This window comes from Osmerus mordax, chromosome 17, assembly GCF_038355195.1.
Source record: "Osmerus mordax isolate fOsmMor3 chromosome 17, fOsmMor3.pri, whole genome shotgun sequence".
NCBI lineage: Eukaryota > Metazoa > Chordata > Actinopteri > Osmeriformes > Osmeridae > Osmerus > Osmerus mordax.
Window position 1 is genome coordinate 9,157,750 of NC_090066.1, and position 61,586 is coordinate 9,219,335.

At 44.4% G+C, this 61,586-nt stretch overlaps 5 protein-coding genes, 1 long non-coding RNA gene, 3 other non-coding genes and 2 pseudogenes across 15 annotated transcripts; 3 read left to right on the forward strand and 8 right to left on the reverse strand.

The window, feature by feature from the left end:
• Positions 1-853: 853 nt before the first annotated feature.
• cradd (CASP2 and RIPK1 domain containing adaptor with death domain) lies at positions 854-10,643 on the reverse strand. Of its 2 annotated transcripts, XR_010878806.1 has the most exons (3): positions 10,125-10,643; positions 1,216-1,603; positions 854-1,131 (listed from the first exon to the last, which is right to left on the reverse strand). XR_010878806.1 is itself a non-coding variant. In XM_067254293.1 (2 exons), the coding sequence occupies exons 1-2, from the start codon at positions 10,432-10,434 to the stop codon at positions 1,308-1,310; spliced, it is 606 nt and encodes a 201-aa protein (XP_067110394.1). In that variant the 5' UTR covers positions 10,435-10,643; the 3' UTR covers positions 854-1,307. The 2 variants fall into 2 exon arrangements, 1 of the variants encoding a protein (XP_067110394.1); XM_067254293.1 differs by having other exon boundaries at positions 854-1,603.
• Positions 10,644-13,502: 2,859 nt separating this feature from the next.
• socs2 (suppressor of cytokine signaling 2) lies at positions 13,503-20,443 on the reverse strand. Of its 4 annotated transcripts, none has more exons than XM_067254289.1 (3): positions 20,393-20,443; positions 16,152-16,413; positions 13,503-15,054 (listed from the first exon to the last, which is right to left on the reverse strand). In XM_067254289.1, the coding sequence occupies exons 1-3, from the start codon at positions 20,420-20,422 to the stop codon at positions 14,588-14,590; spliced, it is 759 nt and encodes a 252-aa protein (XP_067110390.1). In that variant the 5' UTR covers positions 20,423-20,443; the 3' UTR covers positions 13,503-14,587. The 4 variants fall into 4 exon arrangements, with proteins under 4 accessions (XP_067110390.1, XP_067110393.1, XP_067110391.1 ...); XM_067254292.1 differs by lacking the exon at positions 20,393-20,443 and adding an exon at positions 19,137-19,750 and having other exon boundaries at positions 16,152-16,293; XM_067254290.1 differs by lacking the exon at positions 20,393-20,443 and adding an exon at positions 19,137-19,750.
• An 899-nt stretch (positions 20,444-21,342) lies between these two features.
• ncaph2 (non-SMC condensin II complex, subunit H2) lies at positions 21,343-26,652 on the forward strand. The gene is made up of 20 exons (XM_067254604.1): positions 21,343-21,443; positions 21,774-21,887; positions 21,999-22,100; positions 22,230-22,291; positions 22,533-22,611; positions 22,846-22,914; positions 23,066-23,157; positions 23,237-23,403; positions 23,645-23,784; positions 24,043-24,141; positions 24,237-24,300; positions 24,419-24,520; positions 24,626-24,670; positions 24,759-24,829; positions 24,903-25,017; positions 25,168-25,260; positions 25,363-25,412; positions 25,528-25,629; positions 25,842-25,991; positions 26,084-26,652. Exons 1-20 carry the CDS (start codon positions 21,441-21,443, stop codon positions 26,222-26,224), a joined length of 1,860 nt encoding a protein of 619 aa, XP_067110705.1. The 5' UTR covers positions 21,343-21,440; the 3' UTR covers positions 26,225-26,652.
• A 1,574-nt stretch (positions 26,653-28,226) lies between these two features.
• On the reverse strand, positions 28,227-29,675 carry sco2 (synthesis of cytochrome C oxidase 2). Its single transcript, XM_067254705.1, has one exon. It carries the CDS (start codon positions 29,526-29,528, stop codon positions 28,557-28,559), a length of 972 nt encoding a protein of 323 aa, XP_067110806.1. The 5' UTR covers positions 29,529-29,675; the 3' UTR covers positions 28,227-28,556.
• Positions 29,676-30,029: 354 nt separating this feature from the next.
• Positions 30,030-31,985, reverse strand: LOC136960500 (uncharacterized; annotated as a pseudogene).
• Positions 31,986-34,289: 2,304 nt separating this feature from the next.
• LOC136960501 (uncharacterized) lies at positions 34,290-35,587 on the forward strand (annotated as a pseudogene).
• A 562-nt stretch (positions 35,588-36,149) lies between these two features.
• Positions 36,150-38,616, forward strand: LOC136959833 (E3 ubiquitin-protein ligase TRIM39-like). Its single transcript, XM_067254032.1, has 2 exons — positions 36,150-36,336; positions 36,600-38,616. Exon 2 carries the CDS (start codon positions 36,607-36,609, stop codon positions 38,236-38,238), a length of 1,632 nt encoding a protein of 543 aa, XP_067110133.1. The 5' UTR covers positions 36,150-36,336; positions 36,600-36,606; the 3' UTR covers positions 38,239-38,616.
• A 1,569-nt stretch (positions 38,617-40,185) lies between these two features.
• LOC136959834 (uncharacterized) lies at positions 40,186-43,495 on the reverse strand. 3 transcript variants are annotated; one of them, XR_010878783.1, is made up of 9 exons: positions 43,039-43,495; positions 42,882-42,949; positions 42,488-42,524; positions 42,269-42,315; positions 41,947-41,999; positions 41,636-41,681; positions 40,932-40,993; positions 40,648-40,686; positions 40,186-40,372 (listed from the first exon to the last, which is right to left on the reverse strand). It is a non-coding gene; the product is annotated as an uncharacterized lncRNA (long non-coding RNA). The 3 variants fall into 3 exon arrangements; XR_010878784.1 differs by having other exon boundaries at positions 41,947-41,993; positions 42,882-43,495; XR_010878782.1 differs by having other exon boundaries at positions 42,882-43,495.
• LOC136960555 (small nucleolar RNA SNORA8) lies at positions 41,455-41,594 on the reverse strand. The gene has a single exon (XR_010878851.1). It is a non-coding gene; the product is annotated as a small nucleolar RNA SNORA8 (small nucleolar RNA).
• Positions 41,731-41,864, reverse strand: LOC136960556 (small nucleolar RNA SNORA8). The gene has a single exon (XR_010878852.1). It is a non-coding gene; the product is annotated as a small nucleolar RNA SNORA8 (small nucleolar RNA).
• Positions 42,075-42,208, reverse strand: LOC136960557 (small nucleolar RNA SNORA18). The gene has a single exon (XR_010878853.1). It is a non-coding gene; the product is annotated as a small nucleolar RNA SNORA18 (small nucleolar RNA).
• Positions 43,496-61,586: the final 18,091 nt, after the last annotated feature.

Genomic DNA, 61,586 nt, shown 5'->3' on the forward strand with positions numbered 1-61,586 from the left:
GCTGATAGATTTAACCCTACTTCACTCCCAAACAGGCAGAGAGTGTGAGTGTGTGAGAGAGAAAGTCGTTGAGAGGGGTAAATGAGTGAAAGGAAACAACTAACAGTCTTCCTAAGCAAGCTTGCTGAGGGGTGACACGGAAATGTTTTTACGAAGAAATAAATGAATAGGCTAAAACAAACCCAGGTAAAGTATGGTTCGCCGTTCCAGCTTCACCCTACTTTCCAGCTTTGTGTTTCTAGGCCAGGTATGAGGTGATGAAAACTAGACATCCTTCCCCTGTGGCAATTTGTGTGAATATGCCACGTTGTCCGTGTTAATGACACGGCACTGATCTAATATTCTCAGAACGGCCTTGAAGTCTAGGAAATGCATTGTGATTGAACATCAAAGCTTTCCAGGAATTGGTATAGGGTTGGAACATGACATATATTGTCAATCTACCAGCTGTATAACTCAAGATACACGGCAGGAGTACAAACTTAGTACAAAGTACAAAGTACTTCGTGAAGTTTCCAAACGTTTTATTGGAATCATCAAAGTGTCAAATTCTCAAAATATAGGCATCACTTAAGATAAAAAATATTAAAGAAAGATTAGTTAGTTCTCAGGTAAAGCAAGAACTGGGATCAATTTTTGAAGCCACAATGAAAGATTCAGGTGTGGTGTTTGAAAACATTACAAACGTACTGGGATTCCATGACTGACCACCTTAAAAGTGTTTGCCGTCAGAGACGTAGTGACAGCCAGACAGACAAAAAAAAACAAGGGGATTTTACCCAGCAGTACAGGTATGTTGGAATGCCAGAGAGAGAGAAAAAAAAAACTGAGACACCACACAAATAAACTCTCTCTCACACACATTTATTGAACATATCATGTACTCACTTTAAAAAAATTCACATTACAAATACGTGGTTTCCAAAAAAGCACCTTCCCTCCAGGCCTTCTCAGTCGGTAAAAACATAATAGCATCAGAAATTCACACATATTAACCTAGTGCAAATACCTGCATGGTCTGATTGTAATCTCCTTAGCCCTGCTGCCCCTGTCGGGAACTCTGTCACTGCAACAAGCAGGGTGGGGGCACCAAGACCTTACAGGCTCAGGGCAGGTTCGGATGGCTGCAGTCTAGAAAGGGGAAAATAGAACAGACCCAATTTCTCCATGGGTGGGGAGAGGGGGAAACGTGACCCTCTGGTATCTCTTACTTACAAGCAGGAGAAGGCCCCTAGTTATCCAGTGGTAGACCAGGCAAAGGTTGGAGGGTGAGGGTAGGGAAGGGGAACCCTATGACCTGCTGCACCTCACTGGAACACCTCCTCCAGGGCAGAGGGGTGGATGTCCGCTGCCCGAAGGCTCTGGAGCAGCCGGGCCACGGTGGCGCTCCGGCCCTGGGACTGTCTCCACTGGACCAGTCCCGACAGGACCTGCCCCTGCACGCTCAAGGGGTGGTCGGCACGGCAACGGTACAGGGCCCCTGCAGACAGGCCCAGGTCCAGGAGGACAGACTCCCACTGCGGACCAAGCCGAGACGCCAGGCGGGACAGCTGTCTGTCGGACGGAACGTTCCGGAGAACCTCCTCGGGTAAGGTCCAGTCAGCTGGAAGAGGAGGATGAAGGTGTCAAAAAGGAATACAAAACAAAAAAGACAGAGGAAGGGAGGGGGGAGGGACTGTTTCCAAACAGCATTCCATGCTGAGACATTGGTCCGTTTTGTGTAACATTGTGAAACTCTAGAATTTAGTGGTGACAAATTGAGACAAAAAAATAAGACAATAAAACACACTCCCAGTTGTTGTCAACAGAGTAGGATGTTGCAATCCCTCTGTGATGACGTCACAGTTTATTTACTTATAGGTCTATGTGATATTGAGAGGATCTGTGTGTGTGTCTGTGAGGGAGCGAAAACACACGTGAAAACACACGTGTGTGAGCGTCAAACAAAAGCTGAAGGTCCGCGAGTGACCCTGAAATCTGTCAATGAGTGTTATGGGTTTTCAGTGTTGTTTTTTGTTGTTGTTTTGTTTCTACCTTACAGTTCCCCACTTAGGCCTGGTTGTGTAACTGCAGCCGGCCAAGGACACTCCTCACCTCTGTTCCAGGAAGTCATCTATATAATAAAGCGCAAACCCCTTAGTTATATCACATCCCCTTAATCAAGCACGAGTCAGGAAGGGAGGGAGGGAAGCCTTTTTCTGCGAAAAATAAAAGTAGGCAAACGGACTTGAATGTACAATGCTTTCGAGTGCAAGTGTTGTATTTCAGTGCCAGACCCCGTAACGAGTCACCAGTGTGGCCTTCAGGAGGACTGGGTCAGGAGGAGAAGAGGTGACCGGGTTTGTGCTGCTGTGACATGCGGTGTTTGAAAATCTCTGGTGTTTGGGGACAGTCAGTAGTATGCTGTGTGTGTGTGTGTGTGTGTATAGTGGAGGGGTGATGGGGTGGGGGGACAAAGTCCGGCTCTGTGACTGTGTTCAGCTGGCGTGGAGGACCCAAGGGATCGTTGAGGTTGTTATGATCGGAGCGAATGGGGGAGGACAGGGGGTTTAGGTCATCATGGAGGCTGGGTGGGCAGAGGATGTGTGTGTGTGTGTGTGTGTGTGTGGGGGGGGGGGTTTACTAGCACTGACATTTCCTCTGGCCTAACACCACCCCCCCACAGAACTGGCACGCTTGCGAGTCAATCTGACAATTCACCCTGACAATAAATTTGGCTATGTCCGGTTTGCTGAAAATCTGTAGCCAAAGTCAATTGGTAAAAAAACATCCTAAAATGTACTCTGAATAAACACAATTGTGAAATGTTGTTTGAAGTGGAGTGGATTGAACAAGAGCAGTTTCAAAATCCCAATAAATGTGTTCATGTTCTCCGCTTAGAGTTGAATCCAGTTTCAAATCTCGGTAACACTTTATAATAAGTCAACGCTTTTTGGCATTTACAAAGTGTTAACTAATAGTTAGTTAATCCTTTATAAAACATTTTGAAACATTAACAATACATTATTAAATAGTTAATAAGCTTATTATTAAATGCTATGTTAATCATTAATAAACACTGTTAAACATTATGGATTTGATTCATAATTCAATTCATAAGGTGTTTGATAACTGCATTACCATACTTTATAGACAGCTTGTTAATATAGTTGCAAACCAGTAGTTTATAATCTGTTAATGGTACATGCGCTGGTATAGAAAGCATTAGCAAATGGTGAACAAACCATTTACATTACCTTTACAAAGCATGAGTAAATAACTAACAACATATTTAATTATGTCTTTAATTAATGTACGCCAAGTCGAATAGATGATGTACACTAATACTTAGCAGATGTCTTAACAACTATTTTATAAACACTAATGATGCAACTTGTGATTAGTAATGCAAGTTATAAAGCATTTACTAACTGTTAGTTAAGGCTTTTGTGTTATTTATTAAGGTGTTCTTGTCCATTCTCAAACCTCACATTCACAAAGGTATCATAACAACTATTTTATAAACACTTACTAATGATGCAACTTGTGATTAGTAATGCAAGTTATAAAGCATTTACTAACTGTTAGTTAAGGCTTTTGCGTGACCTAATCTAAAGTGTGAACTATCTATGCCTTATTAAACATTTATAAGTTATTTATTAAGGTATTCTTGTCCATTCTCGAACCTCACATTCACAAAGGCTGAACATACGTTTCTCAAAAGGAAACAGACACAACACAATGTGATACAAAAAATTACTATTTTATTGAAGTAATGACAGGCATGTGTCTTACTAACTACAGTACTTAGCTCTACTAGCCGAGAGTGACAGCGGTCGATACTTATAACCTCAGTTTGATATTTCTCGGCATGACCGAACGGTCGAGGTTAGTAAGTTGTTTATTATATGGCATTTTTAGCTCTTTTCATTTAAAACATGTCGTTTTGTTCAGCTCTACTCAAGTCTTCACACGGTGTGTTTCAGGTGTTAGCACCTACAGTACCTAGCAACCAATCTGAAATCTGAGCAACCAAACCTAGCAATCTGCCTAGCGCTTGTCGTTTATCTCTCTGTGTTCACACTTTTCTGCTCTTTTAGAAAGTTAAGAATTTCCTCGTCGGTGTTGATGTCTTCCTTGTCATCTGGATAGTAAAACTCCTCGATCTCGCTCATTGTGAAGATGACATCAACGGAGGGCAATAAGAATACGTATCAGACCGCAGGTCAATACGCGCATAGAATATAAAGACTTAATACGCGGCTGGCATGACTACCCATTAGCCAATCAGAACGCTCGTACTGTTGTTGCAATTGAACCAATATGCTGTTCTTATTGGTTCAGAAGACGTTCTCAAAAGAGTTGTTGATATGTTGCCTTGGAGATGTAGTGACGTCACCAGTACAAGTGCCGCTCATTGCTCTGACAAGATGGCGTCTGCTCCAGATTCGCCGTGTTTGATTTGGGATCTTCCCACATATTGTTGTAGTATATAAGAAACCAAATGTTTACTCTTCGACAGGTCAGCAAACGCTTTGTCGCCTCAATTTGTTAAAACGATTTGTTTGTTTGTAACCCTCGACCTACGGTCTCGGTTAACAAACGTTTTAACAAATCTCTGCTTTCAAAGGCGTTTGCAGACCTGTCGAGGAGTAGCTAAACATTTGCAGTTTATTACAGCCATTTTTTGAAAATAAAATACAGCTTTGGGTAACCAACTTTTATACCAATTCTACTGTATCGCTTCTTAATGGAAATAAAATACTATTTTATTACCCAGGTAAATAAATTAACAGCTATTTCTTCAACCAAAAAAAACCACAACATCTATAGGCCTATAGTCTTTCTATAAATGCTTAATAAGGCATAAATAGTTCACACTTTAGATTAGGTCACGCAACAGCCTTAACTAACAGTTAGTAAATGCTTTATAACTTGCATTACTAATCAGAAGTTGCATCATTAGTAAGTCTTTATAAAATAGTTGTTAAGATATCTGCAAAGCATAGTGTACATCCTGTATTCGACTTGGCATACATAATTTAAAGACATAAGTAAATATGTTGTTAGTTATTTACTCATGCTTTATAAAGGTAATGTAAATGGTTTGTTCACCATTTGCTAATGCTTTCTATACCAGCTCATGTACCATTAACACCTTTTAAACTACTGGTTTGCAACTATATTAACAAGCTGTCTATAAAGTATGATAATGCAGTTATCAAACACCTTATGAATTGTATTATGAATAAAATACATAATTTTTAACAGTGTTTATTAATGATCAACATAGTGTTTAATAATAAGCTTATTAACTATTTAATAATGTATTGTTAATGTTTCAAAATGTTTTATAAAGGATTAACTAACTATTAGTTAACACTTTGTAAATGCCAAAAAGCGTTGACTTATTATAAAGTGTTACCCAAATCTCTTAATACAATTATTGCCCCCTGACTCAATTGCACAATAAAAATTGTCAATGTTTAAATCGGCTTTGTGAATACTAAAGCATGTAAGACGTCAAAACAAGTAACCGTGGAAACGAACATAAGGTGAGGGATGTTATTGTCTAATTAAAAACATTGGCCTGGTATTTACTATTTAATCTCCACCTACCCTAACCCACTAATCCTTCTCTTAATACTCGACAATTCTCATAATTTCCCCAGCCTCCAAGGACCTTCCCTCTCCTGCTATTCTGATCCTTCAGACCAGAGCAGATTACAGGGTCAAAGCTGGATACAAAGGTCCAGGGTGTTTTAACTCGACTGTACCTCAAAATGTGTTTGTTGTTGTTGCGTTTTAACACCCTGGTGATGAAACAAACACACGCCATGTGAGGGAGAAGGCGTGCCTTTGACATGCATTGCTAAGTCAGTCGCATCCCATGCTGGATCTCTTCCACGAAGGCTTAAAGGGAAAATAAGAGAGAACCTTAATTATCGCCTAAAGACTTGGACACTGGGGCAAGAAGGTCATGTGAGGTCAAGGTCTGAGTTGAGATTGTCCCAAACAAACAAGCAGAATCTTGTCACAGGGAACTCCCACAGCAGCTTGGTCCTGGGATAGGATGTGTATTGTGTATCAGGAGGTTAGGTCTGAGTACAGCCGCCATTCTAAAGAACAGACCATTATTATTCTCTCTCATTACTGCCACTTCATTTATTACTTCATTTAAACTCTTCCTGGTACTGACAGGCATGCAACCAAGTACAGGAGTTTCGTTGTCACAAAAACTAACAGAGACCGAGGCAGAGGCCACAGAGTACTCTAGGACCATGCCAGAACCATGGAAATGTGTTTTCGATAACAAAATAAAAACATTTTGAACAGAAATCAGGAAATGGGTGTGGGCTGGGTCTGGTCTCTCTTAAAGAGGAATGGCTACATAAAAAATTGCTAGCTTTTAGATTTAGTAGAAGGATGCATATGTCTGACTTAGGCTACCATTGCATTCCATTGGAAATATTTGCATTAGGGTCAGTTAGCATTTGCTGCCTTGCTAGGGTACAAAACACCCCCACGCAAATGTAATATTCAAAGAGTTTACTTTAATTGTCTAGTCTTTGTACTGTATTACCGTTAAAATCCCCCGTTTAATTTATTGATTGATAATTTAAAAAAAAATCCATCCTAAGGGCAGTAAGATTCAAGCTAAAACAAGCACATCATATAATTTAACCCATATGCTTGGCAGGAAAGAATCAGTTTGTGTATTTAGAAAAACGGTTTGGTGTGGTAGTTCTGATGAGTTTTGGGGGATGGTTATGCTATGCTAACTCTAACTTTGATTTTCCAATGTGGCTGGAGGGGAGAAACATCTGCAGAAACGAACTACAAGTTGAAAAAAAAAAAAAGTATGTACCCAGCTATTGAGACTTTGACCTTTTGCAGCCATTTTAACAAGAAGACGCTCCTCCTGCCAAGATTCCTGGAAAGCACTAAACGGCGGTGAGAGCAAGGAGGGGGCCACCCTTGTCAACGGCCGCCAAGGAAAACAAGCGCAAAGTCCTGTCTGCTCCTGTATAAATTTATGACAGATAATTGGCAGGGCACACCTCCTCTCCTGGCTGTGGCAGCAGGGAAAGCCACAGCCCAGGGTCCAGTCAAGACGCAAGCTTTCAACTCTGCGATGATGAGAGACTTGGGTTCAGATACAGACGGCAATCTCATGCTCTCCTGACCCAGGTCTTCCACAGAGGAGATAAAGAGCCATCTTAAAAATATATGGCTGCTGATGATCATCAGGTCTATGTCACCATGGAAACAAGGGTTTTTTACATGAGAACCATGGTGTGTATGTTGAAAGCTAAACTTAGGCTAATCCGTATAGCCTGGCTGTATAGCACAGCCATTGCCATTGGCTTTGCTATAGCAAAGCCAAGAGGCCAGTGACCTTTGTGCTAAGGGCAGTAGGATTCAAGCTAATCACTTAACACACAGATGCTTGGTGGGAAAGAACTTATGGAGAAAAGAAAAAAAGAATGAAAGAGTGAGGTCCATCATTGTTGCCAAGACAACGTGTCCTCTTTTGCCATCATGGGATTATGAGGAATACAAGAAAGACACATACACACATAATAGAATTTGCCTAATTATTCTAAGATGTTTTATAAAAGGCTTTCCTTCACAGGCTAAATTATACTTTTAAGTGAATCAGTCTTTATCTCCAATCCAACATCCTTACTTCTAGGAAATTTGAATGAGCCTTTTCTTTGCTTCTTTTCTGCCAAAAATCTCTGGGGAAGGAGCCAGCAAATGGTTTTCATTAAATTTTTCCTAGAAAGGAGGATGTTGTGAGTACATGTCTGACCTCGGCGCCTGTGCTGGGAATGGATGCTAGTTTAATGGTAAGTGGGTCTGAAACACAGTCACAGTTGCTCTCTCTGTGTCTCTCTCTGTGTCTCTCTCTGTGTCTCTCTCTGTGTCTCTCTCTGTGTCTCTCTCTCTGTCTCTCTCTCTGTCTCTCTCTCTGTCTCTCACACACACGGTATATGTTGTGAGCTGTAACTCACAGTTTTCGTTCAGCTCCATTGTTTTGAAGAAAATGTGTTAAAGGGGTCATTGTATAGGGTATTTCACACTGTTCCTTAAAGGAGTCATTGACTGCAAAACCGAGTTTACCTTGTCATAGTTGAATAACGACAGTTCAGGGAGTCAGGTGGCTGAGCGGGCTCTGTGTACTTCCACGGGAATTACAAAGAAAGTTTGGAAGTTTAAAGGAAGGATTTAAACACAAGCCGCTGTTGCTGAAAAGAGGTGCTGTTCCGACCGACCGTATGCTCATCACAAACGCAAGCTGTAAGTATGACTTTGTCGCTAACAGTTATTAGCAAGGCTAACATCTCCTGTATCTAGCATAGGTAGAATGCTAAATACGTTTCAAATACACATCAACATACCTTACTTAGCAAATGACTCTAGCTAGACTAGCTGTTAGTTGTCATTAGAAGGGAAGCTTACAAAAAAAAAATGCCAGAAAACGAATAGCAGTTTAGCCCATTGCTAACGCCTGTCTAGATTATCTATTGTAAGAACTGGAGAGGCAGGTGCTCTTTACATGGCTACAGTCTAGGTGTTTTCGCAATCTACCTGTTCTTGCATTCCTTGCAAATCAGCGTTAATAAAAAGCAGATGCGATAGAGCTAGCTAGTGTAGCTAAATTGACATTTGCTCGTTGCTTTATCTGTGATTTAGAAGACTGTACTGTTCAAACTAGCTAAGAACATTAAATGTAGCGAACTAGCAAGCTTGTCTAAAGACACGTTAGTATGCTAGCGCAGCTAGCCTAGAATACTGTATTTATTAGATTAAACGCCGCACTCAAATAAACGCTGCACCAAAATTTAACATTGTGTAATAAACGCTGCAGCATTAAATCTAAGAAATACGGTATTTCATTTTCCTGATTGTGTTTCATTCAAGTAAATAACTAGTGTTGTCATATACATCTACAATTCGCAACGCATGTTTGGCTATGTTGCTTCTTTGCTCTGCAGCAAATATTTGGAGACCTTAAGGAACAATGTGAAATACCCTATAAAATCAGTCAGTTACCCCTTTAAGGTCTCCGAATACGGTATGTAACATTGGTTGGGCTGAAAATGGCCTGGGTGCTGTTCTATGTGCCCTGATGCACCCTGTGAAATAGCCCTAGTATAAAACTAGAGATTTGCTCCCTTTTATGGCATGCTCATGAATATATAGATGAGCTGCGCGATGATTGGTTGGTTTAGAACGAGTGAAGCTGCGGAGCAAAGAGCAACATAGCCAAACATGCATCGTGAATTGTAGATTTACATGACAACACAGGTTATTTATCAGAATGAAACAGTCAGGAAAATGAAATAACGTTCGCCCCATTGCCAATAAACTAAAACATCACACATTCTACCTATGCTTGAGATACAGGAGATGTTAGCATTGCTAATAACTGTTACCGACAAAAAACATAGCCAACTTAATAGCTTAGGGTTGTGATAAGCATGAACAGCACCTATCTTTAGCAACAGCAGCTTAGCAAATCCTGCTTTAAATTGTTCAAGGTTTTCAACTGTCTTTGGTGAAATGGTTTGAGCAAATGAATAATTGAGTGTTGAACTTCACAGGGATCTTCTTATAGACAAACATCAGCCATGCCCATCGAGTGTTTGGTTCCTTGGGAAGACTATGAAAAGTGTCAGCATTCCCTGTACAGTACACTGCATTTACGATTGTGGTTCATTTTCAATATCCTTCAAAAATCTCCAAACTTTCTTTTTTGTAATTCCTGTGGAAGTACACAGAGCAGCGTGCAGCTAAACTAGTGTCTGAGATCTAAATTTTGGGGCGTGACTAGAGCCAAAAAAGGTGGAGCCACCGAACTGAGTCAGTTCAGTGGCTTTTTATAAACTGACCGTTTTACAGCTTCATTTTTTAATTGCAAGATTTGCATTGGAAAGAGGTGTCAATGGACTTTGAGGTTCACTGTATGTCCATTTTACCCACTGAACTGTCGTTATTCAACTTTGACATGGTAAACTCGGTTTTGCAGTTAATGACCCCTTTAAACATATTAACTTAAATACCCAGGCTGATTAGACTGTCAGGCAATGCCCTGTTGCATGCAGACGAATACATTGGCTAAAGAATATAAGCCTCACTTGTTAAACTTATCTCATGTGCATTTGTGTCCAGATCTTGGAGTAGTTTGTCTTTAATCCAGATGAACTCCTCCTCCAGAGACTGCAAAAAAGTGTCAAAAGCTCGCGGGCCTCGGGTGGGGAGGATATCCAGCAGTCTCAGTGTCTTCTTCTTGTTTGTTATTTGGGCCTGTATCTCTTCTACGTGATTTTCTGTTAAAATATTTTCTTGATAAAGAAAATGGATGATAGTGTCGCCAATTAAAAGTTGATTCGACAAGTCTAGGCGATGTTTTCTCAGCACTTCTTTATGTGTCTGGTCCATGTTCATGAAGCGAGACCTCGAAATACTGATAGTGTAGGATATCGAAAGAACAGCTTACTTGACTTTTCAATAGCCTTTTATTTTTGTTCTTGACTTTAGGACGTGGACTATTAGCCAAACCATTACACAATATGGCGTGTGTAAGCTGTCAGCTATCATTCTTCGGTACTCGTTCAAGTAGTAGACTAGTAAAGTCGCTGGGAATCTTTCTTGAATTTGTTTGCCGACAGTAACCTACGATCGTATTTACATTTCGTAAAGGGTCTGCTCAAGTAATGTCCGTCGAGAAACGTGACTCCCCGGAACCATTATTGGCTGAATTTATAATAGTATTTTAAAGGTCGTCACGAAAAGTTTACATGCATATATTAATGCAAATGATTGGAAAGATATTGAAGGAAACGAGTGGGACAGCAAATTGGCAATACAGTTGCAAATTGAGCTTTTAACACACAAAACATCCTGTCTGCGAAAACTATTTTTCTTCGACATCAACCAAAAGTTGTCGATTTTAACTTTAGTTTTTCATTGTTGTATTTACAGACAATATAATTTGTTTGGTTTCTATAGATAAAACTGAACGGTAGGCTCGCAGAAAACTGTTAAATTGGAGTTGGAAAAAAGTTGACCTGCATGTGATAAGCTTAAAGTTGGAGAACAGTCTAGCGAAATTAAAGTGAGAGTTAACCCAGACCTGTATGCTATCTGATCTACTACTTTGTGTGTCCCATTAGCTCAATACACAGGAAAATATTATGTAAAGCCGATAGGTCTACCTAAACCTCATACATCTTTGCTCCAATACGATAGCATTAAAAGCTATGGCTAAAAGTTTGTAAGCTACTTTAACATGAAAGTTTATTGATAGTTGATCCCCACGCTGAAACAAAGCCAAAGGATGCCTAGGGTCACTCTTACATAGGCATCATCCCACAATATTCAGAGTGTCTGAAAGATTAGATAAAATCACGATAACTCTGACTGGCTCAACCGTCCTTTTGTCCAGGATGGCAGTTATCAGGGAAGTTGTTTTCATGAAAGCCTACAGTGTTAGGATACTGTATTTGACTCTCAAATGGGAATGAGGGGAAAGTAAACCAGTTGGACAGGACACAGGAAAGGTTGGAAATTATTGGCAAACACCCCACGGTACCCTAAAGCCTCTTACAATACAACACAGACATACACTTTACTGTGGAAGTATGTGATGATATAACTTTTGCACTCAACACTGATATCCATTAGCAAAAGTAATCAGTCCAGACGTACACTATATTGCCAAAAGTATTCACTCAGCTATCCAAATCATTGAATTCAGGTGCACAAAGCCAGGGCCATAAAGACATGGATGAGTGAGGTTGGTGTGGAAGAACTGGCCTGCACAGAGTCCTGACCTCAACCCAATAGAACACCTTTGGGATGAATTAGAGCGGAGACTGCGAGCCAGGCCTTCTCGTCACACATCTGTCTGACCTCACAAATGCACTTCTGGAAGAATGGTCAAATATTCCCATAAACACACTCCTAAACCTTGTGGAAAGCCTTCCTAGAAGAGTTGAAGCTGTTATAGCTGCAAAGGGTGGGCCGACATCATATGAAATCCTATGGTTTAAGAATGGGATGTCACTCACATTCATATGCATGTGAAGGCAGACGAGTGAATACTTGTGGCAATATAGTGTATCTTGGTGCCAGTAATTGTTAAATAGATAACCTTACTGAAATAACATATACAAGCTTGTAATGGCTTTGAAAGAGCTTAAACTCAACAAGCAAATGTTACCTCAATGTTACTTCTCTACAGACAGTATCAGATTACTGTCTAGCAGCTTTCACAAAGCACCGCATGCTTCACCCTGTGATATATGGCATAGCTATCAGCCCAATGCATCATAAAGCATAATAGTGTAGTGAAATGCATTGTTTCTTGATTTTGAAGCCTGCTTGGCCTGATTAGGAAGAGATTATGGATCAGTTTTAGAAAAAGACTGGATACTAGATCAGCTTTCTTAACCCAAGACATGTAGATAATAAAAATCCCTATGTAGTAGAATGTTCACTGGACAGAAATGACTTGTAGTTGTCTACTTTAGTTAATTGTGTCCTAATATGTGAAAAAGGGTGATATTTCATACATATACTTTTAATTATGACATCAGACATTGTGTCCCAACTCGATTTCTATATAGCAATTTAAGATAGCTAGCATTCCTATGTTTGACAGCCAATATTAGAATGTTGTCATTTTCAGTGTCTGCATGTGGACATCGATCTCTATTGACTGATGACCGTGGTGATTCTCCTAGTAAAGTCTAGAATGTTTGGTATCACTGTGTTGTTCAAACTTCCTGGTATCAACTCCTGTTGTTCTATCTCCACCAGAGCATGGGTCTGTAGAGCAGCCATACAGTCACAAGGAAATATATTCAGCAGTCAAGACAGTAAAGTAAAGGAGTTGGCTATGGGCAGTAGACCTCCTCAACAAAGCAGTTGATTCAGGTGCAAACAAGCTTTACATACCCTATTTGTTCGAATCGTAAATGGTTTGGTGATTTAGCGTGTCATGTACGTATCAATCTAACTGAAGTATAGACCACGTACAATGACGATGAGAAGTACCACATCAACACGTGACTGGGCAGCTGTATTGTTTGGAAATTAAAACAGCCTTTCGGAAGCCCATCCAAAACAGGTTCTTATCAAAACCTATAATTAGCGGAAGTGGGATTCTCAGAAGAAGAGCCTGTAAACAGAGAGCTGCAGTAAAGCATCACTGTAGCCCGCATGTCCATTCTGAGGCCTGGCCAGAACAGTCTGTTGGAATGGTATGTGAAAAACGGTCCCCATCAACATGACCTAGGGGCTGGGATCCATTCTCTACTGTTTTATATAATTCCACTGTAATGTGTATTGCACAAATCCACTCCAATATAAGACGGACTGTTTCCGTCTTGGTACTGCTTTACCATACTCTTTGGCAAGTAGAACAGAGAGATTTTGAGTACAGTCTGATCCAAACTAATAGGATTTATTTTGTAACTTTTTTCACCCGCAGAGTAAAAATACACTTGTGATTAAGCACCATCTGAAGGATTTAATAGCACAATAAGTTGGATTTGATACTGTTAGCACACACTGGGGCTTACTGGCAGCATGTATAAGTGAGAAACAATTTGCAGCAGGGACAACAAAGAATTATATTCAATTAATCACCTGCCTGAGTAAATAGGAGACTGGACAATTAGGGTCTTTCATGCTTTTGAATATGTTGTTTTTGGAAGAGAACACCATAGGATACAATCATAAAATCATCATTAAAATACCCTCATTCAACTAGGCTTAAATTAAATTCATAAATCCCAAATGTGGCCTGTTTCATCACAGCCATAGGGCAGCTGGCGAGGCCAAGTTTGACAAACCAAGTGTAAAAAATAAGTCTAGGTAGGCTATACTGTACTGTACATGCATGTTCTGTTGATCAAAGAATCTATTATTTATTTTTTCATCTTTTGGCAAGTGTGACAGAAAAATCTATACATTGCTTGCACTTTCTCATCACCATGAATGGGGAAAAATAAAACCTTTTTTCTATGATTAAAATACAAAAGAAATAACATAATATAGATTTTGAAAAAAATTCACAACCAATGTAGACAGACACACCGTCAGTCAGCCAGACACCCATGTCTCAGACATTAAAAGGCAGAGTCTGTATGACTGAAGCAACAACTAAAGAAACTCAACACAGGTTTCCGAGTGAAACACTGCAGGGAAAACATCTCGGCTTAAAAACATTTGCTCCCCTTTCGGAGATGACAAACACGACCCCTGACCCCGAACCCTCGTACGACATCGAGTCACAACCCGGAGCCCCAGCTCTTACACCCTTATCTACTTCCCCTCTCTTATATCTGTAGCAAACAAGAGGTAGGATATAACATGAGAGAACACCTAAAACAGCATTACTGACCACCCCCCCCCCTGCTTGTACTGTGCATTCTACCACAAGATCCATTTAGACCTAGGCTGAATCTCAGGATTGGGGCTGGAGATTGGAGTTAAGTCCTTTGGGTACCATGCATGCCACGTTGCTGAACTGCACTCTGGTCCACTCAGTTGGTTGAGTGTAGTCGGTAGACTGGTCCTATCTTTAGCAGTCTTATACATTGTAAGAGTAGTCTGTCAGGTAGTCCTTGAGCCTGTTGGGCAACGGCAGCCCCTGCACTTGCCTGGTGGCCTTGTTGATGGCGACCCTACAGAGGTGCTGTAGCGAGGGTGTGGCGGTGTACACCGGCTTGGTAAGGAGCAGCTGGACTGTGCCGTTGACTGGTGCCAGGGGCTGCGACAAGCCCTTGTTGCTAGTCCTGGACAAGTGTACATAGTGCTCCACTAGATGGACAACGCTGTCAAACTGCTTGAGCTTTGGTTTAATCAGAACCACAGAGTCCAGTTTGAACTTGCCCTCCTTGAACACAATGCGCAGGTTGGTGGGTCCGGCGGAGGTCATGGCTGAGATGGTGAACAGGTAGTCCCTCTGGGAGCTGTCCCGCACCAGGAACGTGCCCTCAGGAGCGTCCTGGAGGATCTCTTTGGCTTCGTTGGCGGTTAAGCTGCCCCAGTACCAGCCTGTATAAGGCAAACACACACACACACACACTGTATCAGCCTCATTTACTAGCCACATTTGCTGGTTTGAAGTCCCCACACATGATTTCCATTAATCAAAGGAGGTTATTTATGCAGCCTTTTATTTATGAAACCAGCATTCCCTTTGCGTACATATATTTTGGAACGCAAGCCAGCAAAACAATGAATGGTAAATTGAAATGTGTGAGAGCGCTGGCTGCAGTTCTACTGCAGCAGCTGTGGTCTGGTCCTCTTTCTCCCTTCTCCCTCATACTGGCCCCCTCACACCCTCACCCCAAAATGGACGACGCTCAGACGTCTCCACCTTTAACAGGAGAGCAAAAGTAAATCCTAACCCTATATAGATGTAGTGGGATGTAGTGGGACTCATTTCGAAGGACACAAACTTTTAGAGTATTGTCAATGAGAATGTAGGAAATACACCAATGCCATGTAATTAGTGAAGATGACAGTCAGATCTTTAGAAACTAATTAAGACACATTTTGCAACATAAGTTGTTAGCTGAATTAGTGCTTCTGATATCCTAATTCGGTCACCTTAAATTCCGCATGCAAATTCTACACCTCCACATACATAGGGTCTGATTCTGCATACTGACATTCAGCTTCAGAATATAAAGAAGCTTACATTCATTCGCACTGTTACTGAGAAACACATTTCACCTCTGGTATAAAATGTCATGTAATTTGTCAAATTGATGGAATTAAAAAAATCTGAGATGCTCAACGCATGCCGAAAAATATGCACGTAGCCTATATGATTCATATGAATCTTCAATCAATTTAGGCTCAACAGCCCGCGTACAACAATTCAATAGTCAACATGGTATGCTATATTGCACGCATTATTCAAATTCTCAGTCTCAAACTTACAACACCGTTGGTTAAGCACTACTTTTTTAATACTTTAACTTTCTTCTCCATCATTCATTTAATTTGATGCATGGCAACTTTTATATCTCATTAGACGACCATTCTTGTGTCAGTTTACGTAGGCCTACAGCCTTTTCTGTGTCACAGTCTATCACGTGCTGTGAAAGTGAAACTAATAAGTTAACAATAAATAACATCCATACCTGTGTTTCTAAGATCTTTCATAGCTGAAGCAATTCGACTCTCGTCAGATTCTACAACTCCAGACTCGTTGTCGGATCGTCTCTCATTTTCGAGGGTTTCCGTTGATTCTGATGACTGGCAGGTCATTGGAGAACCGCCTAGCTTAACGCCAAAGACATCCGACAAAGGTTGATTAAAGTCCTCGAAGGACAGACACAGCTGCTCCAGTTTTTCACTGCAATGGCCAGTTTCGGCCCCCTTCACATTAAGTAACTGATTGACCTGTAATATAAAAATATAAAAAATATAAAAAAACAATAGGCTATATTTGTAATAGCCTATGTTTTTCGCTATCATGTTTGACACTTGCATTGACATGTATAGTAACCGATTAATAGGATACACAGATGACGTAAACACATGTAGGCTAATTATGGAAGCTTATTTGACTCTTTATTCAAATGGTAATGCATTTTTCAAATGGTAATTCAATGTACAAAGTGGCAATGCAATCCGCAATTCAAATGGATAAATATTTGTCAAATGGCAATTTGGTGTGCAAATGATGATGCAATCCTCAATTCAGTTTGAATTATATAGATTTTTTTTTTTATGAAAGCCTAATACATTGCATTTCATAATGGCAAGTTTTTGGCAGCAAGACAGCGCCCCCAGTCTATTGCATTAACATAGGCTATATATTTTTTTTGTCACCACGCTCTTTTTGGTGCAAAATTCAAACATAAATGCAATCTCTTAGTGACTCGTCAAGGTGTGTCTTCAGTTCAGTAACTTGGATAACATTGAACAGTTGGCTGGATCTAATTTTAATATATTTATATAAACTTTTATTTCCCCTTGCGTTAATTTTGGTTAATTTAATTTATACATGTATACTCTTCATTTTAAGTTTGTTTATTTTACTCTGTTTCTTGTAAATTCAATTGTAGCTATTTGAAATTGTTGAAATTGCTAATAAAAATAAATAAATAAAACATTGAACAGTTGGCATTTCACCTCGGCCATGCCGATTTTGTTGATAAGTGTGTTCGGCTGCGGCTGGCTGCACCGATTTGCGAGAGTTGGCGCTTGCAGTCGGGGGAGGAGTTAAAAAAGGAGCCGTCAAGTCGGACGTTTTCTGTTTTCCCGTGCTGCGTTTATGTCAATCATATGAGTTTATATCAAATGTCTTACTTATATAAGGTATTTAAATGATTTTAAATGTGTGCTTGGAATCAATCAATCACGTTAATTAGACTAATGTGTTTTTGTATTGATATAAGTATTGTTATGTATTGTTTTTTTAGGGTGACATTTTTTAGGATGACATTTTAACAGTCTGTCAAGGGTCTACAGATGAAAAATAGCTAATACTGGTACATTTACAGTCATGTTTATTAATGTGCACTGCCCCTGTAATAAAATAGAATTCAAATTTCATCATGGCCGATCAAGCGCCGTTTGCTCACGTTATCGCTGACGAACTGCATGGTCGCAAATTGTTTTCACACAGTGGCGGTTCTAGACCAATTTTACTGGGGGGGGGGGGGGGGGGGGGGGTTAGTATTTAATGGAAACAAATTATATTTAAACATGAAATACTTTAATTTTGCTTTACATTAAAATCATACAAACGGCTCTGGCTCTCCCTCTTCCAGCTCCTCAGCTCTCTCAATACCTTGATATGTTTCTCTCATTTTTTTATTTACTGGGGCAAAAAGGCTGCAATGTCCCTCCCTCGTTTCATGATGACTACTAGAAGAAGAAAAACAACGTAAAATAAATAAATATATATTTATACAAATATATATAAAAATGCCAGGGACATTTTCACAGGGGCATGTTTTCACATTAGAACTTGCACGAACCAGTGCACTGAAATTGGTCATTTTATGTCTTGAGCTATGTTAAACTCTCTAAATCTGCAGATTGATAATACTAAATAAACTTCCGTTAGTGAAGAGGCGGACTAAAACACTCCCTTAAACAATAGTATTGCAGTATGTCAATAAAGTAAAATATTAAATTCAATTGTAGCCTACTGTTGGGTCCGGATTTGAGCATTAACGAAATTGAAAGTGTCAGAATAAACACAAAAAACACGTCAAAGTCCTAACGGAAGACCTGCCTTGACGAGTCACTGACAGATTGCATTACCATTTGAATTTGCACCAAAAAGAGCGTGGTGAGAAGTAAATGATAATGCAATAGACTAGGGGCGCTGTTTCGCTGCCCCACATTGAATTGCCTTTTGACAAATGCTTTGTTATTTAAATAAAGAGTCGAAAAAACCTTGTCAATATGAAATGCAATGTAATAAGCATTCATTCAACAACAAAATTAAAATATTCAAACAGAATTGAGCATTGCATTGTCATTTTCATATTGAAATGCCATTTCACAACTGCTTTTTCATTTGAATTGCAGATTGCATTGCCACTTTGCACATTGAATTACTATTTGAAAAACGCCGTGCCATTTGAATATAGTCTAATAAAGAGTTTAATAAAGAGTCTAATAAACTTCCATAGGTTAACATGCACTATATGTAACTGTTTTGATCGTTAACTAGGGCAAGGATGTGAGCGCAAAACTCGAGCGCACCGGAGCGGTGCGTATGCCGTTCTGTATGCATAGTAAGACGCCATTACACAAGAATGGTATAGCCTATATATTCTTGCATATTGAACACGATGGCAAAATATAGTTTGTACGTTTATCAACAAAAAAAAAAATCTACACATAATCTAAAAATACCATGACATTAGTATTCATTTTGTGCTATCCGACAATAGATCTTAACGTTCTCAATTTGGGACTTAGTTGTATCATAGAATACAGAATAGACGGCTTTTTGCACGGCTAAAAATGACAGCTACCATAATAACCACGTGTCTACCTAGTTGGATTCTCATTGTCACACAGCTACAAATTGTATCCAATAAATAGGCTACTCAATCTTTTAAAAATAAATTGTAGAGTCAAAAGTAAATAGTATTTCTTACCCCGTAAATGGACCGACGGCCAAGCAACTGCTCCGGTTTGCGCTTATCTGACACCGATTTCAATGCAAACTAGCTTAAATTAACCCTTTCGTAAAACCACCAAACGAGTGATGGCACAGACATAATAACAACTTTCCCAGCAACAGCTATAACACTCGCTAGACTGGCTAGATGCATCAACGCGAGTTAGACAGTGCTTTCCTACGGCTCGTAAACTAATCCACAGGGTAAACAGCGTCCTTGAGCTGACATGTGCAATAGTTAGCTGAACGTCAGCTAGCTAATTAGATGGACTCCTTCCAAAGACACGTTCGTTTGTTGTAGTGTGCAAGACGATAACAAAATCAGTGGTATACAAATCTATTTAATTCCGATAGATATCTACATACTTTGGCGTCATTAGAAATGCCTAGCTGGTTATAAACTAGCCAAGGCAAAACAACATTGACATACTAAGACCACGATCCATGAAAGTCACATATCACTGAGTAGCCTAACATCACACAACCTGTTAAAAGTCCGATGACGATTTGTTTTTCTTGGAGACTTGTATACACTGATTTTGTATGTGTTGCTGTTAGCCCCATATACTTCACTATCAATACTTCACTATCAATGGCATAAACACACAAGTCTCAACACAAAAGGCCGATTTCCAAGAACTTTCCAGGAATTGTATCACGTGGTGTGGAAGCCATTTAAGGTGGCACTAACTAGATGAGACATAGGTCTATTCCGCTTTCCGTCTCTCCCTCCCCTGTCACACACACTCGGGTGCAGTGTTTCCTCTTTGTGTGTTATAAATGATATAATAGCCTACTTGTGATAAGCACACACAAAGCTGATGGAATTATGTTAGCCTACTGTAAATGTAGGCTCTTTGTTATTTTATAGCTGCGATGAGCATTCAATAGGCCTATACTTTGGTGTTAACAAAATCCACATCTATTAAAACAAAGAGCGATATCAATTTTAAAGGCAGTTTAGTTAGACCCAAATAATGTTCATTAGACTTACAATGCGTTTGCCATAAAGGATGATGGAAATCATCATGTATCAGAAGCAACCCAGTGATATATTGTCTATTCCAACGATTAAACTTCCATGCAATATAATTTGGATGTGAAGATACAAACCTGGCCTATTATTAGCCTACATCAAATAAATAATCATTTTATTATCATTAGGATACTATGGACGCTTCATCGGTATTCTAGGCTCATTGAGAAATTGTTCTAGAATTGCCTGTTGCCTACCTTTTTTAGACTGCTCAGTTCTCGACTCATGTGGGCATGGTCGGACTGGCCGTCGGGAAAGTCGGGAGATTTCCCGAACGGCCGGTCAAACGTCCGCGGCATAATGCAAAAAAATATATATAGCCTAATAATAATACACGGACGTGGGCCGGTCTGCGTTTCAAAGTCCCGGGCCGTTTCTCAGTCCCACTGCAGTCCAGACCTACATGTGGGTATGTTAAGGTCTTGACATTAATAACAGGTCATGCGCTGTATAAATACACACCTACGTTATGTAATTCGTTTAATCAGCTTTTAATACAATCTATTTTGGGAGCAACGGGCCTTTGTTCAGAACACCCAATTACAGTAGGCTATTGAATTTGAGACTGGCTTCTGAATACCTTGATTAAAGACGATTTCGGCCGTTAGATAATCTAAACTAGTGAAGCAAAACACTTGACTTTTATCATTATTGGTGATTGATATTATTGATATTATTGGTTTTGATATCTGCAGAGCGCTATATTGCAAAATATGTTGTTGTTGCACTGTGCCTTGTTAAATACAATTCCGTTCTTCGACACGAATCCCAACACGAATGGAACTGCACAAGACCTCAAGCTACTGCAACATCACACCTCCTGTTAAAACTAAATATATGAGAGGCACACTGGTCTTTTTCTCTCAGACTCCCCCTCTCCATAGACACACGCAAACACATACGCTTCACACACATTCACACGTCTGCAATTACAAGTCAGTCACCAGTCCTAACAAGTTGACGGGCTCCATCATGCGATCAAATAGCAGAAGTGCATTGAGGGAGGACTAGTGGAGCTCACCAGCAGATGGCAGTAAAGTGTACAGCGACCTCCTACACTGCCTAGTCAAACAGGAAAAACGTCAAGGAAGAAGACCCAAGCGCGAAAACAAAACAGTGTCTAAGCGCGCTGCTTTTGAACGGACGCTATCCGTGATCTATCTCATGAGCTCCAACTGCTTACATTTAGTAAACATATTGTATACAGTTCCATAAACCTTGTTTATTTATTTAAAGAAAACACACATGGTAAGTGTTTCTCTGTTTTCGCATGTAACTTGAACTCTCAGGGTTTTCAATGTCTGAATCACCGAACTACTCAGCTAACTGTACTAAGTTCTAGCTGGAGTACTGTACTGTACAGTACGTCGTGCTTAACAGTCAGTACTAGACTTGACAGCTTATGTAGCTAGTCTATTTAGGTTTCTAGCGAGTTCGTTTTGAATACTCTTTTCATCTGTACTCACAAACGTTGTACTCGGTGCAAGCTATTATTAGGCTGTTCGTGTAACCTTGTGATGTTACCACCAAGTATGCTAACAAAGTCTTACTGCATTATTTTCAAACATCATATTGAAGACAACTATGGACTCAGCGGAGACTCGATTCGCTCATCTTTTGCAACCCATCCGGGAGCTCACGAAGAACTGGGATGTTGACGTTGCTGCGGAGTTAGCTGATTATTTGGAAGAGGTAACGTGGATGGCTGGATACCATTTAGGTTTAGTTGTTATCTCGATGTGGGCATATTCTGAAGGTAGACTATGTTGTCATGTTTTTGTCATCACTTCCTGGTTATTTTAGTTGGACGAGATGTGCATCACTTTCGACGGAGGCAAAACCACGCTTAATTTTGCAGAGGCAGCTCTTTTGATACAAGGGTCAACATGTATCTACAGCAAGAAGGTAATTCCGTTGACTTGAGTCGGTAATTCACGTCAAGTCATCAACTTTCATACATCCAGAGCAAGTCTCCATTATGTGGCATCATGGTGGTGAGTGATGTTCTGGTGCTAACCATATCTCACGTTCCAGGTGGAGCACCTGTATAACCTGGTGTATCAAACACTGGACTACATTTCTGCCAGGAACAAAAAGTGAGTGATTCTGCATGTCCTCATGTAGCCGGTGTGTGGTGAAACTCACTCCTCAAGTATGTAACAGGCCACCCGCGTCAACAATTTCTAGCTTTTCGTTGGCATAGTTGGTAGTGATGGTGCTTTGGAAGTCAGAGGTGGTAGGTTCGACTCCTGGTCGGGGCGGACAGTTGCCTGTATGCCTCTGATGGAGCATGCAAGACCACGTATCTTACACTCATTCATTTTGCGCTTCTTGCAGGAGTGAAAAGCAGGCAGCGTCCGGGGAGGAGGGCGGAGAAAATGGGGGAGCAGATGGCGATGACATGGACAATGCTGGGGTAAGCATAAGGGTGTGTGTGTGTGCCCATCTAAAACTTCCAGTTTCCTACCCAATCAATGTCCCAAGTCACTCGAAACAGGGAACTAGCATTGAAAGTGAAGTTGTTACATTCTAAAAAAGTTGTTACATCCCCAAAGTATCATCATCCTTGTACTGGCCCCCGAGGCTGGCAAAGGGATGTTGTTTGGAGCGCAAGCAACTATCGTTTCGAGACGCTCTCCATGTCTTCCAGATGGATTTGTTGGATACGATCTCTTCCGAGACGTCTCAGAATGTAGAACTGAGGAACGAGTCAAACGCGGTGAGCAGCGTTTCAGAAAGACATCTTTTTGTGCCACAGTTGCCTCCAGTCTAGTAGCAGTAGCTGATGTTACCAATCTGTTCATTTGGTTGGCCTAGTTCATGTGTGTGTGTGTGTGTGTGTGTGTGTGTGTCTGGAACACATGTAATAGCTCTCCTGTGTGAGTGTGGCTGTGGTGCCCCTCCCCCCAGACTCTCTGATTCCTCCTGAACCTTTTGAGAAACAGAAGCTGCCTCTCATCAGGTAGGTCCTGAACACCACAGAGCCCAGCCGGCTTCCTTCACCTGTCGAGGGCAGTCATGGAGCTGTGTGTGTGTTCCAGTCTGAAAGGCGAGGTGCTGGGAAGCTGTAAAGACTTCCGCATGAACACGTTCACCCCTGACGCCCTGGGCATCGTCCGCCTCATCCTGGACACCGCCCGCTGCAACTTCCTGGGGGAAGCCCTTCTGGATGCCCCCATGGCTCCCATCAGCCTGTTCCACCACCAGGGTAAGTGCTGGAGGGAGGGCACCCAAATACCGGACATCCATATAAAGACACATGACCAACACTCATCCTAACACTACCTTTGTGGTGAATTCACATGACTGAAAAAGACCTGAAGCTATTGTATGAAATCTAGACTCTTCAGCTCTTGACTACCCCTTTTATACGTGAGGGATACTTGTGTTGTGCGTGTGTTTACTCGAACGAGTGCAGGGAATGCTGAATGTGTCGCTGGCCTTTCCAGATGATGCGGGACAGGTGAGCGAGGATGCAGGGATGGGCGTCGCCGGGGACGACCATGAAGACGGAGGAGAGCCGTTCCTTCCGTTGGAAGACGGGGCAGGGATGGAGCAGGAGCTAGAGGAGCACATCGAAAGACACCAGGTAAGACCTCCCCACCACCACCCATCACCACCCCAGTTTGTCTCCATCACACAACGCAGTATTGTGCAACAGTCTTAGACAGGAGAAGAAAAAGTGCTTTAAGAAATAATGAAATATATATATATATACATACACACAAGACCATTTGAATGTAAACAATCTTGGGTGCCTAAGAGTTCTGCACAGGACTGTACATTTGCACGCATGCATTCTTAAAACCACGACTCATGGATCATGTGTGTGTTTCGTCTGTCCCAGGCCCTCGGCGAGGGCAGGGTGCTGAGGGCGAGGCGGGGCGTCCAGTCTGCAGAGGAGGAGCAGAGTGACAAGAGGATGGAGGAGCAGAGAGCCCAGGCGGTACGCTCCACCCAGACAGACAGGCCCCGTACGGGACAGAACCCTCTCAATAGAGAATCTCTGATCGTAGTTATTTTTTCTTTTTTTCTTCTCAGGCCAACGCGTGGAGGTTACATGATCCGTACATGCCGTTCGGGGAGGACAAGCCCCTGAAAACAGGTGAGGGAACTTGGCTAAGCTGCTATTCATATCAGAGTCACACATGGGTCAGCCTGTGGCTCATTTCATTTGGCTCATTTCTGTGTGTTTGTGTGTGTGTTTCTCCGTCTCCTCTCAGGGAAGTGTTACAAGGTTCCTGCAGGCCTGGATGATTCCGGAAAGAGGAAAAGAAAAGGGCCCTCGGGGCTGCAGGACTTCTTGAGCTGGTACACTGGCACATGTAAGCTCCTGTGTGTCTGTGTTACGGCAGTGTGTGTCTATATAAAGCCTTGCCTTTGAATTCAGTAGTCATGACTCATGAGGCAGAACTATCTCTCACTCGCAGACAATCCCACTGAACCCAAACTAAAGAATGGACCCGCATTCACAGGTAATGGCTCATAGAAGCGACTGATTATTCCCGTGAATTAAATGAAAAGGATGTTGTTGTGATGGAAGTGTGTGTGTCTCTGTTCCAGACTTGAACTACATTTATCTCAGTCGAATGAAAGATAAGCTGAAGACCAAAAGGAGAATCCTCAGGAAAACGGTATGTACACGTGTGTGTGTGTGCGTGTGCCTGCCTGAGTGTGTGTGTGTCCTAATAGCGGTCCTGTCTCCAGGGTGTGTTGGTGTGCGAGGAGGAGCTGAGGAGGACCTACCTGGAGCCCGAGGAGAGGGGGGCCACGGACGAGGAGGAGGGACGGCTGGAGGGACTCCGACACCCCGACCTGCAGGGTGAGACCTCTCACCCCTGACCCCTGCTGAAACTCTCCTTCCACTGGCTCCTCCCTCCATCATCCTGCATGTGAAAGGAACCTGGGGAAACCAGACTAACAGGTCCTACAGTAGGATCACCGGGCCTCATCCTTCCGTATTTCCCACCAGGCCCCGATGACGACCTCTCGGACGACGACCACGAGCCCCTGGCTGATGACCCCGCTGACCACTTCGGGGGCGAACCCGACTTCATCGCGCCAGGTGACGCCGAGGAGTCTGTCTCGACTCGACACGTTTGATAAAGATGTCAGCAGGAGACAATGGGGAGGGACTGACTTAGATGTGCTTTCCTGTTCCCGCCAGAGCCCATGATAGATGGGATGAGCTACGAAGACCTGGTCAAGAAGAGCGTGGTACGTACCGCGTGCAGGGGCTGCTCTGGCTGTTGGATCAGATCCGACCTTGCTGTCCTGTCTGGCTGGCTCATGGTCCCTTCCCATCCCCCTCTTCTCCCCTGCCCTCCTCCAGGAGCAGTTCCTGGTGAACTCCCAGGGCTACGCCCAGGAAACAGCCCTGTCCAGGAGGGTCAAGGACTGGGAAGACAAGATTAACCCGGAGCTCCGGCTGCAGGTAATGGAGCTCAGGCCATCTTGGACCTTGTCTTGTCTGGGGCTAAACCGTTTTTAAATTTGTATTCTCTGAATAAGTAGGAAAACAAAGTGTGCGTAATTAAAGGTTTGATAAAGAACTACATCTAAGACAGGAAATGTTTAGGATTGTGTCAGCTGTGTTTCACCTCTAGTCTTTCATACTAATCCACCACTCCCCCCCTCTCCCTCCAGGAGGAACGTCCGACCTTTGACATCCGGGACTACGGCAACCGGATCGTGTCCGCCCTGGCGGGCGTGGGCCACAGGAGGTCCTTGGCCTCCATCGTCCACGGCACGGACAACTTCGAGGCCTGCAAGTACCTGCTGGCCTCCCTCCAGCTGGTCAGTGTGCTCCCAGGAGAGCCTAAAGCCCTCGCCTGGATCTCCTCACTGGTGTCTCCCCTAAAGCCCTCTCTCCTCTCCGTCTCCCGCAGGCCAACGACTACACAGTGGAGATCGACTGCAGCGAGGGGCTGGAGGAGAGCGTCGACTCCATGGGGCTGACCCTGCTGAGCGAGCGCAGGGCCCACGAGCGCTTCAACAATGCGCCCGCGGCCACGGCACTCCCCATCTGACCGTGTGGGTGTGGGAGCGAGCAAGCGAGCGCCACCCTGTCATGGGCTTGGTGGACAAACCCGGCTGAAACGACGAGGGCTTTGTGGACGACTCACTTTGGACACATCCGTACCTAAAGCTCTTGTTTACTGTCAGGCTTCGGTCTGCCTGATGCTGTCCCCTGTCCTGTTTGGTGCTACCAGATGTCACTGAGGATAGGTTTAGTTGAATGCAATATCTTTTTCGGGAGCGGCACATTGTATTCGACCTGGATGATTCATGTAGATGCTATTTTTCTGTTTCAGCTCTTTGGAATAGAAGCCAATGTAACTATTAGGATAAGACTTTCATCACCATGACTGTATCTCCGTTAGCCTCGATATTTGTAATATGAAAAATATGCTTTATAAACCGAAACAAATATCAACTCTTATCTATAAAATGTATATTAAAGGTCACATGACATGAAAACTTTATTTAACATTAATATGAGTTCCCCTAGCCTGCCTTTGGTCCCCCAGTGGCTAGAATTTTTCGATAGGTGTAAACCAAGCCCTGGGTGTTCTTCTCCGCCTTAGAGAAAATGAAGGCTCAATTGCTGTTTGAAAATGTGACGTCACAAGGAGGAAGGTTACCTCCCCCAAAGACTAGATGTCTTACGGCGGAGTCTAGAACGTCCGCACATGGCGGCCATCTTGCTACAGTCAACTCGCTCACCCATAACATTGTGTTGGTGCTATATGTACTTTTTAAATGACCATAACTTGCTCAATTTTCAACCGATCAACTGCATACTTCTATTCAAAAAAATATATATATATATTCATAAGTATGCAGTGGCATACCGACATCTCTGACGTTGATAACAAACCAATCCGTTTAAAAATCAGTTGAAAATTGAGTAAATTATGGTCATTTAAAAAGAACATGTAGCACCAACACAATGTTATGGGTGAGCGAGTTGATTAGCAAGATGGCCGCCATGTGCGGACGTTCGACTCCGTTGTCCGGCAACGCGGATGAGACATCTACCCTTTATATATATCTATGACCTCCCCTCTCTCTGCTTTGCCCGCCCATGAGAAACTGAGCTACGACCGTGATAGTGCGATATCGGTTTTTCCTGGAGAGACATCATGGCGAGCAAACGAATGAAGCATAACAGTTGCTCAGTGCTTGGATGTACAAATGAAAAAAAAAGTCTTTTTTTAGTTCCTTCATCCGAGCCTCTGCACAACCAGTATCTTAATTTTATTTTCGCTGGAAATGCGCCGACACAACTTCCCAAAGTGTTGCATGTCTGCGCCAAACATTTCAGCGACAACTGTTTCCACAACTCAGGACAATACAATGCTGGCCTTGCTGACCGTCTGCTATTGAAGACTGGATCAGTACCAACTCTCTTTGGTCCAGCTACAAACCTCGGACAAGTAAGTCAACTAACGCTAAATAATTGTGTTGCTTTACTGTATATGGTTACCTAGCTTGTTACCCTTAGAATGTGGCTGTAACATCAGCTTTGCAGATAACAGCTCAGTTACTGTCGCTAATGTAAAGGTGGATAGCATCAAGTATGTGTGTGAATACACACACTGTAACGCGAGTGTTGTACACTTCTTTGTTATTTGGATAACCGTTCTGATGTTGGTGTTATGGCGCGCGCACGATATCCGTCTTTCCCCTCATTGAAATGACTATGAGTGTGCACCTCTGCAAACCAGGGTGATCAGATGAGAATGTGCAAATTCGAGGCATTTTACAGCAACTGGACTACAGCAATTGCGATACATCCACTGGTGCCGCCTCTCCTCCTCATTAGCATTTAAAGCAACAGACACCGAAACAGCTCATTCTGAGGAAAGCTCATTGTGGGACTGCTCATAGTGGCTGTAATTCTGCACCAAGGCTGAATTTCGGGAAAGAGACTTCAGATACAGTATAAGGGGACCACTAAGGCCTATATAAAAGCTTCCAAAAACAGCATGTCCTGTGAGTAAAGAGACCACGTGCATTTTCGGAACCTTTTTTATACAGAAGTATGAAGTGTACAGAGGCATTTAGCAATGACAAGAATGTCATTGGCGGTACAAAGACATGACGTCTGACAGACTGCTCTCCATTCTATCAGACATGAAGCAATTCTGTATCCACACATGAATCCACACTGCATCCAAATCATTCACCGCTGTCTTGTTCTTGTAACCATATGCCCAGGCAGGCGCTCCATCCAAAAGTGTCATCATTTAGTGTCAAAAGCCCAGGTCTTAAACAGGAAGTGCACAATTGACATCATCCAGTAATCCCTCTTGATTAATCCCCACCTGTTCAGTCTCGACCTTTAGCAGCAGCCATTCACTCAGGCAGTAACTTCACATACGCTTTCATGTGCTTCCTGATGCTGTCGGCGATCTGGCTGTCGCTCTTCATCCGGTTGTAGTAGTCCAGGAACAGGCCGTCGGGGTTCACCAGGTAGATGAGGATGGTGTGGTCCACAATGTAGTCCCCGTCCTCATCCTTAGGCCCCAGGCTGGCGTACACGCGGTAGTCCCTCCCCGCCTGCTTCACCTCCTCCGTGGTGCCCGTCAGGCCGATCACGCGCGGGTGGAAGTCCCCGACGTACCGAGCCAGTGCCGCGACGTCGTCCCTCTCGGGGTCCACGGTGACGAAGAGGGGCTGGACGGGGGGCAGGGCGGGGTCCTGGTCCAGGGCCGTGACCACGGCGCTCAGCTTGTCCAGCTCCTCAGGGCAGATGTCCGGGCAGTGGGTGAAGCCAAAGTACAGCAGCACCCAGCTCCCCAGGAAGTCTTTCTTGGTCCTCCGCTGCCCCCTGTGGTCCAGGAGGTGGAAGTCCCCGTGGCCCAGAGCCACCTGCCTCAGCTGCTCGATGCGTTGCGTCCGCCGTCTCTGCTCCTTCTCCGAGTGGACGTACCACCAGGTTCCCAGCAGCCCCCCGCCAAACAGCAGGGTCACCAGCAGACGGGTCCGCAGCTTGATCTTGGCGGCAGACTCGGAGGAGTTGGGTTTGGGGGAGGGGGCCTGGGAGAGGAGGACCCTGTGGGTCAGGAGTGGGAGGGTTGGGGGGCGGTGATGGGGACCGGCTTGTGTGGGCTGTGCATGGATCCCATACAACCCTGCTGCTCTCTGGTCAAGAGAATGACAAGGGTGACGTCCACTGGGCTGAGGCTGTGACGAAAGCCATGCCCTTTGGAGAAGGAAGGAGTTAAAAGTGTGATGGGAATCAGGCTTCAAGGTGCACTTCAATAGCTTTCCAGTATGGAGCTCACAGGCTGCTAGCCCGAGTACCCTCCTCTCCAAGTAAAGCATCCTTCCAATTCAGAATCTGTAAATGGTATAAACCGGTGAATAAGGGACGTTGTGCTCTGTCAATTCCTAATCAAATGACGAGTATCCATAGCTGGAAAACGAGCACCGAGAGTCCGACTGTTACACCAGCTGCACTCTGGTAGCTAGATAGCTATGCTAATATGTTTTCAATCTAAAAGCATAAATGACGATCCTTAAGTAAAGCAAACCCAAGCGTTACATATAACACGTTTCAAGTTTGCAAAGATATCACGAGACAGTATAAATCTTTTTTCTAGAAATATAGCTCAACTTGCCGGCAAATCGACCTTCCAATGCAACCTACTCATGGAATCATGTGGTTGCGTTTTGCAACCGAAGAAACAGGACGGAGGTTTCAAAGTCGCAAATTCGACATTTAGACCTAAATTGTACACACAGATTCAAATTATGGAAACTCCATTTCATAAAACTATACCCGTATTTATGATGTATACTTTTATTGAATTTCTTGTAGTGTATACATTTGATTTTATATTACCATTACATTCATGGGATTGCAATCAGCAGATTCGTGTTGAGACAAGTGAGTGCCATAGCAAAGAAGTACCACTAGATGGTGCTGATATATCTGACACTAATATAAAATGACTATTGACATCATCAGAGTTCCAGGGTCTTTACATCCTCTAAGCTACAATGGATACCGCCAGGTATCCACAAACCCTTTCACTTCAGGAGCCCTGCCCTCCTGAGGGCCTTGTCCACGTTGGGGATCAGTTGTCCGTGGTAGTCCCATAATCTGGTGTCCTGATGTAGTTCATTCTTTGTCAGTGCCTTTTGCAGGGCAACTCTGACATGGATGATCCGACACACCCCTGGGGGTACCTCCACCACATCCTTGAAGCTGTGCAGTACGCTGTGCACTGCTCCACCACTCTGGAGACACACAAGAAGGTGTAAGCACATCGATAGTGAATGAGTGATTACTAATGAATGCTATAGTCCATGGAGAAAAAACAAAAATTACACATTGGAAGTCAGACACCGGGAAGTTTGCTTTGCAGATTGGATGAACATTCTTGTATGATTTCATACAATGTGTACATCAAATTACACGGGACCCAACACCTGCCTTGGCTGCACTACCATCTTGAATGGGTGTGATGTTTGCTTCCAGTTTGGCTTCTCTCTGTAGATGTGCTCCAAAATGTTGACACCTGGCACCCCCTCCCAGTAGGGTACATAGTACATGGTACCTTCCACTCGGATCAAACTGGGTGTTCGGGAATATATGGTTCTAGATCATGAAAACTCCTGCCTGTGCAAAGGGATGGATGGAGACAGTTTACAGAAAATGTTATAAAAAATGACATTCCCACAAGCATTTTCACACACACTCACCTGTGGGTACTGTCTTTGCAGCATGTCGAAAGCAGACTTGAGGCTGGTGTGTTGATACGGTACTATGATCTCGTCTATATCGTTAAGTAAGACCTAATGCGAGCGATACATGTATCTGTACACACAATCGTTGAGTGTTGCCAGCTGGCCGTAGTAATGTAATTCACCTCCTCGGTCTGGTTTCCAGCCAGGGGATGGAGTGAGGTGAAGTTCAATGGGCCAGGGCAGCACCTCCACAAAGCCCTCCTGACTGTAGCTCTTCAGCAGCATGTCTAGCTCTGGTCCACAGCTAGTGTTATACACCACCACTCTGCCAACACCCAGCAATCTGGGAGACAAAGAGCATGGAGGTCCTGTATTGAGGGTGCATTATGCTGCCGGACACTTGCAGACACACAGTGCTTCCATCATCAGTGTAGACACTCACCTGTACATCTCTAGGCTCGGGGTAAATTGAAGCACATTGTTGTAGTTCCCAAAGAGGTTGGAGATGCAGACGGTGAAGTCAAACTGATAGTCCTCCTCCTCCTTTTTCTGTCCACTCTGCAGGTTTTTGATGCTACTATGCATACTATTTGTCAATAGTATGCTTCACCATACTATTGACATTGGCATGTGGCATCAACGTGACATATGGCACAATGCTGCAGTAAGCAGGAATCTTACAGAGGATGTTGTGGTAGCAAAGGGGACGCCAAAGTGATCAGAGTGCATCAGCACCTGAGCGGGCACGGTAGTCGACATATTATCCATGCAGCAGAACACACAGAAGAGATCCCGGACCGAGTCTCTCTTGAACACACTGATAATTTGCACCATGTTCTCCTCCAACCTGCGCTCCAAGTAGGCAGACACCAGTAGATGTCTGGTGCCAGTTAGAGGGGTGAGGGTCTCATTTGACACGTGAAGTGAAAGAGAAAGATCTTCTGATTTGGTTGGAACCGCATAGAACTTTATACGAGTTATACCAAAAATTACAATACATGCAATTGCATATATGAGAATAACCTTCCATTGTAGTTTTATTTGTTGCATTTTGGGTAGGATGAGATGGTCGAACCTGAGACAGAGTTTAATCTACATGAAGCATACATTGTGAAAAAACAAATAAGTGCCAAAGGGAAGAACCATAAGAGCATGCAGTTAAACAAGTTACAATTAAACAACATGAAACTCAAAAAGTGCAAGTGTGTACCTGTAGAAAAAACAATCAACAGTAAAATATTTCACAGCGAGTACAAGAATTTAAATCTGTTACAACTAACCAACAAGAGCAAGTCTCTCAATAAGAGTCATTGTGATCCTGGAGGAAACTAGCATCAGGTCCAGCAAATCATTCCTAAGTACCGTTGTACTCCCGGAACAAGTGCGTCTTAAGCCTTTTCTTGAAGGTGGGGAGACAGTCAGTGTCTCTGATGGAGGTGGGGATAAATGTGAATTGGGTGTGCAAAATTGGTGTTGGACCAAAACCCTGCAAGAAGTTACTTACAGAAAACTGTACATGTCTTGTAATATCCTAATAATTGTACTTTGAATATCTTAGGCAAGCCTTATTAAAGGGTTAGTTATTATAGGCATACTATGGTTGTAATTTATACGCACATACTTTCCCCGGTTGAGAGCAGCTACTGTAATTAAAATCATCAGTCCTTGTCATTTAGACTACTCACCTGTGTGTTTTAGTCTTGATATTCTCTCTTACTGAGGGATAGCCTACTTGTAGAAACAGATTCTTGTTGTCTGTTCAGTGCTGCGGTAGTGCCTGTCCTCTTCAGTTTGACTTCAGTGAGTTGAGGTAGGCTAACAATGCTCCTCCTAGCTAGAACTGGTATTAGAAGAACATTGTACCCTTTACTAGATAGATTACCAGTGAATACTAGAATGTGTGGGTGTGGATGACCAGTGAGCGAGAGAGATAAGAACAGAAAAGTGAGTTGGTTTTATCATCTCAACAGAGTATCTGTTCAAGGAAGAAGAGTGTTTACGTACAGTAGAACTCAATATTTTATGGTTCCATTAATTGTCTCTTCTCACCTTTTATTTTGTCCTTCTACCTCACTTTTTTAATTATCTCATCCTTCCTGTGGGGAATAGCACGAATTACATATTTAAATTATTTAGGTAGAATGGGAAATTCGTTATATTCGTTAACAGTTATAAATTGACCATAGGATAACAAAGTACCAGACCTATCAAACAGTTGGACAACATAAGTGATACCTTTCTGATGCCATTTAGGCAAAAACAAAGGTTTACCTTTAATAGTGACATCGCTGTTATTCCATAGCAATGCTTTATGAGGAGAGAAATTGTGAAAATATGATAAGATAATTTCCATGCGAGAAGAGCTTGTTGATGGAATTTAGATTAGAATTTAATAGGGAGATTATTCGGTAAATAATTGCATTTCAAAAGAAAATCAAGTCCACCAACTATTTTAAAGATATGATTAGGGATTAAATACCACAATGATGAAGGATTCAAAAGACATCTTTTAAGCCAATTAACTCTAAAAGTATTTATTGTATCACTGAAATCTAAGACATCTAGTAGACATCCTAGTAGGAATGGGTACTTGGGGCGTGACGTCACGGCTCTAGTGCCGCGGTGGCTGATGGGAAATATTGCCATAGGTGAGGCCAGAGAATGGCTTAATGCCTTGAACAGGCTCTGGTAAGGCCATTTGTTGTGACGCGCCGGAGGATTAACGTGATCCCGGTTCTTTCACGCGCCGAGGAAGTTTTAGTCATGGGAAGAACCTGTTGTGTTGTTGGATGTAATGTCCGTTCACACGATCGACGGGGCCAAAAAATAAACCAAGGACTTTCTTTTTATTGTTTTCCGGCCTGGAAACAGAATGAAGGGAGTCATGTGTCCGATGTAACCAAGCGAAGACGGATGGCCTGGATATCCGCCACAAGACGCACGGACTTAGACATCCCAAGAACATTGACGGTGTGTTCCAGGCATTTTCATTCAGGTAAGTTCATAAACTTCACTTAGCAAATGATTGTGTTCTCACTGTGTTCCTTTCCAAAGAGGAGTAGTCATAGGTTCCTCTGCATTTTGTAACTTAAGTTAGCACTATTCTTTGCGGCAAAGAGAGCAAACTAAGTGTCCAAACTTTTGACTGGTACTGATATATATGTATTCCCACTGTTGATTGCAATAATTGGTTTCAATATGGATACTTTTGTCTCCCCAAAGGTAAACCATCATATGAGATGGACGAGCCTCATCCAGACTGGGCTCCAACACTGCACCTGGGTCACCCTGAAGTCACAGCCACAGTATCAGATCGGCATGGCCGCAGACAACATCATCATTTGAGAGAATCGGAAGGAAGAGGCCAAAATGAACAAAACGACATGAACAAAGATGAGAGAGATGGAGTACAAGAAGATGCACAAGCAGAGGAATGTGGGGATCAAGCAGAGGCAGGGGCTGCGGAAGAGGAGGGATGTAGAGAACAGACAGAGACGGACAAACCGGCTGCCAAGAGACTAAGAGCAGAATGCCAGTTCTGTGAGCAGAGCAGTGCAGAAGTAACCCGTCTTTTGCAGGAAAATAGGGAGCTTAGGTCTGAGTTAAACAAGTTGAAGAGGGATGAAGACATTTCCAAAGATAATACAGAAAGAAGAAGCTGTCACAATTTCAAATGGTTTTACTGACACATTCGTCTAAGGCTTGATTTTCCAATCCAGCGTCTTTCAATCGTCTATCGTTTTTATGTGTCACGTAGAACTTTATGCTATGCTACCTTTGCAGACATCATGTGCTGTATGCATGCCTTACTCCCTTGTTGTAGTGGCCTGAGACACTGTTTACAATGCCACAATGAATGTTTTGGAATGCGTGTCGCGATTATTGTTGACTGTTTTGATATACGTACAGAGGTCGTCAAATTGAATGGCGCGCGCACAATCCTTTTCCCACTGGTACACATAATGAAATACTTGATAGGAATTACACCCCAAGGCCAGATTTCATTTATTTCAAAGGGATGGGGGGGACGAGCATCTGACAAGCACATAACCGAGAATTGTGGGCTTCTTAACAAACTGTTGTTAATTGGCGATTTAGTGTTAGCGGACCGAGGCTTTAATATTAAAGACATTGTGGGAATGATGTGCGTGGAAGTTAAAATTCTTGTATTCACTAAATGCAGACGTCAAATCGATGCTAAGGATGTGGAAGGCACACATGCTCTAGCACACCTTAGGATACATCAGAGCCATAGAAAAAGATGAGGGGTGGGGGTCCGGTTTGTGCGTGTCTGTCCAGTCTGTGTTCCAGGTCACAGACCCCAACACTCCGGTACACATCTTCCAGTTCACCTCCCAACCAGACACACCTGTTACCCATCCATCATTACCTGCACAACTCATCTACCCTGGCTTCCCACAGACTCATCGCCAGTTCAACATTGCTACTCTGACGGTAGTTGGTCGTTTCGTTTCGTTGCCCTGCTCTACCCTGCCCTGCCCAGTCCTGTCCTGCCATTTCCAGGCCTGACCAAGGTACATTCAAGGTTACTAATCCACCTCTGTCCCTGTGTACCACAGACCTCATCGGCTACCTAATCCCATCACCTACGACCTACAGCTCCCTCCTCACTGCCTCCTGTCTGGCATCCACGGACCTCACCATCATCACCCTCTGTGTCTGCAATAAACCTGGTTCATATCACATCAGCGTCTGAGTGTTGCATTTGGGTTCACCTGTCACTCCCCAGGCAGCCGGGATCATAACGTTTACATGTTGACTTCCAAAACTCATAGAAACTGTGGGAGGAGTGAAGCACGAAAACTTACACAAACAATAGCAATATCTCAAGAGAGAAAGAATCTTATCTAATCAATGATCAGAATTTGTGTGCAAATTTTCATGTGTACAGTACTTGGTGACTGTGTGTGTGTGTGTGTGTCTGAGTGTGTCTGTTTGTGTGTGAACACCCACAGTGCCCCAAGCTCAAAACAGGTTCAACTACAGAAACCAGGAAGGATGAGATCATTGAAAAAGTGAGGTAAAGGATGAAATAAAAGGTGAGAAAATACTATTAATGTAACCATAAAGTCTTCAGTTCTACTGTACATAAACACTCCTTATTACTAATCAGCCAGGTAAACATTTGTTGAACAGATACTCTGTTGAGCTGAGAAAACAAACTCACTTTTCTGTTCTTATCACTCGGTCTCTCACCCATACATTCAGGTATTTACTGGTAATCTATCTAGTCAGTAAAAGGTACAACATTCTTCTAATAGCAGTTCTAGGTAGGAGGAGCATTGTTACCTCAACTCACTGAAGTGAAACTGAAGTGGACAGACTTACCGTACAGCAGCACTGAACAGACGTACATAACAAGAATCTGTTTCTAAAAGTATCCACCAGTTAGACAGAACATCAAGACTAAAACACACAGGTGAGAAGTCTAAATTACAAGGATTGATGAATATGATGTACGCATTTTCATAATATTGTCAAGTGTTTTTTCTTTATTTCATAAAAGTATGTTTATGTTAGAGAATGCAATGTAGTAATGTGAATCATAAGTGTGGCCAAAATCAACATGACTGTATTTATCACTGTTTCTTGAAGAATTCAAAATCTCCAAACTGTCATTTAACAAATTACTCTGTGACTCAGCTCAGCTTTCATAGTTTCACTTTTGATCTTTCTCTCCAGTGTAGAAATGGCTTCCTGCAGCAGTATTCTTCATGAAGAACAGTTCCTTTGTTCTATCTGTCTGGATGTGTTCACTGATCCTGTCTCTACTCCATGTGGACACAACTTCTGCAAGGCCTGTATCACCAAGTACTGGGACGACAGTGACCTGTGTCAATGTCCCATGTGTAAAATGACTTTTGATAAGAGACCAGATCTTTATGTCAACACTTTCATCTCTGAGATGGCTGCTCAGTTCAGGAAGTCAGAACCACTGAAAGCTGCCATCAGTCCAGACCTGCGTCCTACTAAACCTGAAGTGTCATGTGACTACTGTACAGGTACCAAGATCAAGGCCCTGAAGTCCTGTCTGGTGTGTCTGGCCTCTTACTGTGAGACTCACCTGGAGCCTCATCAGAGAGTTGCAGCCTTGAAGAAACACAAGCTGATCGACCCTGTGGAGAACCTGGAGGACAGGATGTGTCAGAAGCATGAGAGACCCCTGGAGCTGTTCTGTAGGACTGACCAGACGTGTGTGTGTCGGTTCTGCACTGAGACGGACCACAAGACCCATGACACTGTTCCTCTAGAGGAGGAGTGTGAAGAGAGGAAGACTCAGATGAAGAAGACAGAGGGAGACATGCAGCAGATGATCCAGGAGAGACTGGAGAAGGTTCAGGAAATCAAACTCTCGGTAGAGACCAGAAAGAGAGAAGCAGAGAGAGAGATATCAGACAGTGTTCAGGTTTGCACTGCTCTGGTGCGCTCCATTGAGAGAAGCCAGGCTGAGCTCATTGAGGTGATTGAGGACAAGCAGAAAGCAGCAGAGAAACAAGCTGAAGGGTTGATTAAAGATCTGGAGCAGGAGATCACTGAGCTGAAGAGGAGAAGCACTGAGGTGGAGCAGCTCTCACACACTGAGGACCACCTCCACCTGCTCCAGAGCTTCCCATCCCTGAGCACCCCTCCATACACCAAGGACTGGTCTGAGATCAGTGTCCACAGTGGTCTGAGTGTGGGGGCAGTGAGGAGAGCTGTGTCTCAGCTGGAGGAGACACTCAATAAAGAGATGGAGAAGCTGCCTGAAGTCAAGCTGAAGAGGATTCAGCAGTATGCAGTGGATGTGACTCTGGACCCTGATACAGCACATCCCTATCTCATCCTGTCTGAGGATGGGAAACAAGTGAGAGATGGAGACATAGAGCAGGATCTCCCTGACAACCCAGAGAGGTTTGATCGTTGTCCCAGTGTCCTGGGAAAGCAGGGCTTCTCCTCAGGGAGGTTCTACTATGAGGTGCAGGTTGAGGGGAAGACTAAGTGGGATCTGGGAGTGGTCAGAGAGTCCATCAACAGGAAGGGGGAAATCACAGAGAGTCCTGAGAATGGATACTGGACTGTATGGCTGAGGAATGGAGATCAGTACAAGGCTCTGGCTGGCCTGTCTGTCCTCCTCTCCCTGAGACAGAAGCCCCAGAAGGTGGGGGTGTTTGTGGACTATGAGGAGGGTCTGGTCTCCTTTTATGATGTGGAGGCCAGGTCTCATATCTACTCTTTCACTGGCTGCACCTTCACTGAGAAACTCTATCCATTCTTCAGTCCCTTTCTGAATGATGAAGGTAAAAACTCTGCCCCTCTGATCATCACTCCTGTCACACACTGAAAAAAAGATGTGGAAGATGCGAGTTCAAAAGAAAATGTGATTACAAAATATGAATCTGAACAAAACAGTTGTGGGTATGTTTGAGACAAAGTAATTTAGATGTTCAAACATTTATAAAAAATCTGTAAACAGAGGCAGTGCTCCCCTGGTGGCTCACTGGGTAGAGTGTCTCACAGACTAAGGCCTGACTCAGTGACTGGGGTTTGAGTCCAGCCTGGGACAATTCCTACTTTTCTCTCTTCAATACTAGCTTTCCTGTCACTCTTTCACGGTCTGTATCAAATAAAGGCAAAAATCTTAAAACAGGAAATATTATCCAGTCTCAAGTAATAATATGTTTTATGAAATATGGCAACGAGATGTCACCTAAATGTACCAGTGAACGAATGAAATAAAATTACCTAAAATGCAATAAAGGAATATAAAACCTCATTCAATCCTTTAACATTTTTTATTTTGTACACTACCACAATCAGTGAAAAGCACGAATCACCTATAAGAACGTTTGAAAACCTCCAACATGAGATCCTAACATGGTGCTTGTATTCAGGGATGATGTACAAACACACATTTGTGTTTCAGGTTCACAATAGTTCTGTTCAAGTTGGAAATGCTCTGAAGAGCACAAACTCTTGCTTTCTCTCATTGCTTCGGTCAGTGTGTTTAAGTTGTTTAGGGTAATCCACATATTTAACTTTACAAACACACTCAACAGGTCAGTCAACTCGACATTCACTCATGACCAACCGAGTTGGTCACCCTCTCTCTCTAATATACACAAAGACACACACACACACATTAGCTCTCAATCAGAGCTGCCAACTCTCACGGTTTCGCCGTGTTCAACCATTTCTCACGCTCTCACGCCACACCTTGTATATCTCACGCTGAAAATGCAACGCGGGGGGTTCGGCCTGTCTAATTCATAGACAGGCCGAGGCTACGGTGTTGGATTGGCCCTAGCAAGACAGTACCTGTCCCTGTAAGTGTGTGTTGTGGGTTTGTGTGTGTATACGAGCCATCCAGAAACAGGCTAACCATCTGCAACAGCGCACCTGACCCCCTCTCTACCACAGCACCCCTCTCTCCCTAACACCTCAACAGGCAGTATCTTCAGACAGACAGAAATGTCCTACAATCATAAAAAGATGTCCTCCAACAATCACCCTTGAACTCACACACACCCAGAGATCAGATTATCTTTATTATTGGCTTTGACATCCCCCTCAACTGTCTTCATAATCAACCCTCATAATCTGTGAACATAGACAAAGGGTTGTGTGTATGTATAGTGCAGTATTATTGTGACACCATCTACTACAGTAAGATTAACAGGAGACAAAGCCAAGACAGGAGTTAAGATGTGTGGTGTTAACAGGTGCTGAGCACCATCCTACACTGTTCACACATATAGCGAAAAGATGCTTCTGACAGCTGGAGGAAGACACTTAGTCAGAACCTTGCTTAACACAAACACTAAATGTTTACTTTATATCAAATTATTTTATTAAACTTATTCCAATTTATAGCATTAGAAAAAAATCCTGATCTCATTCTGTCTGAAGATGGGAAACAAGTGAGACATGGAGACTGGAACCCTGAGAATCAATTGTGTTGGCAGAGTGCCAAGTGTTCAGCCCAGTGCCCCACCCACATCTTGACCCCTCCTGCTCAAACAAGTTAATGTGCATCAACCGTAGAGCTGGCCACAAGAGAGGTTTACACCCAATTCTGAAGGCACATCTAAACAAAGTGGGAAAGGACAAACAAATCATTTGCATAGGAGGCAAAAATGTCAAGTGACTCAAAATACTTTATTAAAACATCAAACCACACAGATGCCAATCATTGAATGGGATTGGCTTCAAGACATGTTGGCAGTACCGGTCCTAGCACATTTGGCACCTCAGGCAAGATTTATCACAAGCACCCCCCCCCCCCCCCACGGGTGCCGCCCCCCCAACCACAACACGGACATATGACGTGGCGCGGTTGGCGCCATTTGCTGGTAGTGCAGGAGGGTTAATTAATGGATGCACACCACAGAATGCCACCCCCCTCTTCATGCCGCCCGCCTATGTCGCCTATAGGAAGGACCGGCCCTGCATGTTGGCTGGAACAGTTACCCAGGCACCTGTAGATGTGATACATTTGAATGAGTAATGAATAACCAAAAAGGTTCAGTAGCTAAGAGTTGGCATAAATGTGAGGAACTGCATAAGCCCCTGAGGCGCAATCTCAAGTGAGAACTTGTTGCCCCTTGAAACAGCAAGCCAGTCATTGAGGACTGGCTTTACATCCAGGGGCACTGCTCTGGGATCACTGCGTAAAGGGCCAGCAGCAGAATAGTCTGACTGGCCCCCTTTGAATGTGATCCACATTTTCAATAGCAACGAGGAGCCCGCTTACCTTTCTAAAGTTGCCCGTAGTCTTGTGCATACGCACCATCTGAAAGAGAAAGTTGACATTTAACACAGTTCTTGGAAAGCTTTTGCTGGTAGCAGAGGGGGTAACTTGGAACAAATGTTCCCAGTAGATCACGTCAGCATGGCTGCTGATGAGACCAACTGGGATGAGGTTCACTTTATGGTCAATTCCACAGCAAGTCAGGAACGGAGTCTCCTAAAAGCCTTGGTATATGACCAAATTAGCACTGACAAACATCCAAGGGGGAAACAGCTGGACCATCTTACCCTTGGTGGGGCTACAGTTCCTCTTGAAACCGTTCTTGGTACAACTTCCATTACGGGCATACCTGCAAGTGGAGGACAATGAAAAAGACTATTAAAGCCATTTTAAGGACTTCCATTTGAAGCTCATTAAAAGGGCATGATACGGAGCATGCCTGTCTGTACTACCCACGTAAAATATTGTGCCAAGTACTTTAAGCTAGGCCAGGGGTGGGCAATCCTGGGAAGGGTGATTACCCATGGACCTTGATAACAACCCATTCATTTGAAACGGGTGTGCTGGAGCAGGGAAACATCTAAAACATGCAGGACAATGGCCCCTGAGGACCCTGAGCCCACCCCTGAGCTAGACCATCAGAGGTCAGAACAGCCAGAAATTCTGTAACAGGCATGTAGCAGAGCCCTGTGACATCACCAGCTCTGCACATGGCTGGGTATGCTGGACACTTCCAACCCTGGGGCAACCATAGTCCACAAATGGCAACGAGTTAAAGAGCAGTTCAGTGTGAAGCAGTTATGAGAATAGGCATGTCTCTGCACAAATACCAGGGATCCAGCCACAAGATGGCACAGATCCCAACGATGCCAGATACAGAGTTACTATTGCACCGTTTAATGAACAGAGCAGCCTGTGGTGAGGGCTGACTGCAGATACCATACAGTGCTTTACAATTGGGTCAAATTTTTTTTAATCACTTGGCACTTACTTGGCATTGAGCAACATCACATCCTATGCACATCTTTGGTCCTTGGCTGCAAAAGGAGAGAGTCAGATGTTGGAATTGTGACGAGGTAAAAAAAGAAATGTATTGACAGATATACCAGGACTCCAGGCACAGAGCATGGAGACCAACGATGCTTGATGTCAAATTGTTCTTGCACCGAGTTATGAACAGACCAGAGGGAGAAGCCACTGGCTGCAGATACCATGGTGCTACTTTCTAAAGGGACATCTACCACAACACATTTCAGCTAGCATCAAGGAGGATTACTCAAATAATGTGAAAGCTTTACTCACCAACAGGTAGACTGTGCTGGAGAGCCATCTAGTGGTCATTTACAGACCTACACCTGAGCAAAGAAAAAGGGCTATATGAAACGAGTGAGACAGGCCACAATAACAGCTGTTATAGGAGCATTTTGAACTGTTGTTCTGCAGTAATATCCCACACAGCTAATGGCAGTAGCCATGAGGGTAAAGCGAAACCACAGGTATATTCTATGAGGCATTTCCAACGACTAGGCCCCACTGAGAAAGGTCTGTCGGGATAGGCCTCAGCAAAACACTGGAGTGCTGTCAAGAATGACTACAGTTGATCAATTAACACCATGCAACAAACCGTAGCATTTGAATTCATCCAAGAGTACACCCATCAGCCAAGCAAATCTGTAACAGGAAAATAACTTGTATCACACACACACACAATTCATTTGGGATAAAACTCATCTGCCAAACTGTTCAGAAAGGCACATATCATTCATAACTCAGAGCAGTTGAACATTTAAGCCAATCATCATTACGTGACTGTAAAAAAAAAAAACATTATAAAGTTGCTTACCTCGCTGTGTTTTGCCACATCCGCACCCATTGTCACCCTTAAAAAATAAATAGAAATGGTCAACCACTTGAGACCGTTTTAATGTAACAGTCCAAGTGCATGTTCAGTCTCATAAGTAACACTGCTAATGAAAGCACAGCAGTGGGTTGCAAGAGAATGATTGCTCTGAGCACTGCTCCAGCACTCTGGTCCACTAAGTCAAGACCGGCGCAGGCGCTGTGCTTTCAAAGGCTACTGAAAAAGCTTAAGCTTAGCATTTTGCTATTCCATGTGGATTCACATTCGCCACGACGTTGGTAAATATACATTAGACACGTAAATAGCTCAAATTAAAATTGCCTTAATAAATTGTGGCAGAACGGCCAACCACGAGTCACATGTCCTATTTACTTACCGCATGGCAGTGTCATGGTTCCCTGTAGTGCATGTGTTTACGCTGCATGAAACAGTCATAAGGCCCGTCTGCAAAGTCAAGACACTTCAAATTAAGACCGCTGACATAAGCGCAACCGAATAAGACAGGAAGATACCATTCGTGAAAACAATTTTACCATTACACTGGCAGTTGGCAAAACATTTAATTTTAGTTTCAGCCAACACGCGTAGAAATGTTAGCATTCAGCCAATAATGGCTGTTTAAGGCCCATCAGAAATGTTTAACATGTTTCGGGCCTCATTGTCATCCAACTGCAACTAACCCTGCAGAGATGAAAGCAAAACCCGAGCGTCATTTAGCCATGTCACTTACAGAATTTGCCCAGTAGTTCTGGCAAACTCAACTCGTGGTGGATGGCTAGGGCTAACTAGCTTGTTGCAGTAGCCTACTGTGCTAGTTAGTTATATACAATTGCTAGCTAACATACCACGTGGCACACACTTTCTGCCTTAACAGTGCTTTCACAAAAACAGCAGACTAGTTTTAAACCACGAATATAAATGACTTAATTAAATTACGTTGCTTACACAACGTTTCAGCCAGTTTCACTGCTACTGGCTAGGTGCTATGCAATACAAACCTCGCTCTGGAGCTTCTGGAGAAATAGGCTGAACTTACGCTGGCAGGGCGTTTATATCTCTCACACGAAAGAAAACGCTTTACGGCATATCGATCTATCCAATCACAGTGCGATATATTTTACCACCAAAATTGATTAAAATTAAGGATATATTTTCAATTACTAAATCATTAAACGTCTTAAAATCTGTTGCACTCATATATTGTTTACAGTTTTGCAAAACATTGCAAAAATAAAATACGGAAAGACAAGGGCGTTTCTAGGATTAGACCTTTAGGGGAGCTCAGCCCCCAATGAGAATGTGACATGAATACAGTGCCTTGCAAAAGTGCTAAACCCCCTTGCTAATATAAATCCTTAATTTCACTGGATTACAATTATACATTTATGTATTATTATGCAAAATATTGAATGAATGAAAAAACTAAGGATTCCCCTTTCTTCATGAACTACCAGCATCAAATGATGATAATAAATATATATATATATATTTTAGTATTACTTTTAGGGGTGCTGAGATGAAATTTAGGGGTGCTTGAGCACCCGTAAAAAGGGTCTAAAATCGCCACTGCGGAAAGATACATAAAGTATCATGCTAGCGCTTAGCTTGAAGGCAGCCATTAGGTGTTGGGCCAAAGCTCAAAATCGTGCATTTGAACGATCCGTGGCGATGGAGGAGCTGGATTGTTCTGTATCGCTTTAAAACTTGTCTACAACCCTTTTCAAATGTGTTGGCATGTCCAGTTCTTGCACCTTTTTCAAGGAACACAAATTTAGTTTCTTTATCGACACAGACATGTTTTCCGGACAACTATGGTCCGCATCCAATCAGAGCTCATATACATAACACCTTCTTAAAATCCACCAATTGTGTACCCCGATATTCAAGGCGAGTCAAGTCGGAAGTAAACATTCACATGCACATTAAGAACAGGGGTTGGTGGTAGAAGGCTTCTGGGACCAGGACTGGATGCAGAGCAGGAGGTTGGGCCAAGCACTAAATGCAGATCAGGAGAAAGAGCAAGACCCCCCCCCCATATCTTGGGACTATGAGATCTGACACAACCCAAAAATATTTTGGTGGCTCCTCATGCCCTTTAAAGTGTGCCTTAAAAAGCTTTTGATACTATTTGTATAAATGTAAAAGTTAGAAGGGGAGTAGGATTTTGGCAACACTGTTTTTTATACCTTCCGAAATCCTCCCCCCTCCCCATATCTTGGGACCATAAGATCTGACACACCCCAACAATGCGGGGATGTGGACAATCTGGATGGATACACTAACTGGGTAATAGCTTGTAAACTTGTATTGAATACAATACTTTTTCACTACTAAACATGGTATTTCTTTGTATAAGAGGTCATGTTATTATAGGTGACAGTGCCAGTTTTTGCCATTCCTAATGTTTGATAATTCATTATCATTCCACAAATTCGTCTTAATGTTTATCCAAAATCTCAGGTTGGCTGTCACAGCTGCCTTAGATGGTTCCATCACAGTTGTGCTCGGATCCAACTGACAGAGGAAAATGTCTGTGCTGCCTGCCGTAAACAGCCCTGACCTGTTTTCATGATCAAGCCTCAAACTTGTTAAAACTCTTATATAAATTATCACTCTATTTCTTTTTTTTAATATATCTTTTATTAAATATATGATTATAATAAATTTGATGGAAGCAATCAAAATGTTATCATTATTAGATGTTTTTCACTAGCCAGTCACAAAGGGAAGGTCCAGGCTTGGCTTATCAGGAACTAGAACCAAGCACTGTATGTTGCAAGTGAGAAAATACTAACAAGGCTGTGAGAAGCAGGATCAATCAAATGGATATGATTGTAAATGTGTGTCGCTGGTTCGATTCCCGGCCGTGTCAAATGACATTGTGTCCTTGGGCAAGGCATTTCACCCTACTTGCCTCGGGGGAATGTCCCTGTACTTACTGTAAGTCGCTCTGGAGCGTCTGCTAAATGCCTAAATGTAAATGTAAACACAAAACAGTTGTGTGGCAAGTAGTTTACTGAGGGAAATAGAAGTTGAATTCTGGTAGGAGGGACCTCTGGCTGTGAGCAGGGGCCTTTTTATATAAATGTGTCAAATGATGTAGCTATACTCATTTACCAGACAATTCTATTACAATTGGAATATAGTGCATTTAGTAAGTAGCCTCTAATAGCAAGTAGGCCAACAACGTAATCACTTGCTTTTATCTGACACACAGTCATATTCAAAGTAATCCCAAATAGGACTCTACTGCTTTCTTCCGACTTCCGGTACCACCATGATGCCAGGCGAGGAGCATGGACTATGATGCTGTGTTCAATTTGACATGGAATGTCGTCATTTCTGATTTCCCAGTTGGAAATGTAAACTTATGCTCTATGAAATACATTGACAAAGACGAAAACTAAGGAGATTTACTCTATAATTTAATTTAATTTTAGTTAGTTTTGCGACGTATGAAACGTTATGTCAGTTAACACTACAATGATGGCATTAACAATAACAGTTAGCTAGCAATAGTAAAGCAACACTTATCATCATCATAATAGTAACATGCCGAGCTACAACAACGAAGGAGCTAGATATTCAAGTTTAAAGTTTCGTTAATCCGACACAATACGTAAGCAGACATACCAAAAACACAAAGCAAAGAAGAACAACGTAGCCCACTGCATGTCCACTGCAGCGACTCGAGCGACGCGACAAAATGCTTTCCATTCATTTTCAATGGAGCCAGGCGAATCGCGTACGTGGTGCATTGTGGGTAGCGACGCGATTCAAGCGATTCGAGCAGACATTTTCTACACTTTATGCAAATGAGGAGCGATTTTCGCTAGCGATGGCCAATCGGAGTGTTTTCTTGCTTCTCATAACATAGCAACCATGGTAAACATTTCTAGCTTTCAGTTTCAAGATGGAAGAGAAACTAATCTCTTGTGTGGCTGCATATCCAGTCCTGTACGATACGTCTCTGTATTTGTACAGAGACATTGACAAAAAGAATGAGGCCTGATGCAGGGTTGCCGATGTTGTCGGTGCTCCTGGTGGGGTTTTTGTACTTTTAAATTCAGTCTCGTCACATTACGTAACTTCGTTCTGTGGTAACTAGTTTAGAGCTAGCTAGCCCGGCTGGGACTTCCTCGTCGTATCGACAGATTTGCAGAGACTTCGAGTAATATAATAAAACGTTTTTACACATGTCAACGTGTATGTCTATTAAACAGTTTTGAGTTGTAGAGTTGTATTTTGATTGATAATGCGAGTACGTAAACCCAAGTCTGCACACTTTGCATGATGTTATACAAACTACAACAGTGACTTTAGAGAACTACAACTCTGCATTAATCTCTCTGACACGCCCCCAAGCGTGGTGCACTGTGGGAAGGCGAGCGATGGCAAGCGATTTGCGTCGCTGCAGTGGACACGCAAAGTCTTATGTGGAACATATGTTCCATCTAAAATAGGCTTATATTACTAAAAACCAAGTGAAAGGAATACTATACAGTACTAATAATATTGATTTTCGTAAAGTTCACATGATGTATCTGCTTCTTGATCGGACCGTTTAGCGCTCTCGCTTGCCACTGAGCACTTTTCATAGAAATGAATGGGGACGCCATCTTGAAAGAGCAGGCTTGCTGTGTCTACTGTATATAAGTCTATGGGACAAGGGCTAGGGGTGAAAACATACCCCTATGAAATGAGACACCACTTGGTTACGGACGGTTACGTCATCATACATCGTTGCTAGCTGGCTGCAAATATATATGTACAGGACTGTGTAGAGCACAAAACAAGACTGTCGTAATTTTTAAATAAATTATTTAAACCAATAATATTACATTTATTGGACTCTGGATGATCTGGCCGCCATTGTTGCCGGTTGCGCAGTATTCACATACCCCTTGGTTTCAAGTAAGCTCCCGAAAACATTTGGTTTTAAGGGGTATGTACCCCTTAGGCCTACCCCTTTGTTCCTCAAATAAACTCACTCGCCTTTCAGTGCGTGTGTCTCCTGCCCATGTGGTGACACTAATCACAGGGTTTCTCTCACACTGATTACCATCCAAGACTACTGTGGTCACAGAGATGGAAGCATGCTATCACCTTCCCCTCCTGCCTCCTGTCTTCCTTCTATCTTCCTTCTGTTCACACTTGAGTCACCTCTTCTCTCTTTCTTTCCTTCTGTTGATATTTTCCTGACACCTCTTGATAACTCAATCCAAGCATCTACTTCTTCAGGTTCTTTCTTGCTTTGTTTCTCTTTTTTTCTTAATTTGTCTGTCTGTTTTTCTCTCTCTCAGTCTCTCTCAGTCTCTCTCAGTCTCTCTCAGTCTCTCTCAGTCTCTCTCAGTCTCTCTCAGTCTCTCTCAGTCTCTCTCAGTCTCTCTCAATCTCTCGCAGTCTGACTCACTGTAAGACACTGAGAAGTTTATTTCTCTTTGGTAAGCTCACCATATTTAATTAAATAGCTGAGTTGGCAACAGGGAAGTAATATCCAGGTCATTGCATAGCATCAGTGTCTTACACTTTACACAAGCAAAACACAGACACACTGCGGATGTTTGGGTATTTTCAAATGCATATACCACCATGGCATCATTCCATCTTGTCCTCACATAAAGGTACATTTGTGCATTCAAATGGAGCGTCCACTGTCCAGAGAGGTGTTGCTTTAAGTTCTACAACACAGCCCAGGTTTGTCTAATAAGGTCACAATGTGTTTCCAGCAGAGTGCTTGTCTTGTGCTCAGGGCAATCCTCCATCTGGCAGGAGGCAGTTTCCCTCGCTCCCATGCTAACTGGGGCACCTGAGTGGAAACTGGGGCCCGTGTTTGGAAATTAAACTTGTCAGTCGTCTGTCCTCATAGCCAGTTGGAGTCAGGAAAAAGACCCAGAAAAACTGGAAAAAGGAAATTGTATTTTGGGGGGGTTGGAATCCACCTGAACTTCCTGTCACGATGACACTGAATATCAGTTGTGCGCCTGAGATTTCCTGTTTTGATGACATGGTCCACATTTGTAATACTTGAGGTAGACCACTCAGGCAGGCGTGTGTGTGAGATAGAGAGAGGGAGAAAGTGTGTGTGTCTGTGCCTGCCTGAGGGGTGATATGGTGACAGGATGTCCATCACCCGCTGAGAAACCCACAATGGCGCTGGTCTCCTCTGTGGTGAAGCACATGTGGGTGGACCACACCTATGTGGTTCCCTTATGCAATTGTCTTTATGTAATCTGTCCTAAGCGCAGTCATAGTGCCCTCCCAATACACTCTCCCTCTCTCCAAGTCCCTGGCCCTGTGACGCCTTATGTAACGTATGCTGCAGTGTAGCAAGGGAATAGAAATGCATAGATCTAGACTAAAAAAGAACAACAGACAGTCATGAGTTGAACAGCTGTTTTTGAACAGAAACAGACACAGAAACAGACCCCCCCCCCACACACACACACATACACAAGTCCTATGTTCAACTTTGACCTTTAAAACATGACCTGGAACTGCCAAGGATTTGCCAATGCCTGAGCCTACTCCTTCACCACACTCCAAAGCACACCCTGGCACCAACGCAGCCCACCCGAAGTATGACTTCAGCATACAAGACCTGAGGCTCTCTTGTTTAAAAATGTGCTTGTTTTCTAAATTCCCTTTTCAGCTGAAGTTGCGTGCTGCGTCTATCTGAGGTGATCCTGTGGATTCTGGTTGCCTAGCAACCCCTCCTTGGTGAAGGGTGTGATGCTGGGAGTTTGCAGCAGTTCCATTTTTAACACAAGAGGCCCCGGAGAGAAACATAGTGTTACCTGAGGTGTTAATCACTCGGTTTCTTCATAATAAACCAGCAGTCACAGTGACAACACCCCCCCAAAAAAAACAAGAAAAAGGTCTGTTCGTTATTATTCTGCGTTAATCTCTTAAATAAATGCATGTTTATCTAATGCCAAACCATTTTCAAATGCCCGTTAGATTCCCCCTTCAATAGACACGACAGAGTGGTACCCGTCCTCTGGCTGAGCAAGAGTTAACAAATCACGTCACTGGAGTTCATTGTATATTCCTGACATTCTCCCTCCCTCCTTCTCCCTTCCTCTCTCCCTCTCTTCCTCAGGGTCGATGTGGTTGCCTCAAACCAGCTGTGTGTGCACAGATCACCATTGACTGACCCAGTTGCAGGTAAGGGAAGGGTTAACACTTGTTTGGTCTGGAGAGGAAGGGAGGGATGGGGGGTATAGGTGAGGAGGGGGGGGGGAGGAGGAGAGAAGGGTAAGAATGATCAACAGATCATTTAGCAGGAGAGAGATCCCTCACTAATGAGGTCTTCGTAGTTAATACAGGGGGAGAAAAAAATGGCGTGTGTGTGTAGAGCCAGAGAGAGAGAGAGAGAGAGAGAGAGAGAGAGAGAGAGAGAGAGAGAGAGAGAGAGAGAGAGAGAGAGAGAGAGAGAGAGAGGGGGGGGGGGGGGGGGGAGAGGGAGAGAGGGGGGGGGGGAGGTAGGAAGGAGGTGGGGATTGAGGGGAAATGAATCGCGAGCTGCAAGAGTATTAGCTGCCAGCGTCCTAAGCTGCCCGGTCGAGATCTCATTGAAGGTATTTACAGTGTGTGTGTGTCAGCGTGTGTGTGTGCGTATGCATATGCGTATGTGCTCTTGTCGAGCGTTAGTGTATGTGCCCGTGGCTTTCTGTGTACTTTAATCGACTGGCATTATATTGTGGGAGTGTAATCGGTCATAAGTGTGGAATGCACCGTGGTTCATTGGGGGACTACTGAAGGACAGGTAGCAGAGGATGGGTGAGAGAGAGAGAAAAGAAAGGAGAATGAGAGGAGGGAAAATCGAGAGAGTCTAAGAGAGGACAAACGACTGAAAACAAGCTTGCAATCAGAGAGAGAGAGAGGTAGAGAGAGAGAGTGACACAACAGGAGGATGATTACAGAGGACAAACCCAAACAAAAGGTCAGGAGGAGACATGATTGCGTGGCGACGAGTGACACCGCCAGACAGAGAGAGAGAGAGAGAGAAAGAGAGAGAGAGGACTGCACTTGTCTAGGTTTCTCCCTCACTCATGTCAGTTTGTATCTCCTGTCTCTGCCATCCCCCCCCCCCCCCCCCCCCCCCCTCAGCGCTGTGTTGGTGCTACTCTCTGAGTCCCAGGATGAAGGGGCTGCAGCGGCAAAGTCTACCCGGAGCTTGAGCTGCCTTCTTCCTCATCCTTCCCCCTCACCCCTCTCCCCCTCCCAACCTCTCTCTTTCTTCTGGTCCCCCAGCCAGCCCTCGTTCTCCCTCTGCAGTGCAAGTGGACATCAGACTCACGGCGTAGCTGCCCCTGCTCCCGCACCCCCCCCCCCGCACCCTACGCTTGTGATTCGCCGCGGCAACCATGGACGGACTGCGCTTGCCACCGGTTATCGAGGAGGTCATGGATCCTTCTGGTAAGTGCGCTCGTTTGAATGTGTGTGTTTGTTTGTGTGGGAGGCAGGCAAAAGGATTTGTTGTCACTTCTGCACTTTCAAGTGCGTACCTGCATGTGTTAGCCTGCCAGGTAGCCTAAAAATAGGCCGTGGGTGCGTGTTTGTATGGATGAGCCAGACACCCTGTCCTGTCAGATAGATTAGCAGAGACCCAGAGAGACTCGGACTGATAGATTGAAAGAGAGAGACATGGTGAGATAAGGAAAGAGAGCAAGAAAGAGAGACAGACATAGAAAGACAGAGAGACACTTGGAGAGGGAGTGAAAGAGAGAGAGAGAGAGGGGGAGAGAGAGAGAGACATGCAGCGAGACAGTGACACAAAGTGAGAGAGAGACATGCAGAGACAGTGACAGCGACAGCATGTGGTAGTGACACCTTTGGGGCGAAACCTTCCAGGTTCCAGAAGATTGGAAATAGCCTCTGGCTCAATCAGACCAGACAGTGAATTCAACAATCCTTCTTGTCAACGACATGAGGTATTCAATCATGAGTAGAGTGGCAGTGTAGCACTGTGTGTGCTAAACGTGTGTGTTGACAAGACGTTCATAAATATGCCAGACATGTTCATTTAATCCCCTGTGACATTTCCCTTTTTTGTTGTTGAATAGAAGTAAGCTTCGAGTTCGAGGGGTTGGTTAGCGCTAGCCCTCTATTTGCTGCGCACTCAGTAGTTAGCTTAGCTCAGAAGGGTTAGCTTTGTTGTTCTGTAGTAGTTCACTGCAGAGAGAAACTCTCTGGGTATCCCAGGATTCTCTGTCTTTCTCCCTCTCTCTCCCTCCCTCCTTCACCCTCCCTCTCTCCCTTTCCCCCTCTCTCGATGTAACATGCTGTTTCTGATCAAAGCCAAAGTCACTTGTGATCTTCAAAGCTGCTTTGTGCTGGCTCAGAATGAGTGGATGTGTGTGGCTGTGTGTGTTTGTGTGTATGTGTGCTGTGTGGGTGAGTGTGTTGACTGCCCAGTTCATTCTGTTGTGTTGCACACACGCACACACTTACAAACACAGCTCAGCTCTTTACCTGATTTGAATGGCAAAACACCCACATATGGGACACCCTTAATAACCTAAGGACATGGGCAGGCAAAGTAGTTGAGGAAGAAGAGAGAGAGGGTGAGAGAGATAGAGAGAGACAGGGAGAAAGAGAGTGAGAGAGAGAGAACGATAGAGGAGTGCCAGAGAAGAGGAGAGGGACAGGAAGACTCACCCACTGAGATTCACCCACCGAATCTCAGTCTCCTTTGATGTGCTGTGCAGTCTAGAACAGCCCGTCCGTGCTCCAGAGCCCCTGACGGACTCCCCTGATGTTTCTGCCCATCTGTGTATACTCACACACACATACCCCCCCCCCCCCACACACACACACACAAACAACCAGCAGTTCCAGCCTGTGTAGACATGTTGGTACAACCCACGGAGGCTCTGCCAGTCTCACCCCCTCTCCTCACCAACACACCCCACCATTGCCCAGCAACCGCAGTACTCTAGTGCAGCGCAGCTAACCCCGTTATGTAGTCGTGTACAGTGCAGCTAACCCTATTAGACACACACACACACATACGCACGCACACACACACACACGCGCGTCCTTTCTGTCTTCCGTGTCTGAAGTCCCTCCTCTCCTCTGCCCTGCGTCAGTAGTAGTTCTGAGGGAGGACCTCGTAGTCTGGTCTGGTAGGTCACCGAGATCTGCTCTCTTCTTTTCTGCTTTCCCTTGTCTCTCCTCCACATACGTCTCTGCTTAACCACAAGTACTGTGTGTGTGTGCGCGTTTGTGTGTGTGTGCGTGTGTGCAGGCATGAGTGTGACTCAGTTTGTTTGCGGGCTCTCACTCGCTCGCTCTCCCTCTCAGTCTCTCTCCCTGTGTGTGTGTGTGTGTGTGGGGCTGAGCTACAATGTCTGGTAAGTGAACGACATTTAAACCGAATAAAACTGTAATTTTCCAGAGACACAGTAACACCTACACTGACTGTGTCCGAGCCCTCCGAGGGTCAATTAGTGTCACAATAACCAATCTGTCTTCAGACTCACACGGTCTCAATACATCTGATACTATATAGCCTGCCTCTTCACCTTGGGATATCATTGGTGGGTATTTGGTGTTTGCGGTGGTAATTCAAGCCATTGATTGGGGGGGATGAGATGTGTGTGTGTGTGTGTGCGTCCTCTGAGGAGGTGGGTGTACGTGTGGGCTGATGTTCCATCATGGCTTCCTTGCTGTTCCCTGGGAATGTGTGGTCTATGGTGTCCTGCTGCATCTCTGCTGGGGGGGTTGTTTCTAGTAAGAGACCAGTGAATGTATGTGTGTTATGAGTACAGTACTTGTGTATATGTGTGTTTTATAAGACACGTGTGTGTGTTTTTGTTATGAGTAAGAGACTTGTGTATGTGTGTGTTATGAGTAAGAGACTTGTGTATGTGTGTGTGTTATGAGTAAGAGACTTATGTATGTGTGTGTTATGAGTACAGTACTTGTGTATATGTGTGTGTGTTTTATAAGACACTTGTGTGTGTGTGTGTTATAAGTAAGAGACTTGTGTATGTGTGTGTTATGAGTAAGAGACTTGTGTATGTGTGTGTTATGAGTAAGAGACTTGTGTATGTGTGTGTGTTATGATTAAGGTGAGGGAGAGAATAGGAGAAAGGGGGGATAGGGAGGGGATGGAGTGGGAGTTGGAGCGGGGCGAGAAGAGAAACAGTGGGGGGGTGGGGGGGGGGGGGGGGAGAAGGTGACAGAGAGAGGGAGGCTCACATTATATCAAGCAGTTGAAACCTGTTGTAAAAAAAATATTTTATATATTATAGTATATTACATGTTATTATGTCTTATATGACTTAAACATATGACTTTGGCAACAATGATCACTCATTCATACTAATAAAGAATCATTGAATGGAATTGAATTGAGAGATGGAGAGAAAGAGCGAGAGAGGAAGGGAGAGAGAGAAATCAGTAGTATCCTATCTCCTCCTCTTCCATCTTCATCATTCCATCATACCCGCACTGCTCTGGGGGAGTGTGTAGAGCCAGCTTAGTCAAGGAGATGGATTTGTATAAGCTCTCAAAGTGTGTGTGTGTGTACTTTCATAAGCTCCCAGTAAATCTCCTTGCTTGGAAGGGGCTACCGAGGTTGCTGTTCCGTGCGATCGATCATTTTGAAAGCCCCAGGAAAACACATTGATTGGGGCTTATGATCAGCTAAACATGGACTCAGCTGATTAGGACCTGTCCTGTCTAGGATGGGATTCAGTGGACAATCATTGGTCCCCACCTCTCTGTGTCTCTCCGTCTCTCCGTCTCTCCGTCTCTCCATCTCTCCGTCTCTCTGTCTCTCTCTCTCTCTCTCTCTCTGTTTGTGTCTCTATCTGTCTTTCTATCTCTCTCTCACACACACTCTCCTTTCAAATCCCTCTTGTTCAATCTCTCCACCTTGTTTCCTTCGACCTGCGTCCACATGACTGTAGCTCTCTTCCACAGCCCCCCCTCCTCATCCCTTCTTTCTCCCCGTCTTTTATCGCGCCCTTATTAGAGCTTCATCAAACATTGATGAGGTGTAGAATTCTGCAGCAGGGGTGAGAGGGAGAGGGAGAGAGAAAGAGAGAAGGAGAAAGAGGGAGAGGGAGAGAGAGAGGGTGAAGAGAGGATGCTGAGGTCTGTGAAATGGAGGAGGAGGGCAGAGATAAAGGAGATGAGGGGAAGATGGAGAAGGAGTGATGGAAAAATGGAGGACGGAGAGGAGGGAGGACAGCACCGAGACAGAGATTGAATGGAGGAGGATAGGACACACGCTCTCACACACAGACAGGCACACACACACACACACACACTCGTCTTGGTTCTAGTGGCTGTGCTGTTCTGTGCTGATGTGGGTCTATTGATATTCTAGCACCACTTTCCTCTGTCGCACTCTGAGAAATGCTGTCTGCTCTTATCAAGGCTACATCCTGTGTGTGTGTGTATTTGTTTGTCTGTCTGTCTGTCTCTGTGTGTGTCTGTCTGTGTGTGTGTCTCTAATGGAAATAGATTGGAATGATGTTCAGTTGACGAGGGATTGGCTCCCAGAGGGCTGCTGGGTGAAGAGGGATGGATGGATGATGGATGACGGGGTGAAAATGAAAGGGGGAGATGAAGACACATGGGGAGGAGGAGAGGAGCGGTGGTGATCGGGTCAGCATTGCACATGCGTCGCCAATGTCACCCGGTTCCTCTCGACCAATCATTTGTCCCGAAATGGGAGCGTGCGTTTGCGTCCGTGCGTCCGTGCATGCATGCGAGTACGCATGTGCATGTATGTGTGTGTGTGACAGAGAGAGAGATGAAGGTCATCGACCATCTTGCCTGTAGCCTTGAGAGCAGCACAGCAACAAACCTCCACAGCAGCCGCTAAGCTGTGGAATGGTTACCGGTCAGTCCAGACATCAACCCTAACCCAATTCTCCCGTGCTTACACTAATTACACGACCACAAACAACAAACAACCAAATCAACATCGAGTGGGCAAGAGAGGGAGAGGGGGGGGGGGGGGGGAGAGAGAGAGAGAGAGAGAGAGAGAGAGAGAGAGGGAGGGAGAGAGAGGGAGAGAGAGAGACAGAGAGGAGGGCGAAAGAGATTTAAAAAAAAGGGAATGAAAGTCCAGTTCACGAGTGACACATGGATGAATGCAGAGAGACAAGTCATGCAGCCTGGAGGTCGTTATCCTCTCCACAGTGTTCCATATCCCAGTCTATTTTAACCAGGCCTGTCACTGTTTATTTACTGACAGGCAGGCAACGGACACCCCTTACTCAGATTGACTTGCACAGGCGGGGTCCTCTATATCTTGAAGGGGGGGGGGGGGGGGGGGGGCGACAGATACGCATAGCCATAACTGAGTACCCTGAAAACACATTGTCCCTCACTCCCTTTTCAGAGGAGGATTCGGAGAAAACATCTGGGATTTTCCAAAGATGGATGTATTTATATATTAAATTGACCTTCTTCTAGACTCAAGTCCACCGACTCCTCCCCTTCTAATATGATCTGATTGGTTCAAATGGGAACTGTTCCAAAAGTCGAATTCAATTGATTGGATGGAGCCGGCGTTCTGGCCTTGTTTGAATCAGGCCGACCCACTGGAGATGCTGTTAGAGAGTGTGTGTGTGTGTGTGTTTGTGTGTGTGTGTGTGTGTGGGGGGGGGGGGGGGGGGTAGGTGGGGGTGTGGGTGCAGAAGGACAGCTGGTGGAGTCTGCCATGCTGAAAATGAGCTATTTAGATGTCAGGTCTCTCTCCTTCTTCTGGTCGTGGAGGATTTAGGCTGGAACCACAGTCCTGTGACAGAAGGCTTTGTGAAATGTGCTATTCTAACAAAACCTCCACTCTCCTGCACAGGGCTGTGACATCAGGCACCTGCACATGTGCGTGTGTGTGTGGATGTGTGTGTGTGTGTGTGGATGTGTGTCTGGGATTTGCCTCCATTTTTGCTTGAGGTTCAAGTCTCGAGAACCATAAGCGTTTTTTCAAATCCCCTTTTCTCTGAATTTCCACATCACATTTCCATCTTTTTTTTTCATGTCAGTCTACTCCCCGTGTGACAACCCAAACACAATCACCATCTCTGTTTGAACGAGGCATCCTGTTGCTCTACTGACAAAATCTGCACAGAGATGAGGAGATTACGGCTCTCACCTCCCTGTCTTTAGTCATTTAGCAGACGCTCTTATCCAGAGCGACTTCCTCTACTTCGTGCTGTGTGAGCGTGTGTGAGCGTGTGTAAGCGTGCGTGTGTGTGTGCATGTGTGAATTCATGGATATTCATGACAAATGAATAAAATGTAAATGTAATTGTGTTCTTGCATGCCCACATGGGGGGTCTTGTTGGTTGCATGCCTTTGTGTGTGTGTGTGTATTTGTGTGTGTATTTGTGGGGGTGTGTATGTATATTTGAGTGTCGTTTTCACTCCTAGCTGTTGAAATAGATCATCTTAAAATCTTATAAAGATAATTTTTTTCAGCTGCCTAACCTACAATCACACTATTTTAGCCTCGTCACCTGAACGGATTTGAAAAGGATCATTAACAAGACTGATGAGAATCAGTGTGCTCGAAAATCCTGTCACGTTAAGTAGCATGTTAAGTCTTATGTCTGATCTCTGTTAGAAGGAGCACACAACATATTTCTGCTCATCATAGTTATTATACTGCCGACAGCCGGTGTTTCATCTGTCAACAGGTGTGTAGCGTATGTGGACCTGCATGCGAGTGTGTGTGTGTGACAGCGTGGCCGTGAGGTGGTTACTAAGGTGCTGCTGCCTGACGCAGTGTCGAGCAGTGACTCATCCTGCCTCCGTAGCCCCTCCCCCCCCCCCCGAAGGAGACCCCCGCGATTGGACCACTTGCCGTGACACTGACCACGGACGCGATGCTGAACATGTCTGGGAAATGATCAACGACGACGGGGGGAGGGGGGTTGGGGGGCTAGGGCTGTGTAGGGAGGGGGGTTGGGGGGCGAGGGCTGTGTAGGGAGGGGGGTTGGGGGGGCGAGGGCTGTGTAGGAGGGGGGTTGGGGGGGCTAAGGGCTGTGTAGGGAGGGGGGTTGGGGGGCTAGGGCTGTGTAGGGAGGGGACCAACCAAATGTCCAACCGCCGTCTAGCTCCGTGTGTGTCAGGGGTCTGTGAAAGAGAGAGAAATGGAGGGAGAGAAAGATGATGATGGAGAGGGAGAGAAAGATGATGATGGAGAGGGAGAGATAGATGATGAGAGAGAGGGAAAGAGGAGTGCCAAAAAAAAGGGGAAAAGAGAAGAGAGGATCGAATCCAACGTGTATAGCTTTATTCATGCAAGCAATGTCACAGACAAAGTCTTCAAAAATGCCCATATAACTGGCCTTCAGCCAACCTAAACCCCTCAAGGACGACAAAGAAAAACCCTCCGGAAAACTCAGCGGATCATGTTTTGAAACCTTGGGAGGAGCAGTTCAGTGAGGGATCCCTTCCTCCAGAGGAGGTCGATGACAGAGAGGAGTGCAGACCGATAGACTGAACGCCATTGTACAGCAAGAGTAGAGATAAAAAAAGAAAAATGAGCAAATGGTTGGTGAAACACAGACATCCAGGGTTCTGAATCAGTGGAGGAGAGGACAGATCATAAACCATCACAGGAGAGAAGGATGGACAGATGGAGAGAGGACAGACAGACAGAGGGAGAGACAGGGGGAGAGGGAGAGAGAGAGAGGAATGGGGTGAGGGTAGGGAGCAACAGAGATGATGATGGAGTGTTTATTGAATGGCCGCTGTGACGATGATGCTGTTGTAAAGCTGAAGCGCCATTGGCCGGCTGCCAGGGGCCACAGCCAATTGCTGTGTCCCGAGGCAGACCCTGAAGGATGAAGCATGGTTACCTGAACGAGGTTGGGCCCGAGAGAGGCTGATTCGAGAGAGAAAAGGGGGGAGGGAGGGAGGGACAGAGGGAGGAATAGATAGAGCGAAGCCTGTGGATGACAAAAACATGGTCTAAATAATCTTTTCCCCCATAGGGGGTTCTTCTCTGTTTCCATTGGTGCAAAATAAAAACAGAAATTACAGGAATACACAGAGACAACCAATGTAACCTACCTAGAACCTTCCAGAACACATTTATGCCACTCGTCTGCTCTTTGTGGCAATATGTGTTTGAGTCTATGTACAGGTCCACGATCCACGCTGCATCTACGTGTGTGTGTATTGTTTACACTGTCGGAGGCCCTTGAGGCGCCTCTGTTTCTGCCTCTGTTTCTGCCTTTGTTTCTGCCTATGTGTGTCTCCATCTCTAGGCACTCGTTGCGCTCCAAACAGCCCCCAGCCCCCATCGAGCCCCCAGCCTTCTCCTTCTCACTGCTGAGGCTACAGATTATGGATTGATTCAAAATAGATTGGCCTCGACTTAAAAGTTTCCCTGTGCAAATTGGGAACAAATGATGTCCTCCAGTGATTCCTCTGTAATTGAAGCGTGGTGATAATTGTTACGGCGGGGGCTTTTTAATAAGGACGTCACGCTCGCAGGCTAGCATTAGGGATGCGTGTCAGACTCCTAGGTCAGGTTTTGGCTGAGGGGAAATTTCCATCCAAATGCCATTCCCTGTTGCTTTGTTTGCCTTTCATTGGCCTAAACATCGTGGCCACACGGGCGCGCACACACTTTCAGACAAATGTGCACATGCACGTGCACACACACACACACACACACACACACACACACACACAGCACACACAATCTTTCAAAAACAGGAAATCCCTGGCTATTCTAACGTGCTATGAGGCTCCTATCCTGTCAGAGCAGTGCTTTCAAAGCCAAAGGAGACCGGCTGGAGCCGTGGAGACCAGGCTCAAACAGAACCAGGCTAGAGACACACTGTCCCCTGCAGACGACCAGCTTGCTGCAACCTCTGTTCTCTTGGCTGTTTGTCCTCAGAAACCAGGTGGGTTGAATGATCAGTGTTGCTGCCGGTAGCCAGGAAGGTGGTTCTGGGAGCTGGGAATGGGTTAGATAGGTAGTGCCTCAAAGAGTAATTTTTTTATCGTACATTATATGTGAGTAGTGTCGGCCTTTTGTGTGTGTGTGTGTGTTGCATGTGATTAATTAGAAGTGAGTCACTTGTCACCACATGTGCAATGCATATGGGGCACTGTGGGTGTGTGTGTGTGTGTGTGAGGCTACCCTGTTGATTAGTGTTTGTCTTCAAGCTGGTGGGAGCTGGTAGCACCGTGTTATTATTCATCCTTGCATAAATCACAGGAAGAAAACATCTGCTGTGTTACTACCCCTCTGCCTCACACACACACACACACACACACATGCATGCAAACACACACAGCGGACAATCCCTTGTCTAAACAAGCACTGTAATGTCAATAGTTGATCTCAAAGGATCATAGAGGTGAATCGTCTAGTCAGGTCTGACGTGAGACAATCAATGAGTTCAGAGAGAAAGTTTTCTGCTGTTTCCAGCACTATGCCTTTAGAGAGGGAACTTGATGCATGAAGTACACCACTCACACACACATACACACACACACACACACACACACACACACACACACACACACACACACACACATCAAGAGTTAAATAGCGAATGGTGTGATATGTAATCCCTCAGAAGCAAAAGTATTCTGTTTCATCTCTCTCCATCACCCTCACTCCCTCTTTTACTCTGTCAATCACTCTCTTTCTTTCTCTCTCTCTCCCCCCCCTCTCTCTCTCCCCCTCTCTCTCGCTGCACAGTGACGTAGTTAGGAGACTGCAGCAGCCACAAGCGCATCACTTCCCCCTAACTGTCAGACTCGTCCTGCATGTTAACCAGGGGCTCTGCAACAGCAGGACTTTCCCAGAGATACGAGGATTTGGTGCAGAAAGGACAGATAGAGGAGAGAGAAAGAGACTTCAAGAGAGGGGGGGGCGAAAGAATCAGCTAATCAGCAATTAGCTAATACAGTAAATGAGGCCGTAAATGGAGGGGGGGGTTGGTGGGGAACAGATAGACAGAGAAAGGGAAGACGGGAGAGACCGGTGAGGATGGAGGGAGAGAGGTGGGGGAGAGGTGCCTCAAAGAAAACAAGAGGAGGTGTGACGTAAGCGAAAGCACAACGAGAAGGAGGAAGGAGCGAGAGGTCGAGGCGGGAAAACGTAGACGAGGAGAAAAAAGACACGGACGGGTGAATGGACGGGGAAAGGAGAGGTGGGGGGCGGGGGGGGGAAGGGGGAGGGTGGTGGCGCCCGAGAGGAGGGAGCGAGGTGAAGGGTAGAGGGGAGGGTGGAGGTGAAGGGTAGAGGGGAGGAGCGAGGTGAAGGGTAGAGGGGAGAGAGGAAGCGGGGGACAGGAGAAGAGAGAGGTGCTATTTTGGGCCGGGCCGTCCGCGGTCTGGCCGGGGCACCGGTCACAACAGACAGGAGGAAGAGGCGACCGGAGGAGTGACAGGCTCTCTCTCTTTCAACCCCTCTCCATCCCTCCCTTCTCATCCTTTCCCCTCTCTTTCTTGTCTTATCTCTCGATCTGCCCTTCTCTCGTCTCCACTTGAATCCCTCACAAAATGTAACCGTGGTTTCAGTGTTCAGGCACAAGGGCAGGATTTGATCACTCCGGCGGCTAAGGGGCTCTTGAAGGGGGTGCTCAGAAAAGAGTAAATGAGATGAGATGGATCGGTTCTGTTCTTGCTTTTTCATTCAAAGCAGATTTGGCACACAAGAGTCTCTTTGATCGTAGTGAAATGGGAGTGCTCCAGCACACACGCCAGACCCCCCCCCCCCCCCCCCCCCACACACACACACGCACGCACACACATCACAAGGTACACGTGCAGCACAAGCACGCAGCCAGGGATCAGATTGTGAACAGTTGTGGACGGTTCTTAACGTTTTGGGACGGTTTCTTTATTTTAAAACAAAGACAAATGCTATGCTTGAGGGGGTCTGACTGGGGCTTACGCACGTCCGTGACGTGGCTACAGCTCCCCCTAGCCCCGGTGTCGCTCCGCGCCTGCCAGCGTCGGAGACGGCGACCAGACAAACTCGGCCGTTGCTCTTTCTTTCCACTAGAGGTCAGTACGAAACACAAAGTAACCAGACTCAAGCTTTTCTTTTCGTTTTTTTTCCCAGTCCGATGGCACCGCC

Coding starts and splice junctions, on each gene's coding strand:
- cradd (XM_067254293.1), bottom strand. CDS start 10,434: ATGAACATGGACCAGACACATAAAGAAGTGCTGAGAAAACATCGCCTA. Junction 1,604..10,124: donor ACATGAGATAAGTTTAACAA/GTGAGGCTTATA, acceptor CTCCTCTTCCAG/CTGACTGGACCTTACCCGAG.
- ncaph2 (XM_067254604.1), top strand. Junction 24,301..24,418: donor GGACAAGCCCCTGAAAACAG/GTGAGGGAACTT, acceptor GTCTCCTCTCAG/GGAAGTGTTACAAGGTTCCT. Junction 25,630..25,841: donor ACCCGGAGCTCCGGCTGCAG/GTAATGGAGCTC, acceptor CTCTCCCTCCAG/GAGGAACGTCCGACCTTTGA.
- socs2 (XM_067254289.1), bottom strand. CDS start 20,422: ATGAGTCGAGAACTGAGCAGTCTAAAAAAG. Junction 16,414..20,392: donor AACTGAGCAGTCTAAAAAAG/GTAGGCAACAGG, acceptor TTTATATTACAG/GTCAATCAGTTACTTAATGT. Junction 15,055..16,151: donor GAAAGATCTTAGAAACACAG/GTATGGATGTTA, acceptor TGCCTTATACAG/GCTGGTACTGGGGCAGCTTA.
- LOC136959833 (XM_067254032.1), top strand. CDS start 36,607: ATGGCTTCCTGCAGCAGTATTCTTCATGAAGAACAGTTCCTTTGTTCT.
- sco2 (XM_067254705.1), bottom strand. CDS start 29,528: ATGCTTTACTTGGAGAGGAGGGTACTCGGGCTAGCAGCCTGTGAGCTC.